General features: G+C 40.3%; 1 protein-coding gene and 1 pseudogene across 3 annotated transcripts; one reads left to right on the plus strand and one right to left on the minus strand.

Annotated features, from left to right (window-relative positions):
- The first annotated feature begins 19,986 nt into the window (after positions 1-19,986).
- Positions 19,987-27,013, plus strand: LOC113617693 (serine/threonine-protein kinase PAK 1 pseudogene; annotated as a pseudogene).
- A 22,164-nt stretch (positions 27,014-49,177) lies between these two features.
- FST (follistatin) lies at positions 49,178-54,832 on the minus strand. 3 transcript variants are annotated; one of them, XM_027101130.1, is made up of 6 exons: positions 54,299-54,827; positions 52,184-52,375; positions 51,539-51,757; positions 51,001-51,225; positions 50,056-50,286; positions 49,178-49,311 (listed from the first exon to the last, which is right to left on the minus strand). In XM_027101130.1, exons 1-6 carry the CDS (start codon positions 54,381-54,383, stop codon positions 49,229-49,231), a joined length of 1,035 nt encoding a protein of 344 aa, XP_026956931.1. In that variant the 5' UTR covers positions 54,384-54,827; the 3' UTR covers positions 49,178-49,228. The 3 variants fall into 3 exon arrangements, with proteins under 3 accessions (XP_026956931.1, XP_026956932.1, XP_026956933.1); XM_027101131.1 differs by having other exon boundaries at positions 49,185-49,311; positions 50,056-50,283; positions 54,299-54,830; XM_027101132.1 differs by lacking the exon at positions 49,178-49,311 and adding an exon at positions 49,464-49,590 and having other exon boundaries at positions 54,299-54,832.
- Between the last annotated feature and the right edge of the window lie 17,257 nt (positions 54,833-72,089).

The following is a 72,089-nucleotide window of genomic DNA, read 5'->3' on the forward strand; positions in this document are numbered from 1 at the left end:
GAAGTTTCACATGCAATCACTATAGACATGAAAAAATTCCACCATCATTTATTGGCTACAAACTAATATTTTAAATCACATTTTATTTCTCACTGCTAATTTAATTGAAAATCTTGAATTAATACCTTATCATCTTATAAAATTATTATGACATCTGGCAGGGTTGCTGAGGCTTTGGCAACAAATGAAATAATTTCTACCTATAGTGAAGAAATACCACTTGAAATTATTTTTGGAAATCAAAGGGTACAAACAATCAAAATTCAAAAAAACTGGAGGAATTTTCCCACATAAATTTGATCACATGTCTCTTCACAATCTGGAGTTCCAATCCTAAATTTTCAACTGTTTATGGGTCATTCTCAAACTTAACATGAAGAAAACCAAACAAATTATATTTCTTCCCTTTCTTTCACCTAGAGCAAATCTGTCTGTCCCATCCAGTATTCTCTGTCTTGGCAAAATATTCCTATCTTTCTTCCAATATAGGATGTCATGAACTGTAAAATGCATCATTATTTTCTGTACTATTAAGTACAAAAACTGCAACAATTAAACCATGACACAATACCAACTATATTATATATCCTGATGTCAGAGAGGTAAAATGTGGGGAAATGCAAATTTTAGAAGCAAAGAAATATAGTAATTGCCTAACCTATTTCCTCCTCTTTTTCATTAGTAATAGAAGCCATCATTTATTGGTCTCTGGAATAAAGATTTTATTTTATTGCTAGGAATAACCATGTAACAAGTTCTGACCAAAGAAACGTAAGAAAAAAGTATCATGTGACAATTTCTGGGAAACCTCCTTTAAACATAGATAGTAGTTGTACCTCTTTGCCCCGCCCTCCCCCTTTTTCTTTATTTCTTCTATCAACCTGCTATGTAGATGCAAATGTGAAGACTCAGACCATGAAAACAAGAGCCCTGTGGTGAGCAAATAATGAGGTGGAAGGAGCCTGGATACTCCAACCATCCTTTGATTCCATAAGAACTGCCGATCCATTGATCCTATCACCACTCCCTTGATCGTGGCTCTCCCCCCTTATCCAGATTAAGTTCCACGGCCAATTATTATGACCATTTTCTTGCTTACACTCACAACTCCCTTGCCCCTCTCTATTTCTTATACTCAGCAAAACTGCCACCTAAGTTAAATTCACCTGTCTTTCTATCCTGCCCCTGCACACAACTGAACACAACTGGGGAAAAGCACCAACATATACTGATTTGTCTCACTTTATCACAAACCTCAAGTTGGCTCTTAATGTTACTTGCCAATCATATTAAACTTTCCTATGTTCTATATTCATGTATTCTTAACCCATTTACTCTTTTACACCTTATTCTTTCCCCTCAAACCTCTGTTACCTCTTCTCCTATCCTCACTTCTTGCTGGTGACTTTCCTGCTTCACTGAGAAATTTCATTAATCAGAAGAGCCATTCTCCAGATATCCATCAACATATCACTTATCAGCAGCTGCACCTACATACTCTGCCTTCCCTTGGTTATCATAGATGAACTATCCCTGCCGCTATCTAAAGGTGATCCTCGACTTGTGCACTAGATCCATCCTGAATCATCTACCTGAGGACATTGCCCCAGTAATTCTGTCTCTTCTCTTCTACACCATAAATATTTCACTATATCCTGGAACATCCTTCTCAGTTCACAAGCATGTTGTTATTTCTCCCATTTTCAAAAACAACACTTATCTTGACTCAATTTATCCCACCAACTATTGCCACATCTCTGAAACAATTTTCTAAATAGTTGTCTCTATACACTGTCTGCAATTCTCCTATTCTCCCAATGCTTTGATTCCACTAAAACTGTTCCTTCAAAATCACCAATATGCTCCATGTTGCTAAGGCCAATTATCAATTCTCAGACTTCATGTCATTTGACACAATTGATTTCTCATTTCTCAATACACTTGCTTCACTTGCTTTCCAGGACACCATACTGTCCTGGTTTTCCTTCCACTTCATTTATATGCTCTTTCTCAGACTCCAGTTCCTGATTCCTCCTTCTCTCCCAAACTTGTTAATGTTTGGGGTGTTCTAGGACTCAATCCTCGGTCTTCTCTTCGTCTCCCTTGACAACCTCATTCAGTCCCATAGCTTTTAAATGTCATCTATTTACCAATACCTCCCAAACCTTTATCTCCAGCTTAGTCTTTTATCATGAATTAAAGATTTGTATTTCCACTTATTTACTTGATTTTCTCACTTAGGTGTTTAATAGATATCACCAGCTAAAAATGTCCAAAACTGAATTCTTGATCTTCCCCCCAAATCTGATAGCCTTCCCCATCCTAACTAATGGCAACCTTATCCTTTTAGTTGTTCAAGCTAAAAACTATGGAGTTATCCTTAACTCCCTTCTCTCTCTTTGGAACACTAGTTCTGAAACATCTTGGAATCTTTCTGAAAGATGATTCCATACTACAGAGTGGCCACAAAGTCCCTCTACATGAGATTCAACAACAGCTGGACAACTGTTCAATGTCCATTGACATTGGAAGAGGTCCAGAAGAACCTAAGGAAAATAAATTTGTGTAGCTGTTAGAGAAACACAGGCAGATAACTTCTCACTACCATGCCAGAAGACTTCTGGTCACTTTGTATATCCCTAGCTAGACATTGCAACATCATTACAGTCCTTCTTCACGCCTCTCTTTCTCTCTCATCCTAATAAATTCCTTTGGCTCTGCCTTCAAAGTATAACTATAATATAATCACTTCTCACTACCTCTATTGCTAGCTCACAGGTCCAAGCTACCATCATCTCTTGCCTAGAATGCTGCTAGAGTCTTTGAGCATGACTTCCTTTTGTCTCTGTCCCCTATAGTATATTCTCAACACAGTTGCCACAACGGTCCTTTTAAAATATCAGGCAATTCATGATACGCTTTTGATCGAAACCCTCCATCAGAGATGATCGGGCTCCATTACCTCTCCTACCTCACCTACTAGTATTCTCTCTTTCACTCTGCTCTTTTCTTCAACATACCAGGCATTTTCTCACCATAGGACCTTTGCGTTGATTGTTCCTTCTGCCTGGAATTCACTCCCCCCACCCCCCGCCACATATCAACATGGCTAACTCCCTCCTCTCATAAGTCTTTGATCAAATGTCACCTTTCAAGGAGGCTTTCCTTGACATACATATCAGTCAATGTCCTGCCAGGAAAACAGAAACCACTGTTTCAAACAGAGGAAATTTAATTCAGGGAATTGTTTACACAGGTGATGGAATTGCTGAGGAGCCAAACAAGGGAGATTATGAGACAATTCAGATATCAGAATCAGCAGGAGCTGCTGTCACCCCTAGGGCTAAGGACCACAGGGGGTAAGTGGTGTGACCAGAGCTCCAAAGCTGGGGTGATCCATGGGCTTTGAAACCATAGCAAGGGAGGCTGAGTAGGAGCTGGGACCAGGGAGGGATAGATAATCCAACGGGAACTGGAACAGAATGATGGAAAAAGTACCAGACATCACCCCCCAAGCTGGAGAAGGGAGGCAGATAGATATCCAACTTGCCCTCCAGTCTGCCAGTACCTCCCATTAACTGAACCCACCTGGAAGCTCGAAGTCACGAGAACCCGGGAGAGGTTGTTCCTTATGAAATGGCAGAGCAGGGAAGTCAAGGAAGAAATCTAAGAGAAGCTGGAAAAAGTTCAGCATACCACACTTCTAAAATTTCAAGATCCCAAACCCCGCATCTACCACACACTCCCCCTTACCCTGCTCTATGGTCTTGTCTATCAGGATTCCTAGTTGGAAGCAACAGAAACCTATTGTGACTTTGGAAGAGGAAATTGTTGAAAACATATGGGGTAGCAGATAGAATCACAGGAGGCCTGGAGAACTGAGCTCAATTAAAAGGGGGCAGTAGCACAGGATACTAGGCAGAAAGCAGGACCAAAGAAAAACATGCCGCAGAAACTAGCTCGCTGAGGACCCTACCATGGCCATGATAGATACAGATGCACAGCTGCTTTGTATATCACTGGAGACTAGATCCCACTGCTGGAACCATGGCCACTGCTGTTCATGAAAACTGGGTATCACTGCCATTAGTACTGCCACCTGTCTCCGTAATGGATTCTCCACTGCCCTGGGCTCTTGGTATCAATGACTTCCTCTCCAAAATCCAGGGCAAATGTGTCTGAATACCTGAATCTGAGTCACATGCTTATATCCTAGCTGCACAGAGGGCTGGGAAAGGTTATGTGTTATTTTCAGATTTCTTGGTGAAAGGCAGTCTCCACCTTTCATCAATATTCAGAAGGTAGTAATTTCCCAAACATACAAAGGAGATTTACAGCCTGGGCAGCCAAAAATATTATAAGCATTCATTGTATCTTTGTATGTATCCAAAACTACTGTGAATTTTCTCTCTTGGATACCCTTTATACTATCTTATCCTTTTAGAAATGTCTAGTGCAAACTTCAAGATCCAACTTAGTTTCTTTTTTCATTTGAAGTCACCCCTCCCCCCACCATGCAAAGCGTAGATATCAGTCTTTCTTTATGCCACCACTCTACCTTGTACAAATTTCTGCTATGGCACTATTAAAACTTAAAAAGTAAAATCTTACAAACCTACTATGTACTGGATAATGTGCTAAGTGCTTTACATGTTTCATTTAATCTTAATCAGCCCTATGAAGTACTACATTTTCTTTCTGTTGCATGTGAGAATATTGCACTTTACAGAGGAAGAAGTAATTTGCACAACCTAGATACTACTAGAAAGTGACAAAAACAACATATGAAGCCTAGTCCATCACATCCCAGAATCTAAATTCCTTTTTTTTAACATCTTTATCATTTTTTTTTTTTTTTTTGCGGTACGCGGGCCTCTCACTGCTGTGGCCTCTCCCGTTGCGGAGCACAGGCTCCGGACGCGCAGGCTCAGCCGCCATGGCTCACGGGCCCAGCCGCTCCGCGGCACGTGGGATCCTCTCGGACCGGGGCACGAACCCATGTCCCCTGCATCGGCAGGCGGACTCCCAACCACTGCGCCACCAGGGAAGCCCCTAACATCTTTATTGGAGTATAATTGCTTTACAATGTTGTGTTAGTTGCTGCTATATAACCAAGTGAATCGGCTATACGTATACATATATCCCCATATCTCCTCCCTCTTGCGTCTCCCTCACACCCTCCCTATCCCACCCCTCTAGGTGGTCACAAAGCACCGAGCTCATCTCCCTGTGCTATGTGGCTGCTTCCCACTAGCTATCTGTTTTAAATTTGATAGTGTATATATGTCTATACCACTTTCTCACTTCGTCCCATCCTACCCTTCCCCCTCCTTGTGTCCTCAAGTCCATTCTCTACATCTGCATCTTTATTCCTGTCCTGCCCGAGGTTCTTCAGAACCTTTTTTTTTTAGATGCCATATATATGTGTTAGCATACGGTATTTGTCTTTCTCTTGCTGGCTTACTTCACTCAATATGACAAACTCTAGGTCCATCCACCTCACTACAAATAACTCGGTTTCATTTCTTTTTATGGCTGAGTAATGTTCCATTGTATATATGTGCCACATCTTCTTTATCCATGCATCTGTCGATGGACACTTAGGTTGCTTCCATGTCCTGGCTATTGTAAATAGTGCTGCAGTGAACATTGTGGTACATGACTCTTATTGAATTACGGTTTTCTCAGGGTATATGCCCAGTAGTGGGATTGCTGGGTCATATGGTAGTTCTATATTTAGTTTTTTAAGGAAATGTTAAGGTGTGTTTCTCCTTGGATTTATCCTGTATGGGATTCTCTGCACTTCCTGGACTTGATTGACCATTTCCTTTCCCGTATTAGGGAGGTTTTCAACTATAATCTCTTCAAATATTTTCTCAGTCCCTTTCTTTTCTCTTCTTCTTCTGGGACCCCTATAATTCAAATGTTGGTGCATTTAATGTTGTCCCAGAGGTCTCTGAGACTGTCCTCAATTCTTTTCATTCTTTTTTCTTTATTCTGCTCTGCAGTAGTTATTTCCACTATTTTGTCTTCCAGGTCACTTATCCGTTCTTCTGCCTCAGTTATTCTGCTATTGTTTCCTTCTAGAGAATTTTTAATTTCATTTTTTGTGTTGTTCATCATTGTTTGTTTGCTCTTTAGTTCTTCAAGGTCCCTGTTAAACATTTCTTGTATTTTCTCCATTCTATTTCCAAGATTTTGGATCATCTTTACTATTGTTATTCTGAATTCTTTTTGAGGTGGCCTGCCTATTTCCTCTTCATTTGTTTTTTCTGGTGCGTTTTTACTTTGCTCCTTCATGTGCTATTTTTCTCTGTCTTCTCATTTTGCTTAACTTACTGGGGTCTCCTTTTCTAAGGTTGAGGTTTGTAGTTGTTTTTGGTGTCTGCCCCCAGTGGGTAAGGTTGGTTCAGTGGGTTGTGTAGGCTTCCTGGTAGAGGGGACTGGTGCTTGTGTTCTGGTGGATGAGGCTGGATCTTGTCTTTCTGGTGGGCAGGACCACGTCCAGTGGTGTGTTTTGGGGTGTCTGTGACCTTATTATGATTTTAGGCAGCCTCTCTGCTAATGGGTGGGGTTGTGTTCCTGTCTTGCTAGTTGTTTGGCATAGGGTGTCCAGCACTGTAGCTTGCTGGTCGTTGAGTGGAGCTAGGTCTATGCGTTGAGATGGAGATCTCTGGGAGAGCTTTCACCGTCTAATATTACATGTGGCCGGGAGGTGTCTGGTGGACCAGTGTCCTGAACCTGGCTCTCCCACCTCAGAGGCTCAGGCCTGACACCCAGCTGTCAGGACTCTGTCCTGACCCAAGGCCCTGTCAGCCACACGGCTAGGTATGTGGGGAGTTTCTTGACTTTTGGGAAGTCTGAAATCTTCTGTCAGTGTTCAGTAGGTGTTCTGTAGGAGTTGTTCCACATGTAGATGTATTTTTGATGTATTTGTGGAGAGGAAGGTGATCTCCATATCTTACTCCTCCGCCATCTTGAAGATCTCTTTCAGAATCTAAATTTTTAACCATACAAGAGATATACTGCTTTTAAAAAGTGTGCACATAGAACCAAGAGTGGCAAAATGTTGATAATTGTAGAAACTGGCTGATGATTACATGGGAATTTATTATACTACCCTGATATTTTAAAAACATTAAAACCCATAAACACACGTCCTACTCAATTTTTTTTTCTGGAGTATTTTAAAACAAATCTTGGACATCCCATCATATATTTTATTTATTAATCAACAGAAGTTTATGGAGTTCACACTACAATCCCACCATTAAAATGATTCAGTTATGCTCAATTCTTACTTAGTATTTTCCTAGTACCAAATTCCTATGAAAGAAGAATCAGATTGGTCCATCTTGGGTCAGATCTCCACCCCTGCCAATCAGCTGGACTGGGTGGCCATGTTACATGGACTAGAGATGGCTGCCTATGCCCATCCCTTCAGAAGAGCCAAATTCTAAAGGAAAGTGTGTGAGCCAGGTAGATATCCCAACTTTTCCCTAAGAAATATAGGCTTTATTTTCCTCCTGAACCCATAAAATAAAATAAAAACTTAAAAATATATATTTACAATAAATACAATTCATTTTCTTGATCATAAATAAGGCTGACTGTATAGTAATTTGTGAATCAAATAGCATTTATCTCTGGTACATTTAATTTCCTTGTGTTAGTTAAAATAATGCTGACTGCTTTAACAAATAAACCCTAAGTTCTCAGAAGCTCATCAAAATAAAAGTTTATTTCTCACATATCAGTAAAATAAGGTGTTCCCAGTCAGACCAGGGACCCAGGCTCCACTCTTCTCAAGATTCGTAGGGAAATTTGCCTTTAATAGGTGGATGAGAAAAGATACCATGCAGATAATGTGGAAAGTTTTTAATGGATCAGACTTGGAATTGCATACAGCACTTTTCCCAGATTCCATTGACCATCATTCAGTCATACAGTTACACTTAACTGCAAGGGGAGTTCTGGGAATAGTATCATATCTATGTACTCTGAAGGAAAAGGAAATGGACTTTGGTTAACACATAAATGTCTCTAACCCAGTCTGCTTTTCTTTTTCATTTTTTTTTTTAATTTGCCAGAGTTCCCTGTATGTTTTTTCTATTTATTTATTTATTTGCTGCGTTGGGTTCTTCGTTGCTGCGCATGGGCTTTCTCTAGTTGTGCGAGCAGGGGCTACTGTTCATTGAGGTGTGCGGGCTTCTCACTGCGGTGGCTCCTCTTGTGTGGAGCACGGGCTCTAGGCGCGCCGGCTTCACTAGTTACAACACTGCAGGCTCAGTAGTTGTGGCACACGGGCTGTGTTGCTCCGCAGCACGTGGGATCTACCTGGAACAGGGATCAAACCCGTGTCCCCTGCATTGGCAGGCGATTCTCAACCACTGCGCCACCAGGGAAGCCCCCCAGTCTGCTCTACTGATCACCAGATATCTATTCTCCATAGATACATCTGAAGTATGCCCTTCTTGGGAACTGCCCAGTTTTTACTGCTTGCTCTCAACGTGCAAGTTTGGGCTTTTAATTGTGTTTGATAGTTCAATTCCTTCAAAATCATAGTAGATTTCTGATTGATGTATTTTTAGTTCCATATGTCAGTAACCACACCTAAGGGTCCTTCCTAGACATAACTCTCAAGCCTCATTTATTTTTTGCCTCCTTGCCTCTTATGATAAATACTGTTTCAGTTAAATGCAGCTACTGAGTGACCCAACCTGGTTCCTTGTGGAGCAGAGATAATACATCCATCCCTCTGAGCTATTTCACAATTGCACAGTCATGAGTAGGTAAATGGTTGTGTTTTAATCAACTAATTTTGGGATTGTTACACAGCAGTAGATAACTACATAATGCAATGCCTTTTTTTTCTCTTATCTAGCCAGCTACCTTCAGGGCACCTGAACTTTGGTTAGGAAGGCTACATCTGTAATCTGATTTTTGCCAAAATGAGTCATAATAATACTATTAATATTTAGGCAGAAACAAGAGGCATAAAACATGACTATCCTGGGAAAACTGGAACATACAGTTGCTGTGTAGCCCTTTTTTGCCGAAAACTTTTTTTTCCTATTCCATAGGATTTAGAAGCAGTTGACTTTTCCAATCCTTCGAGGAACTAAGTTTCTGGACTGTCTTTATTCCCTTTCATCTCTGTTTGGAAACTGTGATTTTTTTCCCCCCGAGTACATCAGTTTCTTGTGATAGCTTGCTGAAAGCAGTTATCCCTGCTTTTTCCAGTCACTTCCACTAGTGCTACAGGTTCAGCAGTTATATGGTCTTCCTCTTGTAATAGGGAAGAACTTTTTGTATTCTATTACAAGTTAATCACTAAATGGATGTTGCCTATAAGCTTGAATTATACATAATGGCCCATCTCTGGGAGCCCTGCCTCCCAGGTAATGAACATTAAGCTAAAATACCTTTGTTTATTTCACAGGAAACATCTTGACCAAACCCACCTGTGAATGACTACAGGGAGGCAGAAACTAACATATACCCTCCAGAGGCAGACCAGAACCAGGAAATGTTTGACTTTACACCTTCCCTTTTAGTATAAAAGAAGCCTGAATTCTAACTCAGGCAAGATGTTTCTTTGTGGCACGAGTCCATCCTCTTTTTGGTTTGCTGTCTTTCCAAATAAAGTTGTTATTCCTTGCCCTAACAACTCATCTCTCGATGTACTGGCCTGACATGTGGGGAGCGGTAACACTTTAAACTATCATTGAAGACAGTTTTATCATATGTTTTGCTTCTAGGCATTATGATTCTCTATCTTTCCAGCCTCCGATATCAGTTTCCTTATTGCTTGATGCTCAACCACTAAACCAATGTCACAAATGTGGAGTTGTCATTTTCAGCCGTACTCCACTTCCAGTATGAAAAGTGCAAGGGCTTAAAAAACAATATTTATTTCTTTATTGAAAACAATAAATATTTCTTCATATATTTATTTCTAACTCATGTAAAGTTCAATAAAAGTATTCTTGATTGGTGTGGAGTTTTCCTGTAAGCAGTGTTTCTAGAATGGAGGCTAGTTCTATCTTGTGGGTCTGCCCTCTTCATCGTAAGTTTTCAATGTCACCATGCTCTGAGTCAGGCCTGCAGGTGGAGAAAGGGTATAAAAGATCATTTGTGGGAGACTTTCATGGGTCAGGCCTGGCAGTGAAGCACATCCTATTTAGCTAAATACATCCTACAGCTGAAACACAGTCAAATAATTACACCTAACTGCAAGGGAGGCAGGGATGTATGGCCTAGCTTTGTGCCCTAGGGGAAAAAAAAAGTTTTTTGAAAAGCCAGGCTGTCTCTGCTATACCAGTTCAGAGTGACAAGATATTCATAGTTTTCAGTTTTTCACCCTTTAGAAATAAAGGCAAATTTGTGGATAATGTATAGGTCAATAATCTAAAACGCGTTGTGCATTGGACTTCGGCAGTTTATTTTCTCCCTGCATTTGAATATGTATGTGGCTGATATTCTTGGAATGCCCCTCTAATCAAATAACATGCACTACATAGATTTCATTCTTGCAAGGCCAAGAAACTGATCAGTTTTGTTATCTAGTCTCCCCCGTTCAGCTCTTCCTCTGGAACTATTGAAAGACAAATCTACAGCATACCATCTTTCAAATCTTCTTTGGAGCTAAATGTGGTATTTCAATAAACTTCCTTATTGGTTTGCAGGCTAACTGTTGAGTAAGCATAAGACATAATAAAATAAGTAGCTAGTCAGTATAGAATCAGAAATCATCTGGTCCACTCTGTTTAATTTTCAGATGATTATTTTGTGTTTATTCTACCATCTTCTCTGTGGGTGTTGGCAGTTAATAAGCATGAAAAGAATATTTTCAAGAAATTTCAGTGCTGGGCAATAGAGAGTTGACTAAACAAAATAAAATAAGATCTATAAACATTTTTATAGTTAATTCAGTTTTGAAAAATTGCTTTCAAATTCTGTCACCATTATTTGTAGAATTTTTTAAATGGAGATGATAAAAGCTGTCAACAGTTTTCCAAAGAGATTAGACTTGTCTTTTTAAACTCTTAAAATCTAATCATGAGCGAATCTAGCGATTTTATTTGCTGAGTCTTCTTTTTTTCTCATTGCTCGGGAGTTTCACTAGGACTGTACCTCCATTCAGGCATTAAAGAATTGGACAAGAGGAGTCAATAGATTATATTACCAGAAGGAATATTAATTTCTGGAAGACAGCAAGATTCCAAAGCTTGCCTTGAAATCATCAGTTAGTCACGTGGCCCAATTGCAACAATTGAGGAAAGCAGGATGGAGCTATCCCATGCCACTAAAAGGCTTAGCATACTAATGGCCCTTTGACACTACCAGCCATTCAGAAATCAGACTTTGTCATGCTGAAGAATAGACCACTCACCCCCAACAGGAAGCATTGGGGAGGCAAACGTGACAGTAATTCCCTGTCAGATAAAACTGAGGTATTGTTTTGGATCCCATCATATGTGAAAGGAATTACCCAGTCATAAATTTAAAATTTTCTTTCTTTACCTGTTAGTCACTCTGTATTAGAGTTAAGTATCTGTGACAGGTTAAGCTTAACAATTTTGAGAATCTAGGTGTTTTTGAACAGGTTGTGGAAATTGGGATATGGCCACTGCTGTATTTTGATAATCTAAGTATTGCTAAAGATTACACATGCAGCTATCAAAGAGAAAAACTAAGCAAGGCTCAAGTATTTTCTATCTTTTCTTAGCTAGAAGACATAAGGTAGTGAGAGAAAATAAAGCAAAGTAGAGAATAATCTGCTTTAGAGTTATTTTTCTCTGTATTTACATAGCTTTAAATGACCTCGTATTAACATGCAACAAAACACTAGAAACAATTCAAAGGAAAGCCAGCATAAAACCCCAGTAATGGTCCATGGAATCTTGGGGAGGTGGGGAACTCACACATTAACACATCAAAACTAATTTGAAGAGGATTTAATTGATCCGTGGGCTGTCAAAGGAAGACTTCAGCTTGTAAATTACAAGTGGTTGTCTGCTCATTACATTTTTTCTTTAGAAAATACGGTAGAGAGATGCAATCTTAGTGTTTTATCTGTTTATATTTATTTATTATTTCCCACCTTAACTATGTGTTCGGCACCTTATTTTGCCCAGTTATCTTTTGTTTGAATCATTTTTCAAAGGGGGAAATATTTATTTCAGGGAGATTGTCTCTTGTTCCATGAAAGAGGAAAAAACAGGTTCAAATCAGGGAGGCTTCATCAAAGAGAGTTGTAATCCCTATTGTGTCTGTGTATTCTTCCCATCAGTTTAGAGAATGTGATAAATATCTCTTTGAATCAAGCGTTGGCATTTACTTTTCCTGGCTCCAATGATTTAAATGTGGTGCAAAAATAAGATATTCAGATACAGTAATTTACTACATTGAGTTTCTTTTTAATGTAAAAAACTACTTGTAGCTCTTTTTAAAATGCCCCTTTTTGTTAGAAGTAGATTTTTTTTTTCTGTAACTTTTATTTTATAACACTATGTTTTGGAGGTAAAAGGAAAATAAAATAAGATCATTCTTTGTGACCCAACACGTTTCGCTGAACCCAAGAAATGAATAATTGCAAAAGAAAAAGAAGCCTTTTAAGTTTCATTTAACATTGAAAACCGTCCCAGACCTTGTCAGCTCCAGCAACATTCTCTTGCAAAAAGACATTATTTTAAAGTTTTGAACAGGAACTGGTTTATAACAACATAGAATTTATTTTTCTTGATTACTCAATTACCAAAAATTCCAAAAAGATTAATTTTTAAATTGTAATTTGGTTGTCCTGATCTTCTTGCCAAGCTTCCACATGGTTTTAATTTCATCAGTTGGTATCTTTATTACTCCATGCCTCCCTCTTATTGAGATACACTGGGTAATTATATTTTTCCTTTATAAACAAGAAGAGTGATAAATAAATTTGGAATTATTAAATGCTTATCAACAGTTTTTCTTAAGTTCAAGGATTGTCAGAACAGTTTTCTTAAGAGAGAAAAATACCACATTTTAAACGATAACATTATTATCCAGAGGATAGATACGTACTATAAATTTTCTTTTGTTGTCCTGGAAGAGGAGAAAAAAACAGTTTATTTTAAAATTAAATTTGACATTGTGAGTGGCTTCTGAACATCTGGGGCTTATTCATTTTCTAATAAGCATCTGTAAACATTTTAAATTTTACAAAACGTATGTAGTAAAGGTATACTATTGTCAGAATATTAATAAGATTATTACACACATAAAACCTTTTGAAATAAAATCTTTATTTCAGCTTTATCCGATTTTTTGATGTGCTGATATGAGTACTTAGTAAATATGTCTTACTTTATTACCAGTCCATAGTTTACTTTTTTAAATACTATTTTAGTTTTTAGGACTTGAAATTTAAAGAGAACTGGTAAAATGAACGTTTTTTAAAGTAACAGTACGATCCAATGCGTCCTATGACCTCTGCATCACGTGTTTTCTTCAGCGTTCTGTGATTTCCATCAAGTGCTGAGACACCCTGCGCAAAGTTGGAGGCTTATTTCGCAAGAGCAGCTGGTCTGTCAGTGATACTGATTTTAGGAACTGAGCGCTTTCTAGACTGAATTCCTCTCTGCTGGGATGTTACTCCTCCCCCGCACACTCAGCCCACCAGGCACTAAAACCGCAAGAAAAAATGTGACCAGCTTTTTCATGCAGTATCATTTTTACTCTAGGATAAATAAATTTAAACCTCATTTTGCACTAAAATTACAGATATATTATGGATACAATGCAAAATTCTTATGATTGTTTGGATCAAATGTAAGACTTTAAAGAAATTTCAAGATTATGAAGGCCTTCCAGATTCTTTTCTCCACAGTTAGGGTGCCCAAGTAAAGAAGTGTGAAAAACACTGAATTAACACACAAAAATGGGCAATCTTTTTTTTCTTTTCCTAACTTTATGGTAGTGCATATATACACCATTATTTTCAATGAGTTTTCCTCATCCAAAGTCTTCAATCTCTGAAAACCCCCGGGCTCTGAAGTCAGGACTTTTTTTTTTTTTTTTTTTTGCGGTACGTGGGCCTCTCACTGTTGTGGCCTCTCCCGTTGCGGAGCACAGGCTCTGGACACGCAGGCTCAGCGGCCATGGCTCACGGGCCCAGCCGCTCCGCAGCATGTGGGATCTTCCCGGACCGGGGCACGAACCCGCATCCCCTGCATCGGCAGGCAGACTGACTCTCAACCACTGCGCCACCAGGGAAGCCCCCTGAAGTCAGGACTTTTGAACTAGAGAAGACCTGGAACAGCAGCATGAATTCTATTGAAATGCAAATTGAGTGATGAATGGGATTTCAAGGATAGTTGCCTTACCGAGTCACATGTAGGGAAGTAATTATGGGTTTTCTTCTCTGTTTATTTCCTTTTTTAAATGTGAGAATATTTTTCTACTTCTAACTATATTTGTCTCAAAATATATATAGAAAAAGAAAAAGAAGGAATTAAAATTCACCTCAGGTCTTATCGCCCTGAGATTAACCCTGTTCATTTAACAAAATATGTATTCGATGGTCACTGTATGACAGAGACATCTTCCTACACATACACACACACACACACACACACACACACACACACAATTTTACATAAATAGGGACATACCATACATGCTATTCTATTACTTGCTTCTTTATAATAAAAAATACATCACAGACAACGAATATCTATATCACCATTTTTAATAGTTGTATAGTATTTCTCTATGCAGTGCTAGTTACTTGACCATTATTATGGCCTTTCTCAGTTCTCATCCCTACACCAATTCTTGATGCTGAAATTTTCTCAAGTTTACTCCAAAAATGAATATTTCTGTCATTTAATGAGTTTTTGACTGAAGAATGCAAAAGGCAGTCCTTGTACATGTTTATGAGTTTATATATTCTCATATGTATGTCTGTTTGAAATACGTATGTATGCTTGACATGTATTTATTTTTGCCTTATTTATTTTTGTCTCTGCATTTAAAATTATTTCCTTCACAGGTTATAAGAAAATGCACATATCTACCAATTTCATCAAATAATAGGTTATTTGCAAATCAAGCCTACGTAAGTTTCCTGCTGATAACATAGTCATTTCCTTTGAAAGATGTTTTTCAGAACTGTAACCGCTATCCTGAGAATGAATACACCTAACTGGATCTTAATTCCCAGTATAGTTGCACAACTTCGGCAAGTATTTCTTGGTTTTTCTTGTCCTTTTCTATGTGCTTCATCTTCTCATGGAGTTAGTCACCCAAACTAAATTTCCTCTGGGGAAACTGTATGCACATTTTCTGCATAATCTCTTGAGGTTGAAAGCTTTGAGGATCTTTGTACATAATGGAAGAGGACAGTCCTTTTACTACAATTGTCTTAATCCTTAAGATGTTTTGTGTGTCCTGAATGGGAAGCCATCGTTTCTTCTAAGGCTTCCTGAGACAGGATCTGCAAGATATTTGCCTCTCGGTGATTTTATTGAGTAATGCATTGAATAGACAAAGTTAATTATTACTAAATAACCGTATGCTAAATAAGTTCTATATTTTAAGGTTATTTGGTGCCCTCAGGTTATATCTAATGGTATGTGATAACATTTCATAATGAAAAAGGCATTTGTCTTGTTGAAGTAAGTGATTTCTTCAGTTGATGAGGTGAGTTGAATACATTACTTCTAGCTGGATTTGGCACATTAAAAATTTTTTTATTATAGGGGGAATTTCTTTCATGATATTTTACATATACATAACCTTTTGCTTAATAATTATTTTGTTATCAATATCTGGAACTTAAATTGTAATTCATACAGGAAACTGTTATTTAAAAAAATCATAAAATAACTTTGTGTTGTATGTAGCTATATTTAGCATAGAATCAAAGGAACAGTCTCTCCTTTGTTTCTTTAATTGTTCCCAAAAGAAAATTCTTAGACTCACATCTCTCCTCCATTTACTTAACCTGCAGAACTTTGTCAAATATAATTGATATATTTAAGAACATAGAAGCCCAATGGAGATACAGGATTTCTCTTTCTAGAATACTTTTTTTTTCCCACATGAAGCCTTGTTTTATTTTAAATTTTTTTTAAATAGATCTTTATCGCAGTATAATTGCTTCACAATACTGTGTTAGTTTCTGTCATATGCATACATATATCCCCATATCCCTTCCCTCTTGAGCCTCCCTCCCACCGTCCCTATCCCACGTCTCTAGTTCATCACAAAACACGGAGCTGATCTCCCTGTGCTATGCTGCTGCTTCCCCCTAGCTAACTATTTTACATTCGGTAGTGTACATATGTCGATGCTACTCTCACTTCACCTTAGCTTGCCCTCCCCCACAGCACCCCGGTCCTCAAGTCCATTCTCTATGACTATGCCTTTTTTCCTGCCCTGCCACTAGGTTCATCAGTACCATTTTTTTTTTTTTTTAGATTCCATATGTATGTGTTAACATACAGTATTTGTTTTTCTCTTTCTGACTTACTTCGCCTGTATGACAGACTCTAGGTCCATCACATCACTTAAAATAACTCAATTTCATTTCTTTTTATGGATGAGTAATATTCCATTGTATATATGTGCCACATCTTCTTTATCCATTCATCTGTCGAACTGGACAGCTACACGTATGAATGAAATTAGAACACTCCCTAACACCATACATAAAAATAAACTCAAAATGGATTAAAGACCTAAATGTAACACCAGACACTATAAAACTCTTAGAGGAAAACATAGGAAAAACACTCTTTGACATAAACCACAGCAAGATCTTTTTTGACCCACCTCCTAGAGTAACAGAAATAAAAAGAAAAATAAACAAATGGGACCTAATGAAACTTAAAAGCTTTTGCACAGCAAAGGAAACCATAAACACGACAAAAAGACAATGCTTAGAATGGGAGAAAATATTTGCAAATGAAACAATGGACAAAGGATTAATCTCCAAAATATACAAACAGCTCATGGAGCTCAATATCAAAAAAACAAACAATTCAATTAAAAAATGGAAGGAGGACATTTCACCAAGGAAGACATACAGATGGCCAAGAGGCACATGAAAAGATGCTCAACATCACTAATTATTAGAGAAATGCAAATCAAAGCTATAATGAGTTATCACCTCATACCAGTCAGAATGACCATTATCAAAAAATCTACAAACAATAAATGCTGGAAAGGGTGTGGTGAAGAAGGAACCCTCCTGCATTGTTGGTGGGAAAGTAAATTGATACAACCACTAGGGAGAATGGAGGTTCCTTAAAAAACTAAAAATTTGGTTTTAAATTTTTAAAAGACCCAGCAATCCCACTACTGGGCATATACCCTGCAAAAACCATAATCCAAAAAGAGACATGTACCACAATGTTCGTTGCAGCACTATTTACAATAGCCAGGACATAGAATATATATATATATTTTTTTAGAATACGTTTTTTAAAAACAGAGACCTTTACATTTCCCTAGAGCGGCTGCTTGCCTTCAGGTGGTAAAATAAACAAGGTGACTTCTTGCGTCCCCTTTAGCCTCATAATAGAGCCATCCCAGCTTCACTTATCTTTCTCTTATTTTAAAATTTCTCCAGAGATAAATGAACCCTGGAATATTTGGGTGTATAATCACAAATCTCAAAAGTTCGACTTCCAGAATCCATTTTTTATTGCCTTGCTTTGGCTCCTGAGGTATAGCCAAATAGGCTTTTAAATATTTTGGAAAGTAATTTGCAAGTCTTCTATGGCTGGTCATATATTCTTTCATTGTGAATCAAACTCCAATCCACAATTTCATATGATTAAACTTGAAAATAGACTTAAGTGATTATTAAAGTAATGCATGCTCATCCTAAAATATTTAAAAATCCTAGGCAGATTTAAATAAGAATATCCATAATGTTACTATCCAGAGATAACTCTGACAGGCATTTGATGCATTTTTTCTAGTCTTTTCTCCATATGTATATAAATGTATGTATATATATATATATATATATATATATAAATTTGAATCTTCTGTTTGTCCATATTTAAATATATTTGTCTAAGACAAATTCCTAGATGTGAGATTACTAGATAAGAGTATGAATATTTTTTTTAATATTTATTTATTTATTTGGCTGTGCGGCGTCTTAGCTGCAGCAGGTGGGATCCTTGTTGCCGTGTGCCGGATCTTTAGTTGCAGCATGCAAACTCTTTAGTTGCGGCACATGGATCTAGTTCCCTGACCAGGGATGGAACCTGGGCCCCCTGCATTGGGAGCGTGGAATCTTAGTCACTGGACCACCAGGGAAGTCCAAGAGTATGAATATTTTTAATGGCCTTAATTCATACTACTACATTGTTTTGAACAGATTTATACCAATTTATAGGCTCACCAGCGGTGGATGTGTATGCATACCGTTTTTTGTCTCTTTTGCTTGCACTGAATGTTCATTCTATTTAAAGCTTTGCTAATTTGATAGGTGTAGTGAGACTGAATGGTAGACTCCCCAAAAGACAAATCTACATCCTAATATTCACAGTCTGAGTATTACCTTACATGGCAAAAGATGTGATTAAGTTAAAGATTTTGAGAGGAGGTTTTATCCTGGATTATGCAGGGGGCCCTAAATGCAATTACATGTTTTGTTTTTTTGGCTGTGTTGGGTCTTCGTTGCTGTGTGCGGAATTTCTCTAGTTGTGGTGAGTGGGGTCTACTCTTCGTTGTGGTGCGAAGGCTTCTCATTGCAGTGGCTTCTCTTGTTGTGGAGCACAGGCTCTAGGCGCACGGGCTCAGTAGTTGTGGTGCACGGGCTTACTTGCTCCACGGCATGTAGGATCTTCCTGGACCAGGGATCAAACCTGTGTCCCCTGCATTGGCAGGCAGATTCTTAACCACTGTGCAACCAGGGAAGTCCAAATCACATGTATTTTTGAAAGAGAGAGGCAGAGGAAGTTTTGAGGCAGACACTCAGAGAAGAAGACAATATGAAGACAGAGGTAGAGATGGGAGGGTGGGGACACAAGCCAGGGATGCCATGCTGGCAGTCCCCAGAAGAGGGAAGAGGTAAAGAACAGATTTTCCCTGGAGTCTGCAGAGGGAATGTGGTCCTGCCAATACCTTGATTTCTGATTTGGGCTCTAGAACTGCGAGAGAATAAATTGCTGTTGTTTTAAGCCACCAAGTTGTGGTGATTTCTTAGAGAAAAAAGTACAGGAAGTGAATACAACTGGTCAAAATTATATTTCAGTGTTGCTTTAACCGGCATTTCCCTCACCAGACACATGGTTATTTAAATTTTTATTTATTTAATGAATAATAAGGTTGGATGAAGCTAGGACAGAAAGCAGAAAGGTAAAAAAACCAGTTTGGGGGCTTCCCTGGTGGCGCAGTGGTTGACAGTCCGCCTACCCATGCAGGGGACACGGGTTTGTGCCCCGGTCCAGGAGGATCCCACATGCCGCGGAGCGGCTGGGCCCGTGAGCCATGGCCGCTGATTCTGCGTGTCCGGAGCCTGTGCTCCGCAACGGGAGAGGCCACAACAGTGAGAGGCCCGCGTAACGCAAAAAAAAAAAAAAAAAAAAAAAAAAACAGAACAGTTTGGAGGCTGCTGCAATATTTTACAAGAGAAAAATACCCTGGCTTGAGATAAGATAGTGGAGTGAGAATGAAGAGCACAGATTGGAGAGGTAGTTAAAGTTTTAAAAAGACAAGACTTAGCGATTGTATAAGATTGTGGAGAGGGAGGAGATGAGGATAATGGACAACCAGGTAGGTGACTGAGATAGAAAATGCTGGAGGGGAAGAAGCAGGTTTGGAGGAAAAGTAAAGAATTCAGTTAGGAAGACTTAAGGTGCCTGTGAGACATGCGGGTGAAAATGTCTCCTGGGCTGTTGGCTACACAGGCCTAGAGCTTAGGACAGAGATCGTGGCTAGAGCCATGCATTTATAAACCATCAGCATTTTGAAGCTATTGACATGTGTGAGTCTTTTCTATATAGAGTATTCAGGGTACAAAACAAACAAGACCTGGGACCAAACCCTGAGGAACAGCGTAAGTGGGTGGTCAGAGAAAGAGTCTTTCAAATGTGATTGAGAAGAAGCTGAGAGAGTAACAGGGAAGAATCAGAGGATGTTTTTTAAGGACAGAATGATCAATGTCATTGAGCTGACAGATTCCAGATTTTAGTACCTCCCAAATCTGCCTCAGCTTTCAGACTGAGGCCAAGCTCTTCCTGGACAGCCCACAGCAAACGATGGAGCTTAACAAGAACATTGAGTAAGTAAGGACACTTCTGTCCAGCCCAGGGCTCCTTTAAGGAGCAATTTTTGCCCCAGGACTTCTTGTTGGATTGACCAAGAATTTTTCAGATTTGCATCACCATCTGAAGGCCTTCTATGCTCAAATCCTGCTTCCTCCCCTTTCATATTTCACAGGTGCTATTCCCAAAGAAACCTCTTGCACTGTTCACTCTATCCACTTCTGACACAGAGATCTTGAAGGAGAAGTTTCCATGGAATTAGAGGAAGTTGAGGAATAAATGCCCAGTAAAGTTTGATACTCACTGGTGAAGAGGAAGAGCGAGGGAAGAAACGAGTGGGACTCGGGTCATTGGGGACTTCACTTTAATAATAGACAGGCATGGGGACTTCCCTGGTGGTCCAGTGGTTAGAACTCTGAGCTTCCACTGCAGGGGGCCCAGGTTTGATCCCTGGTTGGGGAACTAAGAGCCTGCATGCTGTGTGGTGTGACCAAAAAAAAAAAAAAAAAGAAGAAAGAAAAAAGAATTGACAGTCATGAAATATTTCGATCTGGTAACTTGAGTGAGTGGAAGGGGTGATATTCCAAGATCCCTGAGAAAAATGAAAGGATGGAATCCTGAGCTTAATAGCCAGAGGAATTCAGCTGAGACAAAAGGAGAAATCACTCTCACACTGTGAGAGGAGGGAAGGAAGAAAGGACTGCATGTAAGTTTGCAGATATAGTAGCAAGTGAGACCATGTGCTGAGAGGGAAGGAAGAGGTGATAGAGTGTGTTCAAGGACAGTAGAGATGGTTTGATGTTAACTGTAGTGAAGGATCGTTAATGGTGAAACACTGGAAGCATTCCAGTTTAAGCCAGGATAAGATAGAGATATTCACTATTACCACTTGTATCAGTAAGGTTCCCAGCCAGACAGATGACACAATCAAGTCGGGGTACCGAGAGGAGAGGGGATATTGATGAAGTTTTGGCAGCATATAAGGGAAATTGGAAGATCTAGTGCAACACCCCAAGATGAGTAACCCAGGACACTGTTACCACTCCCAGGACCGAAGTAGGAAAAAGAGGAAAGTTACTGGAACTCAGTAACTTAGAAACTTAGAAAGCTGAGTGGAGAGGCTGGCTTTTAGGAACAGGGACTTTTGATAGGATGAGAGACATCTCCATTCATAGGGACCCACAAGTGGGGAGCTGGGAGAATAAATACTTAGACTTCACAATCCCTAATCCTTCCCTTTTCTTTGTTGGCCAAACCGAACCAAAAGCCAGAGAGCAAAGGAACAGAGTAGGGTGGGGAAGAATGAATTTGGAGGATTATAATATGTCTTACCACATGTAAAAATGTACCATAAAGCTACCAAAAAAGAAAAACAGTGCATTTTTGGCTCAGAAATAGGTTATAGAAAAAGCTGGTGAGTCTAAAAATAGGACCACGTTAATATATGGCATTCATTATATGGTAAAGGTGTATTCAAACTAGTGGCACAAAAGATGAATTATTCATCAAATAATATTTTTGAACAGTTGGCTAGTGATTTAGAAAAGATAAGTTAAACCCCTACTTTTAGATACCTGTAAACTTTAAGATAAATCAACGATTTAAATGTAAAAGAACTTGAAGGGAATCTAAGTGTATATATTTATATTTTGTTGTTTGGAAATTATCACAGGAACTGGAAACTACATTATAATTTAAAACATCTTTAGGGCAAAGAATACCATAAACGAGCTAAAAGATTCATTAAAAAATTAGGAAAAATCCGGGGCTTCCCCGGTGGCGCAGTGGTTGAGAGCCCGCCTGCCGTTGCAGGGAACACGGGTTCGTGCCCCGGTCCGGGAAGAACCCACATGCCGCGGAGCGGCTGGCCCCGTGAGCCATGGCCGCTGAGCCTGCGCGTCCGGAGCCTGTGCTCCGCAACGGGAGGGGCCACAGCAGTGAGAGGCCCGCGTACGACCAAAAAAAAAAAATTTAGGAAAAATTCATAACACATGTCAAAAAATTAATAGCCATAATGTACAAATGAATACATCTATAAAAAATTAACAACTCAATAGGAAAAAAATCTGTGATAGGTTTTAACAGGCCAATGATATATGAAGAAACACATTGGTAAATAAATATAAAAATACTTCTGGGGCTTCCCTGGTGGCGCAGTGGTTGAGAGTCCGTCTGCCAATGCAGGGGACACGGGTTCGTGCCCCGGTCTGGGAAGATCCCACATGCCACGGAGCGGCTGGGCCCGTGAGCCATGGCCGCTGAGCCTGCGCATCCGGAGCCTGTGCTCCGCAACGGGAGAGGCCTGCGTACCGCAAAAAAAAAACCCCCAAAAAACCAAAAAAACACAACAAACTTCTGGCTTTATTAATAATCAAAGACATGAACTAAAAGCAACTGTGAAAGGGACTTCCCTGGCGGTCCAGTGGTTAAGACTCCGCGCTTCCACTGCAGGTAGCGCAAGCTCTATCCCTGGTTGGGGAACTAGGATCCCTCCTGCTGTGTGGCCAAAAAATTAAAAAAAAAAAAAATTCTACCAAAAAATACCAAACACAACTGTGAAATATAATTTCCACATCTATAAAGTTGTGAAAGATTGAAATGACCCATTATTGTAGGAAGTGAAGGAAAACAGACCCTCTAATTTACTGTGGGTATATAAATCAATACAACTTTTCTACAAGGCGATTTGACACACTGTATCAAAATATAAAATGTATACAGCTTTTGACCCACCAATCTCAATTCTAGAATTTATTGTAAGGAATAATTGCACAAATGCAAAATGTTGTATCTGTTAGGATGTCCATTTCTTGTTTTCTTTATTTTAGCCCCCTCCCAATCCATTAATATGGGACTAGACAGAAAAATTAAGATACAATCCTATGGTGGAATACTCTGTGGCCATTAAAATTAATATATGTTTCTATATTAATTCATGTGAAAATATATGCACACGATCTCTCAGTGAAAAAGATAGCATGTATAGAATAATCCTATTGATTTAAAATTGATTACTAAGCATAGTAATCTGGAATCACAGTATCTGGAAAGATAGTCACAAAATTGTTAGCAGCAGTTATCATTTTTTGGGTATTTTGGGTACTTTTATTCTTATTTGGCTTTTTCTGTGCTGTATGAATTTTTAATTAAATTAATTTTATTTTATTTTTGAATTTTTAAAGTGAATATGTGTAATTTTACAAAATATATATATTTTGCAGATACTTGTAAGTATAGTAATTACTTAAAGTACAGCTTTTTTGAAACATATTATAAAGGAAGAAATGAAATAGTTTATGTGAAGGTTAGAAGCAATTGTTATATAGAGAATTACAGGATTTCAGCAAATCCTTGACAGTGCAGGTAAAACTGGAACTCATACATTTATGTCCCCGACATTAGTGATGATCTCCAATAGAGCTCAGTGGCTCTATAGTCTGTCTTCTAAATGCTGTCCTTTGAATATCAAGAGCCAATCTCATGAACTCAGATTATAGAGTTTTACCGTCACGCATAGTGTAAGGAGCATGCAGAACGTGATGGATAGGAAAGACCTTTCAGACAGGAAGAGGAAAGAGAAAGTTTTACGTGATAAGAGAAAATGAGACAGATTAGCAGGGCTGCAACCTGAGAGAAGATAAGCATAATTGAATCCTGGAATAGGAATTTGATGAGCCATCATTCTTGGCCTTGGGCAAAGGAGGGTGTAGCAAGACGATAGTAAACCCAGATAGCTTGAGGGAGAATTTGAGAACATCCAGGCTTGTAATCAGCCTCATGGCTTTATCTATCATAGCTCTGGAATGATAAATTAACAAGGGCCCTGGGAGGATTCTAGAGCAATGGGCCTGAGATACAGTATTATTCAAAGCCTATGACCTTCATATGCTACTTTTTTTTGTTGTTTGTTTGCACCATGTGGCATACAGGATCTTAGTTCCCCAACCAGGGATGGAACCCGCAAATGGAGTCTTAACCACTGGACCACCAGGGAAGACCTATATGCTACTAAATGGTAGAGAGCAGAGATGCTGCAAGGACTGTAAACATTCTACACCCAAATTCGAATGTGGGCATGTGTTGGGGGGAGTTTACCACACCCACAAGCAAACAATCCTTGGACCACAGCTGCGTGTCCTACAATTCAGCTCCATTCTGACACTATCTACCTGGAGACAGTGTCAGATTCCACAGGTTAAGGGTTCATTTCTACAAGACTGTCCCTCACACCAACTCTCTGCCCAGCTTAAGATGCCAGTCGCAAGTCCAGACTGTCATCTGTACTTCTGACTATAAATCAGAGGTTCCCATGCCCCCCCAACTTGTGTTCAATTAATTTGCTAGAGCAGCACATGAAACTCGGAGAAGCACTTTACTTACTAGATTACTGGTTTATTATAAAATGATGCAATTTAAGAATAACCAGATGGAGGAAATGCATGGGGAAAGTTATGGGGAAATGGCTCGGAGAGTCCATACCCTCTGAGCCCACTAGGCTTCTCAAATCACCTGTTCACCAACTCAGAAGGTTTTTAAACCCTGTCCTTTGGGGCTTTAGTGGATGCTTCATTACACAGGCATGATTGATTCAATCATTAGTCATTGGTGATTGATTCAACTTCCAGCCTCTAGGGAAAGGCGGGGGTGGGGTGGGGGTGGGGGACTGAGAATTCCAACCCTCTACTCACAAAGTTGGTTCCCTGGCAACCAGCCCCACCCTTCAGTGCTTTCCCAAAGTCACCTCATTAACATAACAAGACACACCTGTATCTGCTCTCGTCAGAGGAAATGCCAAGGGTTTTAGGAGCTCTATGCCAGAAACAGGACAAAGAACAAATACGTATTTCTTATGATAAATCACAATATCACAGACTGAAAGATCAAAGTGGCTTGGGCTGGGAAAAGAAAGCTGTAGTTGGTGAAGAACTTACACCTGGAGGATTGTCCCGGCGATGGGCACAGTAGCCATCATTAGTAGTTACCATGCAGGACCAGACAGTCCTCAGCAGATGCCAGGGCTGACGACTGAGGACACACTACACTGGACGTAGGAGAAGACCCAGAGCAGCCCGTCCAATGGAACTATAATGCAAGCTACACATACAATTTACAGTTTTCGAGCAGCCACACTAAAAAAGTTAAAAATAGGTGAAATTAATTTGAATAGTTAACATTTATTTAACCCAATATAAGCCAAAATATTTTCATTTTAACTTGAAATCAATATAAAATATTAAAGAGATAGTTTATGTATATACTTTTGGGTACTACACCTTGGAAAGCCAGTATGTATTTTACATTTACTGCACAGCTCCATGTGGCCCATCCACATTTCCAGTGATCGGCAGCCACCCATGGCTAGTGACTATTGTGTTGGATGGCACAGATCAAGAGAATAGGAGGTAGACTAAAGGCCCTTCTTCCCGCCATCATTAATACATAGAAGCTTCCTTCTCTACTCAGCAACAATCTTGGCAAGGAAGAGCGGGGAGAGGAGACTCCTCTGGCTGTAAGAAATGTCTTTGATAGGAAGTTAAAATTATGGATTGATTAAGAGACTTTTAACTGGAGGTAACCGTTAATTTTTTTTTTTTTTTATAAACAAGAGAATTTTATTTCTCACAGTTCTAGAGGATGAGAAGTCCAAGATTAAGGCCCTGTCTGGTGTGAGCCCACTGCCTGGTTCATAAATGGCCAACTCTTTGTTGTGTCCTCACATGGTGAAAGGAGCAGGGAGCTCTCTGGGGTCTCTTTTTTATTTATTTTTTTAATTGGGGTATAGCTGTTTTACAATGTTGTGTTAGTTTCTACTGTACAGTGAAGTATACAGCAGGCTCTTATTAGTTATCTATTTTATACATATGAGTATATATATGTCAATCCCAATCTCCCAATTCATCCCAACACCCCCTCCCCCCACCCCCTGTTTCCCCCCTTGGTGTCCATACATTTGTTCTCTCCATCTGTGTCTCTATTTCTGCCCTGCAAACCAGTTCATCTGTACCATTTTTCTAGATTCCACATATATACGTTAATATATGATTTGTTTTTCTCTTTCTGACTTACTTCACTCTGTATGACCCTCTCGAGGTCCATCCACGTCTCTACAAATGACCCAATTCCGTTCCTTTTTATGGCCGAGTAATATTCCATTGTCCTTTGACAGACATGGTAACAGAAACCTGCATGGATGAAGGCCAGATTGCAGCTGTGGGCCGTGAGTGCCTGCAGGCTTTGGAGTTTCTGCATTCGAACCAAGTTATTCACAGAGACATCAAGAGCAACAACATCCTGTTGGGAATGGATGGCTCTGTCAAGCTAACTGATTTTGGATTCTGTGCCCAGATCACCCCAGAGCAGAGCAAACGGAGCACCATGGTGGGAACACCGTACTGGATGGCACCAGAGGTTGTGACACGGAAGGCCTATGGGCCTAAGGTTGACATTGGTCCCTAGGCATCATGGCCATCGAAGTGGTTGAAGGGGAGCCCCCATACCTCAGTGAAAGTCCTCTGAGAGCCTTGCACCTCATCGCCACCAATGGGACCCCAGAGCTTCAGAACCCAGAGAAGCTGTCAGCTATCTTCCGAGACTTTCTGAACCGCTGTCTGGAAATGGATGTGGAGAAGAGAGGTTCAGCTAAAGAGATGCTGCAGCATCAGTTCCTGAAGATTGCCAAGCCCCTCTCCAGCCTCACTCCACTGATTGCTGCAGTAAAGGAGGCAACCAAGAACAATCACTAAAACCACATTCACCCCAGACTCTTTGTGCCAAGGCTTCTGTGAAATAAATGCTCATTTTGAAAAAAAAAAGATGTGGTATATGTACCACATCTTCTTTATCCATTCTTCTGTTGATGGACATTTAGGTTGCTTCCATTACCTGGCTGTTGTAAATAGTGCCGCGGTGAACATTGGAGTGCATGTGCCTTTTTGAATTATGGTTTTCTACCTTTATCTAGAGACTAAGTTTTTCTTCAATTATCAGTGGCAGTGGGGACTCAAAGACAAGATGAGATTATTTGAAATAAAGAAATGTATAATCTGCTGTACATCTAAGTAGTATTGGGTACATTTCAACCCATATTACAAAAGTTTGGAGAATTGTTTTTACTGTCTGGGAACCTAGACCTTATTAAGCATATTGAAAAAGTAAGTCACTGTTCATCTCACTGGATTTAGGCATGGTTCTACAGCAAGTAAGGAAGTATTGCTTGAACCCTCCAGATGCTTGTAACCTAAAGCCAAGACTACATAACACTGGTCATTACAAGCAAGTCATGATCTTTGGGAATGGGGTTCCTTGCGGGACAGAAGTTTCATAACTAATATGATTTCAAACAGCACTAATGCAGTGCTTTAGAAAAGCTCTTCTCTAAGCCTTTTTTTACTACGGTGTTGTACCCACCAGGCTGGCTCTCTCTTCTCTGCCTTTACTTTCCATGTTCCCTGTCTCAAATACCTCTACCCTCCGCTCTGATACCTGATTCTATCCACACTTCATAAACCAATGTATGTTCTCTCCTTGCTATGAATCATGCTGGGACTTGTTCAATTTAAATAAAATTTATTGTGTGGTTCACATTAAGTGGCTTAGCTCTTAATTATATACTCTTGTATTATTTTCTAGTTGTTTTCTTTGTGAATTTCTCATCTCACCATTAAATTCTTGATCTACTATGGGAAGAAACTTACCTTTCTTTTATATATCTGATGCATTCAAAAAGTGCTGGGCTTGAGATTAATCCTCAAAATATACTTGTTGCTTGAATTGAATCAACTAAATAGTCTATGATGATTCAATTTGAAAATTAAAGTAGCCAAATATAGTCATACCCTCTTAGCATAGAGATGCATTTACAGAATGGGGAGTGCTAACTGCAAACAGATAATTATATGGAATTAATATTCTGGGCATTGCAGAGACAATTTTGATTCTATCTTCTTTGAATATCCCGAGTTGAGAAAAGCTCCTGACTTATATTCTTCCAGCCATTGTTCATAAAACTGTTGATCATTTCTTCTTAGCTGCAGTGAGAAAAAAAATGATCACTATCTGTAAATGATTCTGCTCTTTGTCATTTATTTCTTCCACTAGTTCCTAAAATGTGCCCTTCCTCCTCAAGTATTTTAATATCCAAATGAGTACAGCTCTGGTAGGTATATTTCTCCTGATGAGTCAATGGGATCACTTCCAGTACTACAATGTGCACATCTTTTATCAATGACAATGGGCTGAAACTATTCACCAGAATATGAAATAAAGGCTCACTCCCAATTTTTGGCTTCACTTTTCTTTTGGCCACACCACAGAACTTGCAAGATCTTAATTCCCCAACCAGGGATTGAACCCGGGCCAAGGCAGTGAAAGCACCAAGTCCTAACCACTGGACCGCCAGGGAATTCCTGTCTTCACTTTTACCATGCTCAAGAAAAGAGTTTGTCATGCCCACGCAAATGGAGGCAAAGTAAGTAGGGCATATGATGGTGTATTACAACTGACTCATCAGGAGAAATATGCCTACCAAAGCAATATTCCATGTGTTTTACACACACACACACACACACACACACACACACACACACACACACATGTTTTAATATGAAATACTTCAGAGACAACAGTGCTATAATACATCAGTGCTACTCAAAGCAGTGCTCAAGGAAGTATGCGTCTAATACTCTGGGGAGTCGTTTAAGTCCTTCTGGCACATTGTAAGATAATAAAGATATCTAAATAAGTTTATAGCCTCAGTTCTGATTTTGGATGACTTCACAAAACCTTGAGTTTATCATTTGTTTTTAATCATAGCCCTTTAACATTTGTCAGGCACATGGCTTTTTCTTGTTTCATCTTGAGAATTTTGATGTTGATATTCTGTCATTTAAAATCATCTTTATGCTGTTTATTTTTGTGTGTGTGCTGAAATAATAATTCTTTGACTAGAAAGGCTTGTACACTTTAGATGGGGAATTCAGTTCAAAGGGAACTGTGCTTGGTCAAAGAAATAGATACTTTAGTGATTGTGATATCTATAGATCCACAGAGTTAGAACTTCTCAGAGGCTTCAAGGAATTATTTCAAAGCTGAGTAATTCTTTTAAATGTGTTTAGTTTTTTTTAAAAAGGAATTTTGTCTTTTTAAAAAAATTTATTTATTTATTTATTTATTTATGGTTATGTTGGGTCTTCGTTTCTGTGCAAGGGCTTTCTCTAGTTGCGGCAAGTGGGGGCCACTCCTCATTGCGGTGCGCGGGCCTCTCACTACCGCGGCCTCTGTTGTTGCGGAGCACAGGCTCCAGACGCGCAGGCTCAGTAATTGTGGCTCACGGGGCTAGCTGCTCCGCGGCATGTGGGATCTTCCCAGACCAGGGCTCGAACCCGTGTCCCCTGCATTGGCAGGCAGATTTTCAACCACTTCGCCACCAGGGAAGCCCTTAAATGTGTTTTTTAAAATATGTATTTCTTTATTTTGACTGCATTGGGTCTTAGTTGTGGCATTCAGACTTCTTAGTTGCGGCATGCATGCAGGATCTAGTTCCCTGACCAGGGATCAAACCCGGGCCCCCTGCATTGGGAGCGTGGAGTCTTACTCACTGGGCCACTAGAGAAGTCCCTAAAAGCTGAATAATTTCCTTATGTGGGTTCAACAATGGGGAATAATATGGGCTAGTAGATTAGGCAGGTAGATGGCAATGTTTTGGAGTGAAGAACTATATACAAAAAAATAGGGCTTCCCTGGTGGCATGTGAGCCATGGCCACTGAGCCTGCACGTCCGGAGCCTGTGCTCCGCAACGGGAGAGGCCACAACAGTGAGAGGCCCGCGTGCCGCAAAAAAAAAAAAAATTAAAAAACTAAAATAATAAATATATATATAAAATGGAGTATGTTAAAACTATTAACATAATAGTTAATTATGTTATGTTATGCAGCTATTCATTTCACAAATATCTCTTGAGGGTTTCCTATGTGCCAGCAGTTTCTTAAATGGTAGGTAAGCTGTGACGAACAAGACAGACGTTGTTCCTAGGGAATTACCTGGTGGTCCAGTGGTTAGGACTCTACTGCAGGGGGCAGGGGTTGGATCCCTGGTCAGGGAACTAAGATCCCCACATGCTACATGGCAAGGCCAAAAAAAGACAGACATTGTTCCTAAACTTGGGAGTTGAGAATTTAGCAGATACTTGATAATTGAATGAAGAAATAAAGTTCTTACTCCTATCTTAGGTGACCGGCGGTTTGCTGGTACATGCAATGTTCCTTAGAGTGTGGCAAATAAAACATCAATTTAGTTTCCTTTTTCAAATTCCATGTAAATGGAAATGAAGGTTTGAGTCAGGTACATTACATCCTATAATATTATATCCCATAATATTTAGCTTCACAACAAAGGAAGCATAAAATCTCAAGTCCTTGGCTAGTTTAGGGGTTTAAAGTGCAGACTGATGGCTTGAAGGTTTGTTTAGATTCCTTTTCAGTCTAAATAATGTTTCATAAGAGACGCTTCTTTTTTTAAGCTGTCAAAATTAGGCTTGGGGAAAGTGCATACTCCTTTTCATATCTCATCCTTCACACATTTCTAGAAACTTAGATAAACTTTTAAGTATTGAGAAAACATGAGATTTTTTTTTTAAGTCTTGATTCTTTGATACCCTCGGACAACTAAGATATTGACTAGGATCAAATATGAGGTTGAGGGAGCATGTTATGTCCATACAGCAAATAGATAACAAGTATCTCTTAAGAGTGTTGCTAGTTTTATAATCTTCTTTATAGTCCAGATAAACTGTGGATATGACCTTCATTTGAATCTGAAGCATGTTGCAAGTCAGCACAGAGAACAAATGTAAACGTTTAGAATTTTTTTAAAGAAAAATTGCCACGTTTGCAAAAGTTATTGCTTTGAAGTTTTTTGTTTTTAGATAATGCTCTATGTAGAATCAAATCTTTTTTTAAAAAAATTATTTATTTATTTTTGACTTCATTGGGTCTTCCTTGCTGCACTCGGGCATTCTTTAGTTGCATCAAGTGGGGGCTACTTTTTGTCGCGGTGAGCAGGCTTCTAACTGCGGTGGCTTCTCTTGCTGTGGAGCACGGGCTCTAGGCACGTGGGCTTCAGTAGTTGTGGCACGTGGCTCAGTAGTTGTGGCTCACAGGGTCTAGAGCACAGGCTCAGTAGTTGTTTCGCACGGGCTTAGTTGCTCCACGGCATGTGGGATCTTCCTGGACTGGGGCTCGAACACGTGTCCCCTGCATTGGCAGGTGGATTCTTAACCACTGCGCCACCAGAGAAGCCCCTAGAATCAAATCTTGAAAAAAATAAAGAAGGCAAATGGAAAGAACATCAGTAAGGGTATAAGGGTATAATAAAAAATAAATGAACATCAACTGTTTGTCCTTACCAAAGGCAACTAGATCTGAGTCTAATAAGCAATGTTCTCCAGCCAATGAAAATGAAATGGCATAAATCACGACCTAGGTGTGGAGAGAAAACACAAAAGAGAATGAGACTTTACAAGAAAGATCTCACTCTTTAATATATTTTCCTTGTTTTTACTTTCTCCAAAGAGAACAAGCAAGGAGTTTCTTCAGCATCTTAGAGTATGGCTGGCATGGGAAGCAGCAATCCTCATGTAGGCAGAACACAAGGAGGCTGTGGGGTTTCCTCAAATAACCTAAAACAGAAGCCAACAGTGGTCATGTCCCTCCTCTCCCCTCTTTCTCTTCCCTCTTCCTCTATCCCTCTTCCCCAATTCTGTGGACAATAGAATTTTTAAAATTGAAATTTGATGGTATCCTTGACCTGTTTGAATTCCTTAATGGTTTGCGATTGCTCTTCAGATAAAATTTAAAATCCTACAAATTTCTGCATGATCTGGCACTCACCTCTCCAGCTTCATTTTCTACCTTTCTCTGCCTTCCCCACTGAGTTTCAAACTCAATGACCTGCTTGCTGTTTGTCAAATAAACCAACCTCTGTGATCCTTCAGAGTATCACTGTTTCCGTCTGTGTGGGAAAATCTTCATTACCACCTCCAGCCCTCCCCAGGCTACCACTGCCAGCTAGTTCCTCCTCAACCTTCAAGTCTCAGCTTTAGCGGCTCGCCAGCCTAGGTTAGACTACATATTATTATCATTATTATTTTAATTAATTAATTTATTTTTGGCTGCGTGGGGTCTTAGTTGCGGCACGCAGGATCTTTCATTGCGGGGCACAGGCTCTTCATTGTGGTGCACAGGCTTCTCTCTAGTTGTGGTGCACGGGCTCCAGAGCACGTGGGCTCTGTAGTTGTGGTGTGTGGGCTTACTTGCCCCACAGCATGTGGGATCGTAGTTCCAAGACCAGGGATCGAACTGTCGTCCCCTGCATTGCAAGATGGATTCTTAACCAATGGACCACAAGGGAAGTCCCTAGGCTACATATTATTACAGTATCCTATACTTTGCCTTTACACATACTACTTGTATAAGTGAAACTACTCAAACCAATAGTAATTTTAATAGAAACATGATGAATTATTTATTGTCTATCTTTTTTTTTTTTAATGTTTTGGCCGCACAGTACAGCATGTAAGATCTTAGTTCCCCAACCAGGGATTGAACCTGTGCCCCCTGCATTGGAAGCACAGAGTCTTAACCACTGGACCACCAAGGAAATCCCTATTGTCTCTTTCTCACTAGATTTTAAGCTCCATGAGGGCAGGGATTGTGCCTCTCTTGTTTATTACTGAATTCTAAATACCTGCACTGTGTCTGACAGAGTTGGTGCTTAATCAATATCTCTGAAATGAATGAGGCTCTGTTGTAGTTATGAGAGGGCTCAGTGGGAAACCTTGTCACTGACTGTTCACCTTGAACCAGGTGAACATGGTTTTTGCTTCATCTAAAAGTTCAAATCTAAATCACCTAAGAACATGAATAATGTAGATTTTACTGAAAGCTTTCGGGGGAGCTGAAGAAGAGAATGACATCACACACCACACAGCAAAGTTTTACTGAACATTCCTATTAGACTTTTCTATTCTACCCCTCAAAGTTCCTTTTTAGGGTGTTGTCTCCCCCTTTACCTTTCAAGAAACCTGTCCAGCTTTACAGACTCAGCCTTCACCACTCTGATTTCACCAAGCCAACAGAGATCTTTCGCTATTCCTTTTCTAATGTGGAACATTATAGCCTTCATCCTTCTATAAGCTTGTAAGAACTGACATAAATACCACAAACTTGGTGGTTTAAAGAACAGAAATTTAGGGCTTCCCTGGTGGTGCAGTGGTTGAGAGTCCGTCTGCCAATGCAGGGGACACGGGTTCGTGTCCCGGTCCGGGAAGATCCCACAAGCTGCGGAGCGGCTGTGCCCGTGAGCCATGGCCACTGAGCCTGCGCGTCCGGAGCCTGTGCTCCGCAACAGGAGAGGCCACAACAGTGAGAGGCCCGCGTACCGCAAAAAAAAAAAAAAAAAAAAGAACAAAAATGTATTGTCTCACAGTTCTAGAGGCTAGAACTCCAAGATCAAGGTATGGGTAGGACTGGTTCCTTCTCAGGGCTGTGGTGGGGAATCTGTTCCATGGATTTAGCTTCTGGTGGTTTGCGGGCGATCTTTGACATTCCTTGTCTTGTAGAAGCATTACCCTAATCTCAGCTTTCACCTTCACATGGTGTTCTCCCGGTGTGCATCTCCATCCAAATTTCCCTTTTTATGAGGACACAAGTCATATTGAATTAGGGTCCACCCTAAATGGACTCATCTTAACTAATTACATTTGCAGTGACCCTATTTCCAAATAAGGTCACATTCTGAGGTGCTAAGAGTAGAACTTCTACATATTAGTTTTCAGAGGACACAATTCAACTCATAACAAGCTTCCTGCTCCTCATTCCTCTCTATAAGAAAAAACTCTTCTTTGACTCTATCTTCCCTAGAAAAGGGGTTGGAGGGAATTACAGATGAGGGGAATTGTTTATAGTGAATATATTTTATCTGTCCAAAATAATTTCCCTTACAAGTGACTGAAAAACTAAGAAATTAGTCAATCTTTTCTGTGGATTTATCTTCCAAAAATATAGATCAGGTGACATCATTCTCTTGCTCAAAGGCTGAGGGTAGACAATATCTTATCTCTCTTGGTGGCCACTGCATCTCTAGTACCTGGCTCATGGCTAGTTACATATTAGGTACTTATAGATATTTGTTGAATGCAGTTGAAAAACTTTAATGGCTGCTTTTCACTTGCAGAACAAAGACCAGATTCTTCAGCCTAGCCCACAGCAATCTGATTACAACTTATCTTTCTAGCTTATCCTACCATTCCACGCCTTACAACTATATACCTTTAGCCATAAAAACCATTCTACAGGGCTTCTCTGAGTACACTCTTCACTTTCATGCCCATTCTTTAACTCAACCTTTTCCCTTTGCCTGGAATGTGTTTCTACCTTCTAGCTAGCCAGCCTATAAGGCCCAGCTCAGACTGTCTCCACCTCTTTTGATGATAAGCCTTTTTCCTCTGGGTAGAATTGATCTCTTTTTCAGATAGCCTCCTAGTACTTTGTATTCTTTTCACAGTAGAACTCATGGTAGAATTATTTTGAATTGAATTATCTCCCAAGTAGATTAAAATTCTTATAGGACCAAGAATATGTCCTATTCATGTTGTTATCATTCACAAAGTCAGGCACACCTCTTTGTACTATAAGTATCACCCAGCACAATTTTAATTAGTGAGTTTTAAAATTAAATGCAATTGATTTTGGACTTCTTCCCCTAGGTTAGCTTTTTCTTTTTCTTTTTCTTTTTTTCCAGTACAAGGACTCCTTTGTAATCATAATTTTGGGATTTTTCTGAAAAACTGTATAATGACAAAAAAGCTACGATAAATTTAATAGTATTTTAAAATAGATTTGTGTTCTACTTACCACCAAAGCATCTACAGACATAGGGAAAAAAATGGATGTTCGTCTGTTAGCAGACATATTATAATGTTCGGTGTGTATGTGGATCTGTGAAAAGTCAGTGGCTTACAAATTGCAGTTTTCTAGAAAATAAGGGCCCATTGCAGATTTTTGATTGGGTAATGACAAAAGAAAGTTAAACCACATAAAAATGAGATTACTTTTTTTCAAAATATTCTGCCTTGCATTCAGACGGTTATTCATTCAATGAATATTTGTTCAGTTCTAGTTATGTGCTAGACAACATCCTAGGTGTTGGCATACAAGAGGGACCAAGGTGGTGTCAGTGGAGGTGATGAGAAGTGGTTGGAAACTGGACATTATTGTGAAAGTAGAGTCAACAGGATTTACAGACAGATTAGATGTAGTGTGTATGAAAGAAAAGAGTAAAGGATGATTCCAAGGTTTCTGACTGGAGCAATTGGAAGAAAGGGGTTTGAGCATAGCGGGTAATCAGGATTTTGCTTTTGGACATATTAAATTTGAGATGATTATGAGTCAAGAGAAGATATCTTTAGACATATGCTAATGTAGGTACCTGCTCAATAAGGATAAACACAATTAGAGGCATGCCAGAGCTGGTGCATACCAGCTCACGAGAGCTGATTGTAATATTTTCAGGAATTTTGTAAGCCAATTGTTAGAAGTTAACAAGCTGGTATTCAAAATTAAGCTATTTAAGTATACGTGTATTAGTTAAATTATACCAAAACAAAAGTAATACATATTTTAAAACCCATCACTTCCTAATCATTTTACTATTATCTATAATGATGAGGTTAATTCTCTTGTATCTGTTCAGAAAAAATACTATAGAATCGTACATATCTCTTTCCAACTCTGGGTTCAGTGGCATCACATTGGTAGCTTGAAACTGACTATGATACAATGATCGGCAAATGCCACCAAGCAGGGCTTTTTCTCCCTGGAAAACTTATTGTTAAATCACACTTCCCAGTACACCACTGAAAAATCCTCATGAAAGCAAATTGTCTCTTCACCCTCCTATATCCTTATGTCATCATCATCATCACATTTGTTCTTACCTTTTCTGCTATATAAGTGAAAACAAACAAATAAATCAAGAAGGTGACTAGGAAATAAAAGGCGAAGGAAAAATAAAGTGTTGATGAGTAGCTAGCACAGGATACCCAAAACAAGAAAGGTCTTAAAAAATAGCCTAAGTTATGGTACATCTATGTCTTTTTATTTTTTATTTTATTTTTTTTGCCACCAGGGAAGCCCACATCTATGTCTTTTAACACTTTATCTTCTTTTTTAAAAAAATGAGCCAGCTTTATACCGATATGGAACAATCTATATCCTATAAGATATAAGAAGTGAACAAAGCAAACTGCACAAAAATACAGTACATGCTTGCTTATGCACTGAGTATTTCTGAAAAATATACAGGAAACTGGTACCATTCATTGCTTCAGAGGAGGGGAACTTGGTGACCAGGATATAGGGGTGGGAGAGAAACATTCAATTCCCTAGATATCCTTTTGTTCCCTTTGAATTTACTAACACGTGTATGCATTTCTTATTCGAATCAAACACACATGACTTTTTTTAAAAAAAAGTGCTTAAGTGGTTTTAAGAACATGAGGTACAAATAACCTTCAACCTAGGGTGGGTGGGAGGAGACGCAAAGCTCTTCCACTTTAAATTTGTACCAATTTTGTCTCTTTTAAACACAATTATATTTCTTTATAAATGTCATTAACATTTATAAGGAAATCTTCTGTGATATGCAGCTTCCAAATATGAAAGATTTTTGGTTAACAATTGTAACCTATAAACTTCAGGTTATGTTAATCTCCAGGCATGTTTAAGAAACTGTATGTGTTAGAATATTTGTTATACAAAATTACATTTATTCACTTAAAGAAATAAATACGTTTGTCTTAGTAATTTGAATTTATTTAACCTACTTGTGGTAATTAATACATTGACTATGACCTCACTGATTTTATTATAATGATTCTTTCCATTATTTAAATAAGATAAGCTCCTTTGTTAATCCAAAAATGTAGCAGATTCTGAGTCTAGGCTTTTCTCCTCAGTTGAGCAAGGAAATAAAGCAGTGCTTATAGCAGACTCATTATCAAAAACACAACTGAAAAACTTGTGCTTTCAAACAGATTGGTGCCATGGTCCTGGACACAAGTCTGGACAGAGAAGGTGGTGGAATAGATTGCTTTAGCCCTGAAACTGGAGTGTGCTGATATAAAAGTGAAGAGGACTCAGGAAACCTCTTTTGGTTTTCAGTGGAAGTTGCCTCTCTTTGCTGCTATTCCAATTTGAGAGTGTCAAACTGCTGTATTCACTGAATTATGTACCCTAAAAATGCACACGTTCACGTGTATTGGCTAAGGATCTGAAGTTTAGAAGCAGTGTTAGCAAAAGCAGTGTTTTTCAATGAAATGAGGCAGATCAAACTGAGAAGCAGTCGTATCAGGCTGTGGTAGAGAAACTCTTCTCTTCCTGAATGTTTTCTTCCCCCCTTTTCCTATATGAATTCAGGATTGATCAACCAAAAATCAGGTCTGAATAGGAAGTCTTAGAAGACTCCTGTGTCTGTCAGGTTGAGGCAGGAAGAGAGAATCCATGCCCTGTCCCTGGCCCGAGAGTTTGATCAGAACCTTCACACAGGATAGGACTCGTCACAGTGGTGTTGCAGGGGTAAGGGAATAAGCAAGCAATGGCACCTAGACAAGTAAAAATAGGAAGACCTTACTTTCCTTAGAGAAGAATGAGGGCAAGAAATAGAGTTTCTGGACTGAAAGGGAACTGGAAATGTATAGATTGGGCCGTCCTCCTTCTCCTGGATGGTCATGGAGGGAAGCAGCAACTACCAGAGAGTTGGTGCTGAAACAGGGAGCGAGCAGGGAACCAGTACCCCACATCTCTTTCCTCTGCTTTCTTCTCATTGACCTGGCCAGACCTAGAGGTAAACCAGCCCCCACAGGGGCATTCTGTAGGGCTCAGCCTTCCAGGACACAGAGCAGGAGAGAAAAGGATGGAGAATGGGTGGGAGTGGAAGTGCAAAAAGAATAATCAGCATACTTAGTGTTTCCTGCCTTAAAACCCTCCGGGCAAATTCCAAGATAGAGCAAAAAGTGTAAGTGTTTCTCTTGACAGGTAAGCTATTAGTAACCTTTGTCTGGCCAAACCCCAACTAGCTTTGGGTGATTATGGGAACCCTATGTGAATTGAAGTAGAGTTTTAAGGGAAGAGTCTCTCATTATATATGCATAAGCATCATTGCCATAGTATGTTGTATATCATACTTTGAGATATATAATTAATATTCTAGATAAACAAGAAAGTGTTTGCATAAAGTCTCAAGTCCCTCTCCCCAAAGGAATCGAATGATCAAATTAAAATCTTTAAAAAAAAAAGCACACACCAACTTTAACTAAAGAATAAGAATCTGAGTTAAGATTGGAGGATTTTATGAAAGATCAAGATTGTATAAAGGAGAAAAGACATAGTTAACTCTTTCCTTCTTTCACATTCTGAAAGGGAAAGCTGCAATTTTAAAACCGTAATTAGTGAAAAACAATTTAATTTAATTTAATTAAAGAAAACTAGCATTCAGATGGTAGAGTCTAATTTTCCACTGAATTTCTAAGTGGAAAATAAAGCATATTTATTTGCGGAGTGAAAATTTTTCTTAAGGAACAATTTGCTCTAATCGGAAAGAATGAATGTGCATAAATATATTTGCCAAAAAAGTTGCAAGCTTTTCATTTCCAAGATGAAGTATAATAAGCAACACTAAAATATGACTACAGATTAAACTCTTATATACTAGTAATTCTCTTTTCTAGCATCACTTTACACCCAAAAGGGGAAAAAATTAACTTCTGTGCTTATAGAAATTGGCAGCACATCAATAAAAACATGTGATAACATAATTATTTGCCTTAAGACTGTTTGACTGTGTTAGTAGCCAGGTGGAACCAAAATTATTCTCTCTTTGGGTAAAGTTTTTATATAAATTTATTAATTATTGTTCTTTTAATTTTATCTTAAATGTTTTCAGTGAAAAGTAGAATATGATAAGACTGGAATTTTTATCATTTACCAAGTCTAGAATTTTCTTAGTAATGTTAAAAGAAACTTGCATTGGTAAATTAAGTCTTTTTTTCCCATAGAATTCTGACTCCATTTCTCACCATCTCTATGGCAATAAAACTGGGATGAAAGTATGGAGTATTATTAATTCATGAAAAGATTTCTACTGAAGCTAAAATGACTAAATTTTCTACAGTTATAATTTCAATACTTGGTTTATATTTACCACTATCAAAACTGATATTTAAGGGCATAGAAATCTAGAGTAAATATGAGTACACAACTAGAATGTGTTAAGATGTAATAATGTGTATCTTTTAAAATCGACTCTTGTAAAACTAAAACAATTTTATTTTATTTACTTTTTAATTTTATTTATTTATTTTTGGTTGTGCCGGGTCTTAGTTGTGGCTCGTGGGCTCCTTAGTTGTGGCATGCATGTGGGATCTAGTTCCCTGACCAGGGATCGAACCCGAGTCCCCTGCATTGGGAGGCAGATTCTTAACCACTGCACCACCAGGGAAGTCCCTAAAACAATTTTAAAAGTAAGCCAAACTATGAAATTCTTCCATTTAAATTATCTTGGAAGTTATTTAAAAAAAACCCCAGCTTCATTGAGATAAAATTCATATACCATACAATTCATTTATTTAAAGTGTACAATTCAGTGGTGTTTATATATTCACAGAGTTTTGCAATAATCACCACAATCAATTTTAGCACATGTTCATCCCTTCAAAAAAATCCTGTACCCACTAGCAGTCACCCCCTGCCCCCCCAATTTATGTCCCATTCCCCCAGTCCTGGACAACCACTAATCCTTCTGTCTCTACATATTTATCTATTCTGGACATCTTGGTGCAATATTTCTCTGACAAATTCTGAAGTTTATATTGATTTATTATGTATAGATATAAATCCGTTTCTGTTTTCTTTCTAATTAATTACTGGAACTTTGTGTTAATTTAATACTGAGGTCATATATAAGATTTTTGAAAAAATTATAGTTGATTCCCAACTATAAATAAATGATACCTGTGGGGTTTTGTTGAGGTGTAATTTTGGCCCATAAAATGGAACGCACTTCAGGAGAATTTTAACAGATTAAAAAATCAGTAAATCAAATAAAACAACTTTCAAAATGTTGATTTAGTTTATATTCATTCCCTCTGCCCCTAGATATTGGTGAAGGGAAATGTGTATCTTGATCTGGTCCTTTTTCTTTTGTCACCTAGATCTCTGTCCCATGTCATCAGTGCTGGAGATCGGACATTCCCATATAAGGATCTTTGCTAATGTCAGAGAATTCTTAGTTTTCTACCAGTCTTTGCTTGAGGTTGAGTTCAGACTCCTCAGTCACATATTTCTAAGTATGAGCTTCTGCTCTGGTCCACTAGAGGCTGGAGGACAGAAAGCTTTCCCTTGCAAAACATTCTGCTAAATGCTGACTGCTGTTCATTATTTGGGAAATCGCTTCGCTGTCTGATGTTGTTGTTCTCTGGTCTATTTCTCTGCCCTCCCGTGTTCCTCTGAATTGTGTTGGTATAACGCAGAGTGTTTGGCAGCAGCCATTTTATTGGGTGGAGTATTTGACTGGTAGTAGATTGGGAACAGCTTCCTGGTTGTTGAGTGCTTCTGAGAAAATACTCTTGAACCTTGCTGATGTTGATGAATTCTATACTCTCCCTCTGGCTTCAGCCACTTGCAGTTCTACTTTTAACAACTTTATAATTATCTTTGTTTAGATTATCTCGTGGTATTTACCTGTCATTGTGGCTGCCAAGATCTCTGGGACACTCCCTCTACTTTATGCTGAATTATACTTTCCCAATTTAAAATTTAACCCTGCATTTCCCAACTTCCCTTGTTGGGGACTTAGTTTCACCAATCAGATTTATTCCTATAAGATTCTGATTTGGAAGGAATCTGTGTGAGGAAACAAGCAGAGTGAGGGGCATCCCTTTGTTAGGGGCAGTAGGTAAAGGGGCAATTTCCTGACTGTAGAAGAAAAGGAATGATCTGAAGCTCAATCAAATATCAGGGCTGGTCATAGCAATCTTCAGTCACCAGCATTTGGATTGCAGTGAAAACCATGACAATCTGATGATATTGGAATATTGTGGAATACATAGAAGACTGTGCAGACTGAAAAGCGAGGGGACGGAGGATGGAACTCTTGGCCAACAAACGGCAGTCAGATCAGGTAGATGAGTGAAACAAACCAGGTGAAGGACAACAGGCGACATGGGAGGTGCAGTGAACTAGGGGGCATGTACCCATCTAAAGAAAGTGTTGCTAAAAAAAAAAAGAAAAAGAGTTGCTGATGTCTGCTCTGCTCCTGGTGATTGTGTGGGATCACAGGCCCAGTGATATCTGGTTCTCAGATTTTTCAAGAGAAAGTAGAAATCCAGATTTTGGGGTGGGATTTCCTAATTTTAAAATATTGTTAACTAATTCAAAATTATTTTACAGGTGTGGGTGATCAAATAAAATATAAATTGGATACAGTCCATAGGTTGCCAGCTTTTGATCCTACTTTACTGGTGAGAAGAACACGGCGCGTAAGGAAGTCCCATAAGAATGGTGTGATAACGGGTGGGGGAAATTAAAAAACCAGGGGAATTGAGAAGAGCAGAGTCCGGTTGACAATGTACAAATCAAAGAGTGATTCATTAGGTAAGGACGGAGTTATCCATTGTGTCCATTGTACTGGGAGCTTGGAAGTCATGGATAATGTTTGCCAAACATATTTAGATGAAGAATAGGAGGAAAGACCACATTGCAGAAGGTTGAGGAATGAGGGAGAGGTGAGCTAGTGGAGATAGAATGGAGATTATGCCACAGGTTGTGTCTAGAGGAAGACATAAGAAGGCTTTTTTTTTTTAAAGGGCTAGCCAAGGCTGAAGCATTTATGTGTGTGTGTGTGTGTGTGTGTGTGTGTGTGTGTGTGTGTGTGTATGTGTGTGTGTGTGGCTTGAATTAGGCAAACTTTACTAATTATTTCAATTTTCCTATCCTTATTTAGAAACATTTTTATGAAACATATTTATAGGCTCAGGTTAATAAAACCACCATAGAGGGAAAAATTTTAAATGATGGAGGGAAAGTTCTGTTCATAGAGTGAATTTCTGGAAGAGATGGGAGGGGGGTGGTGGAAAACACAGAAATGAAAATGAGATTCTTTGAGGTTGGAGGGAAGGTTGTTACAAATTGTATGGAATAGGGCAAACTTATGGCAGTGGAGGAAGCTGACGTAATTCTTTCCTGATGGCAGCAATTATCTAGTTGAGTAGATGAGATAAAGTTCACTGAAAGTGAGGAGAGTGGGCGTGGTTTGGAAGTGCCAGAGAGGGAAATGGGAAAAGACAGATTATAAAATATTGCTCTTAAAGAACCCAACTGAGATTAGATTCCATACTTGTGTAAGGGCACCCAGTGGTACTTTTTGAGGATTTCATCTTTGCTCAGCAGCATAGGTATAGTTGTAGAGAAGGTGGATTTCACTGATCCATAGTTAGGATTTTGGCCAAAGAGTGTGGGGAAATGGACAGGAGTTCATAGAACCGAGGTTCTAGTGAGAGAATCATTGAGGTGATTGAGGTAGGAAAAGATATGAGGCCAGGAGGAATAGAATGTCAAAACATTGTGAGAGAGGCCCTTTCAATCTTGGTTCAGCCTATGGACCTTGGGATGTTGTTGTCTCTGGATACATTCCTAGGAGGATATCACTTATTATAGTTTTGAGCCTGCACGTCTATTTCATCTGGTTGCTTAGAGCTCCCTGTTCTTAGAAGAGGTGGATGAGATTAGTAGCAGTTTTGGCTTCCTGACCAGTGGATGAAGTTGGAAGTTCTACTCTCTAAGAAGATGATGTAGAACTGCTGGAAGAAGTTGTAGGCAAGTGCTAGGGAAGGGAAGTGGAACAAATGTCAATTTAAGGGAGGACCAGGGTTGGAATGTCACTATCTTCATTTAAAATTCATGTCTCTTCTTGATAACTTACCACTCAATACATATGCCTGGAAGGGATGGTAAAGGCAAGTCCACAACTCCTAGCCAGTCCATCTTAAGTCTCATTGGGAAGATCTCCCATAAGATGGTGAAGGCTGAGAATATTCTTAGGAAAAATGTGCTTTGTGATGTCTATGGCCAAGTACCTTTACCACCAGCAGGTACACTCCTGAAAATAAGGCCAATTATGCGTGGGAATTCTGGCCAGGTGAGGCTGGCAGAACAGAGTTGAACACGGTTTCTGTGTAGCCCTACCAGAGACCCATGTACGGGTATTCTGGCTGCCTTTGGAACATCAGGGAGCCAGGGCTCACTCAGAGCTTGAATTGATTCTAGGGCAGTAGTTCTCAAACTTTAGCATGCACAAGAATCACCTGGAAAGCTTGTTAAACCACAGATTCTTGGACCCCAGGTGAATTTTGTTCAGTGGTTCTGAGGTAGTGCTCGAAAAGTTGTATTTCTAACAAGCTCCCAGGTCATTCTGATGCTGCTGGTCTAGGCACTACACCCTGAGTAGCACTGTTTATATTTGGGAATTTTATTGACTGGGTCCTGATTCCGCATAGCTAATAAATAAAGTGCTCTCAATCTATTTTGATAACTTTTCCTCGGTCACTGGGTCTATAAAAGACTCTAGGAGTTTCAAGTATTGGTAGCCTTTTGAGTAATCCAATTCTTCCCTTGTCATTGGCCCATAAGTCCACAGCAATCTCAAGAAACTATAGAGATTGGCCAGTGCCTTGGTCTTTCACTGCCACCACTGTTTATGGGATGCATCATGACCAGGAAATCATCCCATCAATTTTTTTTTTTTTCGTGTCAGAAAAGATAGAGATATATGAAGATCTCTTAGAACTCGAATAGATGTACAGCTACTCTGATTCACCAGGATTGTGACTTTGCTTCTGATTTCTTGCTTGCCCAAAATCACTGAGAAAAGCTTATACTTGTTCTTCAGCCAGAGACCTGAGTCCTTAGGGAATTAATACAAGAGACTTTTGGTGGCAGTATATCTGGCTCCTGACTGTACCAGCTGGTTCCCGGGCCATATTCTTAAAATAGAAAAATAAATGATAGCTCTGCCAGGACTACATTTCGTATAATCCAGAGAATATGTGTTTAAGTGTCTGAAGGAATCAGCCACAGGAATCTTGATGGTACCAGCCAAGATATCTGAGGTCCAAGGGTGGCAAAACCCAGGGACCATCCAGTACTCATGGGGGGATTCCAGCTAAACAGAAGCTGGGATTTGGACATGTCCGGGCAGGTCTGCTGAATACTCAGGGCAGGCATGCCTGGAGTCTATTTACATGACAACTTTTGGCTGAAGAATGATTGTTTGTTGATCTGAATGGAAAGTGGAATGGGAAGAAGAGAAATGTGTCTGTCTTAGGATGCAGGTTTTGAAAAATGTTTTTTAATAAATGAGTTTATAAATTAAATAATGTATCACCTTTTTGTATCTGGTAATTGTACAATTTACATTAGGATTTTTGCTAGTTTGGAAATAATTTATTACTATCTTTAGAAACCTATAGCCCTCATGTAGGAAATCCTATCAAAATTAAAGACAGATTTAATCTAGTTTACTACCAGGGATTGTGTTGGGTGTGTGAATGAAAAGACAAAATGCATGTCTTATGGCTTTGAAATGTTGGGTGACTGATTTTTTTCTAAATTTCCATGAAAAATAATGTATCTCAATTTGTTATTTGAACTGTGAACTTTTGCTATAGCACCTAGATCTTCCTGAAGCTCTGTTAAATATTAACGTGGCTAAAATAGTTTAAAATTTAAAATAAATTGTTTACACTTGTGCTTCTGGTCTTGATTGGTGCCACTCCTTATTCATTGCATTTTCAAGGTAGAGGCTGGTTGATGAGCTACAATTTCACTCTTTCTTTTTCTTTCTTTTTTTTTTTTTTTTTTGTTCAGGCCATGCAGCCTGCAGTGGAGGAGGAGAGTCTTAACCACTTGACCACCAGGCAAGTCCGTCTTTTTTCTTTAATTAATAACAATTATTACAGTCCCAGAGGACACTTATTCGCTGGCTGTTTTTCATGTGCAAGGCACAGATCTAAGCACTTTACACATTTTATTTCTTTTAATCTTCAGAACACTGTTATGAAGGAGACACTTTTATTATCCTGGTTACATACATGGGAAAACTGAGGCCTAGAGAGGTTAAATTCCTTGTCTAATTAATATATAGCAAGCAGTGGGGAGAACTGGGGTTTTGGTGTTTGAAGTGTTTTATCAAAACTACTAATTACTCTAAATTTTAAGATGGTTATGGAAAAGAAAAGGCTGTTTCTCAGTTCAGGTATGGTTTAGGTGTCAGAAATTCTCTCATTGCCAATTTTGATTCTTTAGCCCTTGCGAACTCACTGGAATTATTTTCCAGTCTTTTGGTCATACAAAATGATTTTTTAAATGACTCTATTTCAGTTGCTTTCCTAGAGATTGGGAAAAGCAGTCTACTGTGCACCTCTCCTTGAGAATGACTTTTTAAATCTTTAAACTTTTTATTTGGATATTATTTCAAACTTACAGAAAAGTTGCAAAAATAAAGATAGTATTAAAGATACCCATACACCTTTTACTCAAATTCACTTATTGTTAATTAACATTTTACTTCTTTTATCATTTGTGTGCTCTCTCTGATTACATATGGGGGAAAAAAACCTATATAAAGCTATATTTTTTCTTTCTAAATCACTTAAGGGTAAATTACATACATTTTGGTCTTTCCCCCTAAATACTTCAGTGTATCTTTCCTAAGTATAGGAATATTCTCTTACTTGTATATTTCAGTAGTCAATTTCAGTAAATTTGGTTTGATACAATGCTTTCATCTATGGACAGTGTTCTAATTTTGTCAGTTGGACAATAATGTTATATACAGGGCTTTCCCCCTTGGGTACAGGATCCAGTCTAAGGCCAGGTACTACACTGAGCTGCATTGTTTGAGAATGATTCTAATTATGCCAGATTTTGTTTTTGCTATACCCATACAGCATGTAAAAATCTTAATTGAAGTGGACCTCTGATGAAAATTAGACCCCTGATAGATTTTTCATTATTACTTGATATTTTGCAATTCCTAATGATGATTAGGATGAACTCATACTAATTAAAGCTAGTTACTAGCAACTGTTTCTATTAATTACTTTATATACCTAAACGAATTAGATTCTTTTGAGTCATAGCTGAAATTCTAACAGTAGCCTAATGGTATTAATCTAATTTTAATTTTGAAAGAGACTTCTATTTTTTGGTACTAATTAGCCTAACGCAGGATTACTGGAAAAGTCGGAAACCCCAAGAAGGAAAATGAGATACTGTCTGGTGTTTGAGAGGAATGATTGATGCTGACAAGTATGAAATAAAAATTATAAATAAATAATCCGGATGTTGTTTAAAAGGCAAGCTGTTGATTTTATCACTCCCCCTTGCCAAGACACACATTGGTGCCTGTTAAATTTGACGTTTTTACTCTGATGTCAATGGCAGCTTTAAAGCATCAGTAGCATCCCAGGATGAGGTAATAAATCTGTCCCAGGAAGAGATGTGAAACCATGTCTGCCTGCTGTTTCCTTACCCAAGAGCCCAACCCTAGTGGCAAGCCAGCAGCTCCTGGGCACTACAGAATTTACCATCCTTGTCTTTCCTCGGTTAATGGTGGCCTGTTTGTCTTCTGCACCTCTTTTCCCCTTTTCTCTGGGAACCGGGAGTAGAGGGCTAATGAACCCAACAGGCTCCTAATCATTATACAAACTCTGCCCACCCAAGAGGCCCCTCTGCCTTCACCAAATTTCTCATTTGGTGACCACAGTTGAGAGCCAACAGTCTCCTACAGTCATTTTTAATAATTATTTATATTAAAGAGGGTTTTCACAAAAGGGATAAACTTTTGAAAAGAACTTGGGTCACAGTCTTTGAAAGAAAGAACATATTTGCTTAGCAATGTTTGCAATATTGACTGTTGTTTGCACTTGCCCTCCTACAGTCCCAATCCTCACTTCTTTGCATCTCGTACTTGATATTTTCTAATATACTTAGGCAATGAATTAGCACACGAGTTGGAAACTTGTGATTATATAGTTAAGTATCACTATGTAGTACAATGTATTACAGGGACAAACAATTGATGCCCCAGATGCCAATCTGAGACTCTGATAGTGTGACTTGGCTGTCTAATGTAAACTGCAAAATATTAATACATGTCCTCTTACCTTGAAAGTGTCATTATTTACTCTCCATGAACCATGGACATCATTGTGGAAATCCACCCCTGCCCCACCCTCACTTCACCAAGTCTCTAGAATTCCAACACTATACTGTCTTTATTTCTGTAGTTGATATTCTGACTTCTAGGATGTGCTGTCATATATTAGTCCATTTTCACTTTTCCTTGTGATGTGCTTTGTTTTTTAAAGATCTAAGATCCACTGTATTTAGATGAGGAAAGATAAAGGGCACCTCTGGCTATGGAGATGAGTCTGGAGCAAGGATAGCTAAGATGGTGTTTTTAAAGAGGAAACTTTAGACTTGGTACATTGCAGGGAAGAACATCTACAGTGTCCTCCAGGGCTGAGTGGTAGGTATGCCATCACTCCTACAAAGGGGTGGCTGGACCTCAGATTCCTTTATCTTTTGAGCTCCACTGAGGTGATCTGTAATTTACCTTGGAGTTCCTACTGCCCTGGCCGCTTAATTTCAGTGATAACTCTATTTCTCAGCAAATGTAACATACACATTTTTACTCAAAAGCCCACATAACTTCTTTTACATCATCAGCAATTGAGACCATTGGCTTTTTAAAATTTTTTTATTTTTTCACTCATCATTTATTTACAAATACACATTATAACTTTTATATACATTGCACATTTACATGGTAGAAAAGTACAAAACTATATATTTAAATGAATTTATATTTAACTTGCCATGTTTGAAAATATAAAATTGCATCAGAAAAAAGTATTATGAAAAGCAAGAAACTTGAACTGATAAAGCTTTGATATAACTTTTCATGACACATTGGGTGAAAAGGACTAATTTAAAAGGTACAGCAGACTAGCTTAAAGGAAACACCTAACAAAAGGTTGAATGTGTAGCATTCCCCTTCCTTCAGGCTCCTGACACCCATATCACTCAATTTCTTTGGATCTGTAACATCTTAAAAGTACATTATTAGAAACCCAACATTGCTATCAGCCCCTCTCACAAATGTCTTCATCACAACAAGAGAACGGAAGTAGGAATTTCCTCAAAGATGTATCCTCTGTACCTTCTATCTGAGTCAGAGTTATAATGCCTTTTGGTCAGTCAAGATTCCTTGTAAACAAAACCCGAGGGATCACGTATGTACAGAACAGGCAGCAGAGAATCCAATAAATAAACATGACAGAAACTGACATGCAAGTTTGTTATAATGGAAAAGAGTCTAACAACAGTGAAATGAAGGGAGACAGATGAGTGAGTGAATAGTAAGGAATGGACTTAAATGGTTTACAAGGAAAAAAAAAAGCTTTTACTTTACAAGCAAGAGACCTCACAATAAATAACAACTGCTCTTCCTTTCACGAATAAATTTCTTCAAAAACAAGGTGTACAGTCAACCAGACATTTTATGTATAAATTATAAAACATGACACAGTATAAATAAATGTCTACAAGTCTCAACTATGGGCCTCATCCAGTAGACCTCACAATGACTGCCTCTCCGGGTCCAATGAGTAACAAGGTGGCCTGGGAGAGAGCTTTAGGACAAAGGTCCTTTATGTATAGTTTTCCCCCCAAATAAATAAGCATACACTTATTTACAGTATGGACAATATATTTTTTCTTTTTCTTTTTCTTTCTTTTTTTTTTTTGCCCAAAGGCTATGTCAACACTGAACATTGGTGGAGGGTTTACCACTCTAGAATGGAAGATATAGGAAAGCTGTAGTCCTGGTCTTCATCTTCCTCCTCTTCCTCGGTGTCTTCCGAAATGGCTAGATGGGGGAATACAGGGGAGCTGCTGTTTAAATATGGACAACAACAGCGCAGAAGCAGCTCAGTGTACGTTTTCAAAGCCCTCTGAAACAGCCATATTACAGCGTTGCATTTTTATGTGACTTGCAGTAAGATGCTTTTTTTTGTTTTGTTTTTGGCATCTGCTGTTATGCAATAAGTTTAAAAAAAAACTTAAAAAAAAAAACACCATTATCTATGAAGTCAAAAACTGCAGAAAGTTCTGAAGAATCAATGGCTCAGGTTTTACGGGCAGATTCCTGAAATTAGATAAAAAGCGCTCTTGTGTTCTAGGTATAACTGCTTTGGGTCCTTAATTCAGAGTTAGTAGAGGCAGCTGCACAAAGCAGCAGCCCCTGTGTGATAACAGAAAGCTGTCTTTGAAAAAGAAAAAAAAACAACCTTTGAAGCAGTTAGTTTAGATTCAAGTGTTAATAAAGCAAACAGCAAAGCACACTACTAAAGCAAAAGAAATTAGGGGCAAATGACTGCAGATAGGTTTTTAGAGGCGACCCCCTTGATGATCATCAGACAAATCCTAAAAGCCCAGAAACATTCCAGGCAGTTGTTCTGTGGCTCGCCGAACTGCTGTTAAAATTTAGCAGCTACCTAACTTAAACAGAAGTGGGCTCATATGGGGAGGTTTTCGTGCTTTTTACGTCTCCATTCCCTAGGGCTTGCCTGGGAAAGCCTTAAATTGCAGCAAGGTTAGAAATTGCACTTACAGTTGCAAGATCCGGAGTGCTTCACTTCCAGCAGCACGCCTGAAGAGCAGGCCGCTTCCTTCATGGCACACTCGCTGGCGTAGGTGGCATTGTCACTGGCACAGACAGGCTCCTCAGACTTACTCTCAGGGCACAGCTCATCGCAGAGGGAACACCGGCCTCTGCCAACCTTGAAATCCCATAAACACTTTTTTCCACCAGTGCACTGGATATCCTCACAGGACTTTGCTTCTAGGATATAATATACCTGTGATGAGTAAATCCATTTCCCCCTTGCCCCCTTTCTCTAGTCTCCTATCAATAAATGTAAACATATAACATATCTTATTACTCACTCATGGGGGTGATGGAGATATTGTGCAAAAATGCTCTATAAATAAAACCAAAACACACACACACACACACACACACACACACACACACACACACACCCCAGTTTCCTACATACTATATTAGTACATGAAAATACTGTAGCATTTTTTTGGAACAGAATTTCACGGTATCCTTGAGTTAAATATGTATTTGATTATTTCCCATAAGTGGGATCTTTTAAAAAAAGAAAGAATTCTATCAGTTATCAGAATCTGATAACAGATTTTAGGAACTGTTAAGTAATTATTTCTTGCTTCCAGCAAGTCTAGCACTTAAAAAAAAAAGGTGTAAAATTGAGTGAGTTCTTTGGTTTCTAAGGAGGAAAATTGTTTCCTGTGTCTTGCTGGCATTTCAATATATATGCCAGTGTTTCCGGAAGACAATGGTTTTCTTAAGGAATGCTGTGGTCATGACAGTTTACCCAAACTGGAGAGTATTTCTCTCTTTGGTGAAGCTATGTGTTTGGGGAGGCTTTGGCCTTATTTATTGGTTAACCTCATAGTTTTAACACCAGTTCTAGCCTCTTTCTCTTTTTGTATTTTTTCTTTTCCTTCCTCAATCCAGAATACCTACTGATACACTTTCCCTCATAGGCCAATCCAATAGACCTGCCCAGTAGGCAGGTAGCCTTTCTCAGGTGACAGGCACTGGAGTAGGTTACTCCATCATTCCCACAGAGATACTGTTCAGAGGAGGTGGGCTCTGGGCAAATGCGGTTACATGTCACACAGTAGGCATTATTAGTCTGGTCCACCACGCATGTGGAGCTGCCTGGACAGAAAACATCCCGACAGGTCTCTGAAACAAAGAGGGAAACACACATTAATAGGCATCTTCTGGTCCTTAGGGACCGAGCATTTGATAGTATCAAGGAAATCATGAAGCATCCAGCTTTCAGAAACGTACTCTGGGAGCCCTGTGGTTTTCAAAAGAAAACTATGATTCTAGGTTGGTCCTTCAGTGTTTTAAGGAGTCTTCAGAAGTTAGAAAGGGTTCCTTTATTTGGTATCATCCTTATTAGGCTATCACTGCAGACTACACCATCCCGCGGGGGTCTTGCAGTGGGTCTATCTCAGGTAGAAAGCTGGGGGAGGGGCCGGGTAAGACCTACTTTTACATTTGCCCTGGTACTGGACTTCCAGTTCCGGCTGCTCTTTACATCTGGCCTTGAGGAGTGCACATTCGTTGCGGTAGGTTTTTCCGTCCAGCCCACAGACTGGGCCTTTCCAGGTGATGTTAGAACAATCTGGGGCGCAGACGCAGCGGGGTTTGTTCTTCTTGTTCATTCGGCATTTTTTCCCGGGCCCACAGTCCACGTTCTCGCACGTTTCTAGCAGTTGGAAAGATGCAGGGATTAAAACCGGGGCCAGGCACCATGCAGGTCAGCCAGGAGGGCTGCGGGTGCCTCGCGCAATCGTGCTTGCCAGCAGTCCGAGCCCAGGGGCTCTCACCCAGAAGTTGAGGAGGGGCAGGTGTGGGGGACAGTGGGCTGCATCCCATACCCAGATCTCTCTCAAAGTGCACGGGTTGGCTGGCTTCACCACCACATTTGGCTAAGAAGTCCGAGAACCTCTGTCGACCTTGTTTTGCCTGTAGTATGTGACACCCAAGATTAAACCCGGATGGCTTACCAGGGCTGGGGGTGGTTAGGTGGATCCCACGAACAAAGGTCTCCCAGTCCCAAACCCCAGCTGGGCACTGGGAGGGTAAGACGCCCTCTACTGAGGGCCTACAAATTGGGGAGGAAGAGCCCTACCTTTACAGGGGATGCAGTTGGGGGCGCCCCCATTGAAAATCATCCACTTGAAGAGCGTGTTGTCATTTACGTCCTCTTCGGTCCATGAGGTGCTCAGGCGGCCGGTGCTGCAGCACTCCTCCTTGGTCAGTTCTGTCTTGTACAGGACCTGGCAGCGGCCGTTCTTTGCTTGGCGGAGCCAGCAGTTCCCAGCTGCGGGGAGACAGGGGCGGGGAGGTGGGCGAGTGAGCAGTGGCGGGGTAGGGGGAGAGAGGCGACGAGCCGGCAAGGGAAGGAGACCCGGCGGGGATGGGGAGGGAGTGAGCGTGGAGGAGGAGAGACGGGAGAGAAAAGCAGAAAAGCAGGAAACAAATCGGAGGGAGTGAAGGGGTGGAGAAAGAGGGGGAAAAAGCCAGATTGAAGAGGTGGGAGGTGGGCGAGGGGGAGGGAAGGCGAGAGCGAGAAGCCAGAGCGCCCCAGCCATATCAATGTCAGTTACCAGTGACCCAGACACAACACGTGCAGCTTGCATTGACTTTTACTAGACTGTTTACTTTTATTCGTCCCATTTCATAACCTGCAGCGACTCGAAGAGCAGATTAAAGAACCTGACAAAAACAGGATGCGACGGGTGTTTTTACATGTTGCATTCATGTAGGCGGTACGAGTATTATTTGTGACAGGGGTTAAGAAAGTAGGAGAACTTGAGAGAGAGAGAAAGAAAAAGAAAGGGGGAGACAGAGACCGAGACAGACAGACAGACACACACACAGACACACACACAGACACACACACACACGCACACACACACACGAACAGATCAAGCAAAAGGCACTTGTGAAAAATGAAAGCAAAAAAGCAACCGGGCCCTGCCCGGCGCTGCCCCGCGCGGCCTCGAGGCGCAGCCCGCCCGACGGGCCGTTTTGCAATCCGCCAGACCCGGAGGACGCCCGCGGCCACCGCGATCTTTCGAAATCTCCCAGGGCTGCTTTCCCCGGCACCCCGGCAGCGCCTCGTCCCGAAAGGCGGGCAACTCAGAGTAGCGCGTCGCAGACGGCTAGGGACAGTGCCCGGGGGACAGTTTACAACACACACAAAATGTTAACGCTAAAGCCAGGAAAGTTACAAGTCTGCCTCAAGAAAAGAGTAGGGGGGAAACAAAAGTGGGGGGGAACTTCCTACTGTTTCATGGTTTTATATACATGTATGTGTGTATACACACACCCCTATCTCATACCTACCAAGAAATCTTTGCAAGTAATTTCTCCCCCTTCCTCCTTTTTAATGTTCGGATTTTGGTCAGGAAGATTTCTCATGAATCATCCATATAACTTTAACAATAATTGGATCGCAAGCTGCTATTATTATTTTAAAAAATTCTACCCAAAGACTAATTGAAAGAAACAAATCTAATTTTTAAAGCTTTAGAAATTTGCATCTCAGAATTTAAATCAATTGTGAGCTCCTCACTGTTCTACAGAAAGTTAACAGTCAGAGGAATGAGGCAAAGGGGAAAAAACTGTAAACTACTCAAAAGAGTCCGGGGCAATAATTTTTTTTTTTTTTTTTTTGCAGGGTTGGGGGGAGGGGGTTGGAAGAAGCATCCACTAGGCAGAAAGCTACTTCCCTCTAAAATTTTCGGCACCCACATTTCCAAGTTTGGGCAAAGTTTCTGAAACCACGTCCCCCAGCCACCGAAGCAATTTCAGTATCTCCCCCTCCCCACCCAGTCATTTTTTTAAGGTATCCACAAGACATAGGAGGGAGGGAGGTTAGACTGCAAATGGGTCGACTGAAATCTCCAGGCTACTGATGCTTGTCCCCTTCCTCAGAGCCAAACAGGGGAGATAACATCTGAACTCATTATGTCCAAAACTTGGAGCATCTAACCCTACCTACTGAGAGAGACTCCAGCTCACCCCCTTTCCTTTTAAAGGATAACCGCGCTCCAAACTCGGCTTCAGGTCCTAAAGTGTCACTGCCTTTAGTTTTCCCACTCCTCTCCATCCCGGACTCGCTAAGTTGGTCCAACATCTTCCGAGAGCAGCGTTGCTCAGAACAGACCCAGTGGAGACGACCGAAAAGTACAAACCCCTGCCCTGTGCCGAACCTCCCAGCGCATCCCCCCTTGCTTACCCTGGGCACTGCGGTCCTCCATGAACTGGCAGAGCAGCAGCAGCAGGAGGCAGAGCCCGCCGGGCTGGTGCCTGGGACGGACCATCCTGGGGGCAGGCGCGGGGCGAGGAGCGCGGCGGCGCGGGGAGCGGGCGCGGCGGCGGGTGGCTCGGGCAAGCGGCGCGCGTCACAGAGGCGAGCGGCGGAGGGCGCAGCGATCCCGGCGCAGCCCCGCGCTCGCCGCCGGCCGCCCGCGCGATTCAATGGACGTCAGAAGCCGGGCGCAGCCGCGCTTTAAATCTAGACGGGGGTCTCCGCGGTTTGCGGTGGGCGGTCTCCCAGTGTGTGGGGCAGTGGGAGGGCGGCCGCGAGCGAGGGTGTGCGCGGCTCCTTGGGGGTGGGGAGCTTCTAAAAGTTCAGTGTGAATCAGGTGACATTTCCCACCTTCTGGAAACCCTTCCCAATTATCTGGTGGAGGTGCCCGAAATCAAAGCTGCAGGAGGGGAATCGCCGAGTTCTTATTTGCGTAGGAGCGAGAGGGAGGGGGCAGGCGACCGGGGCGGGGGAGTGGGGAAGAACACCCACTTCAAGTCCTGCACGCCGCCGCTCGCTGGTAGCGCCGGCGCGCCGGGGGTGGCGTGTGTGTGTGTGTGCGTGCGTGTGTGCGTGTGTGTGTGTGTGTGTGTGTGTGTGTGTGAGAGAGAGAGAGAGAGAGTGTGAGTTTGTGTGTGTGTGTGTGTGTGTGTGTGTGTGTGTGTGTGTGTGTGTGTGTGTCTGGTGGGGGCGCGCTGGGGGCTCTGGAGGCGGCGGCGGGCGGAGCGGAGCTGGGCGGCTGGGCGGGAGTTGGTCTCCGCACCGGCGCTCCTTCGCTCCAGGAAGACTTTGCAAAACGCCCGAAGAGCCCTGAGCTGCTGAAATATCCCGCTTGAGGTCGGGTCGCTGCCGTTTTAGGCCCCCGCAGTCTGGGCGCGGGACCCCGAGACGTTTTGTCTCTGGGTCTGCGCGTGCCGAGCGCTGCGGCCACCCGGAGCCCAGAGGTGTGTCTGGGAACCCCGGCCCCGGCACCTTCCACCCCGGCTGAGCCGGGCCGAAACGCGGCCCTGGGTCTCGACGAGTCAGAAGCGAACAAAAATGTTGAACACCTCAGCCCCGGCCTCTCCCCCCCCGTCACAGTCTCGACCCTCTCGTTTTCTTTTCTCCCCTTTCACTTCGCCGCTTCTGGAGTCGGAACCCGGAGCGGGGGCGCCGACGCAGGCGGTCTACCCCCCTTCCCCGGCTCGGAGGCTCCCCAGTTTCCGTCCTGTGTGTCTCCGTCTCTCCCAGTCTCCTTCTCAGCATCCCCCCCGCCTCCTTTCCCTCTTTCCCTCTTTCCCTCTCTCTCCGTTCGCGGAATAAAAAAGATTGCAACATCGATAATGAACTTCTGTAGCCTCCGTTTATTAAGCACAGTGCCTGGCATTCTTCGCTGAAAGTTGGCGGGTCTCTCATTTATAACATTTTTGGCACCGCTGAATGAAACTGAGGAGGCGATATTTCCTTTTATATAAAACGATTACTTCACGGAAAATGCTATATTGTTTATTCCAAAGCTGCCTTTTAAATTTCTATTCTTTTCGCTTCTGGAGCCCGAAGGACAACAGACAGCGAAGTATGCAGACAAAATTCTTGGACATTCGCAGGTCACTGGGATTTGTTCTACGGATTTCAAATCCGCCCCTCTTCACGCCCCCAACCTCCCCCCGCCAGATCGCCGCCCCCCACGCCTTCTCTCGTCCTCCCACCCCCCATCTTCCACCACCCCCTCCCACCCCCTCCACAACTGCAAATAACTCAGTGATAACAGATTTTTTTCCACCAACTGCAGGAGATAGTGCTAATCTTTTAATAAAAGATCCCATTACAATGGGATCTGTCTGGACAGACTATAATAGATCCCGAAATACAGCCGTGCTAATATTAGAAGACAGTTGTTTGGGTGCCTCTCAGACGGGCCCAAGCCCCCCTTTGAAAGTGGGCATGAATCACAAAGCCCCGCGGCCGCCGCACCTGCACCGCGCGCATTCGGTGCAGCAGGCTGGTAAAAACGGGTGACCTCGCCGCTGCTTTTCGCTTTATAATTACCGTCCTGAGGACGGGAGGGGAGGGGCGCGGGCGGTCGGGGCGGGGTGGCGCTGGCTTTTTGCTCACTTCAGACGGCTCTGGGGGCTCCACATCCTTCTTAATCTTTCGGATTTATTCTTCCTCTCTCTCTCTGTGTCTTCCCTCTTCTCTCTTTCCCTCCCGTCCGCCCAACCCTTCTCCTCTTTTCTCTTTGCCTCCCTCTTCCCCGACTCTGCTCGTACTCTCCCCCCTTCTCCCTCCCCTCTTGCTTTTCCACTCTTCCCTCCAATGCAGCATTAATGTAGAGTTGTTTAGTGCCCTCTAATGGCCGACGACATTAACAATTAATAGCAAACTGTCCCCTTTGCAGGAGCCGACACTCCATGGCAGAGTTCCAAAGTTGAATTTATTTCTTCTTTATTCAGGCAGATGGATATAGTGCTTATATAGTAATGTGCTGAGGGAAAGTTTGTTTTCTCCCTTTCAAATCCTCTTTCCCAGGGAAAACTTAGTTGAAGGAAAGGGGAAAGCTAACAATTATTGTTACTCGACCATTTTTTTTGGGGGGGGCGGTATAGATTTGTCTTTTAATAGCAGCAAGAGACACAGCTTCTGTTTTATCAAAGTTTATCAAACGTGTATCTAGGGTTGGAAAATAAATTCAATATTCTAAATACACAAATTATCTTAGATGGTAGGTGGTTGGATTTCGTGGCAGTGTTACCAATAGCCATTAAACACTTTAAGACCCAAATGTGATTATATGATTTTATATTGTCCCCAGTTTAAATACATTTATTGGTCCTGAGTCTTCTGTAGCCTCTGGAAGCTGAAATTTCTCACTTTAGGACCATACAAAACATTTACATTTTGCTCATGCCTGGTTGTATATGAAGTCATCTTGCCTAGAGGAACGTGGGGTCATATATTAATGCATAGTTTATTTTCTCAATACTTTTGGGAAGATTGTTTTAAAGACCATAAAATCCTCATATTTTATAACCATATAGCAATGAAAATAGTGATGTAACCTGCATGTTCTCATTATGGTTTAACTTATTCATTTGCATGTGCACTTAGAATATAGTGATATAAGAAGAGCATACCCGATATGACTTTGAGGGGCGTGGGGGGAGAGTGGTCCATGTGGCTAAATGAAAATTAGAATAAAGGCAATTTTGAGGGTTTAATCAAAAGAATATTTTATCTGGACTTTTGAGTTTTTGGTTTATTCAGATAGTTATTTTAGTTTGTGTATATAGAAACAACTCATGTCACAGAACTTTCTGAATTAACTTAATCCAAGGTATGACCACACAATTCCAGGATGATGGGTAAAAAGTAAAAATTCTGTTGCTATTTTATTATCTGTCTACATAATGCCAAGTGCTCAGACCAGTCATTTGACTAAATTGACTGCATTGACTAGTTGCTTTGGCATCATGTGATTTTCTAGGCTAGGCCAAAGCAGACACAGTAGCTCTCATTGTAAAAATGCCACCACTCACAGGAGTGACCCAGAGTACCAGAGGAGTACCAGAGGCAGACCCAATACAGGATTACTTTTCTCTGCAGAGAGGGTGGCTCTAAGGGGTCAGGGTTGAGGTCACAGGCAAACACAATGTGGAAAACATAAGTGCTGTGTTGCTTTTGCCTTTGTGAATAAGCAGTTTGGTGTTTGTTTAGTGATACAAGCTCATCCTGTTTTTCAGCTGCACCTTGGATAGTATTGATCTGTTTGGGAAAATGTCTGCCCTGAATCGGCACAGATCAGTCATCAGGATTCTTGTTGGCCTGGCTTGTTTTCTGACCAATTGGAGGAAATGAGACACAGGTCAATATTGGTCTCATATGGGCCTCCTGTGAGCATCAGCAAGAGATCCATCCCATTTCTGGGGTATGAAATGGTATCACACCTGTTCAGTGACATCACAGAAAAACAGCTGCTATTTCTTTTACTGTTTTATCTCCTGTAAATGTTAAATATTGGGTTTGTAGATGTATAAATGTCAAGGGGACATTTTAAAATAAAAATGCCTTCTTTCAGTTTTGTTGTATGCTTCCAAGTTGGACTTCTTATTTTTTTTCTTTCTGCTCTGCCAAAAAAGTAAATGTAAATTATGAGAAACACAATAGGACCACTTTGTAACTGACTTTCTGGGCAGCACACAAAAGGACTGCTGTTCTCTGATTGTTTTTTTGTCAGCTTCAAAAGCTATCTTCCTTCTAAAGTTTATAAATTTAAAATATTAGAGTTTAGCAAATGATTCAATCTAGCTCCCAAGATACCTATTTGAAATCATATGAAATTGTTGTTTGAACCAGAACTGACCTGGTTAAATTTTAGTCCCTAAAAAAAGAATATGGAAAGGGTGGGTGAGGTTACATATGGACAATTTGGAAGTCAGGAAGTGAGTAGCTTTTACTTTTTTGCCTTAAAATTAAGTGTCAAACTTTTTTGAAGTTAGGTATTTTCCAAAATGATACTAAGATTTCAAATGCAAACAATCAATCTTGATTAAGCGACAGAATTTAAGCACTGGAGAAATACGCTGAAGTGTTTTTAAAATCAGATTTTGTTCTTCTAGGTACAAAACCGGTTACTTAATGCGTCATAGTCTTTGGTGTTGTGTAACTTCATGGGCTAGATGAGGATTGTGTGGGGGGTAATAGTTCTGTATTGGCTGAATTGTTGCAGAACTAAAAAGTTAAGAAATGTGAGTACATAAAAGCAATGTTTATCCAAGAGGTCCAAACCATCAGGTAATTACGTTTTTAAAAATGTCATTAGAATATATGTCTTTTTTAAATATAGTACTAAGAAAACAATCAATTGATTACCTGAACTTTTCTCGTTTCAATGGTGCTTTTATGTTATATAGAGTCAGTCAATCATGGACAGCCCTTTTCTTTTTCTTTTTTAAAAATTTATTTATTTGTTTTTGGCTGTATTGGGTCTCTGTTGCTGCGCGTGGGCTTTCTCTAGTTGCAGTGAGCGGGGGCTACTCTTAGTTGAGGTGCACAGGCTTCTCGTTGTGGTGTCTTCTCTTGTTGAGGAGCACGGGCTCTAGGCACATGGGCTTCAGTAGTTGTGGCACATGGGCTTAGTTGCTCAACGGCATGTGGGATCCTCCTGGACCAGGGATCAAACCCATGTCCCCTGCATTGGCAGGTGATTCTTAACTACTGTGCCACCAGGGAAGTCCCTATAGATTTTTAATTAATCATCTTTCCTGAAAGGGGAATTCATTCCAAATCTAATTTGTACTTTGCCTTTGCACTTTATAAGTATGGATCTATTTCTGGGTTCTCTGCTTTGTTCCACTGATCTATTTGTTGATCCTATGTCAGTCTCACATTGTCTTGACTACTGGAACTTTATAGTAAGTAAGGAAGTCAGGTAGTGTAATTCCTCCAACTTTATTCTTTTTCAAGATTGCTTTGGATATTCTAGTTGCATTTCCATGTAAATTTTAGAATCCACTTGTTGAATTCTATAAATACACACAAAAAGCTTGATGGGATTATGATTGGGACAGATCAATTTGGGGATAATTGAACTTTTAAGGATATTGAGTCTTCAAAACCATGAACATGGTATATCTTTCCATTTACTTAGGTTTTGTTTAATTTCTCTCAACTGTGGTGTGTAGATCCATTTTGTATTTTAACTGTCATTGAAAAACTTGCTGAAGTAGGATAATAAATGCAGTTTCCAGCTCTTTATCTCAGAGGAACTCGATGAGTTATAAAGATTTCCTGGTGCAGGATTATGTTTTCATACTTCCTAAGGCTGATTATCTATGGTCAGTCAAAAAGAATGTATTGAACACACTTTTCAGGAGTGGTGTGCTAACTCATCAAAATCTCTTGCATGCATTCTTTTGTTGTTTCTTTCAGACCACAGATAGTCCTTTGAATGAATAATTTCTGTCACAATGAAATTTATACCCAGTGAGAGTTTAAAATTATCCTTTGTTGGTTAGTGTTTTGTTGAGTAGTATTTCATAATTTTCATGTGACTAGGTTCCTACTCAAAACAATCCATCATCATGATTAAGTTTTGAGAGGTAGAAATATGTAGTTCCCATTGTGCCAACATTTAGGTGGCAGTTACTTTCTGCTTGTGTTCTTTACTGGAGAGTTATGTCATCTTTTCGTTTGTCATTGCTCTCCCTGATTCATTCATCCTCCCTGTGGTTTCCTTTCCTCTTATAACTCATTTTCCATCCACCAGAAGGATTAGCACTATAACCCAAAACTGTACCTTTTGCAGCATATATTGGCTTATTTTTTTCATGTAAATGCTACATTCAAAAGTAAACTATACTTTGTATTGTTTATCCAACAGTACTATTAAATATTTAACAATGGGTTGAGGTCAAATGATGATGACACAACATGTGGAAATACAGAACAGATGATGCATTAAGTGTTGAAATAAATTATTTCAACACATGGTGAGCCTTGCTCTTTTTTTGGACTAGAATAGGAATATGTATATTATGAAGACTAGTAGATGAATGACTTAGAGGTAGTTTTGGTCAGTGTGTGCTTAATCTCCAATAAATAGTCATTCTTTTAGCAATATAAAATTGTTAGTATGTATAGGAGGCTCATTTATTTGGTTTTCCAATACATTAGTTAAATGATTCTTCTGAACTGGCCTCAGTGTGATTTCCTCGCAAATAAGTATATGAAAATCATCAAGAGGAACCATGTGTTAATGGCTCACATGCTGGGCAGATGGAAACATACTGGAGAAGAACTATTTAGTTGAGATCATTTTGGCCCCAAGACTTCTAATCTTTGCTTTAATAGAAAACATTGCTTTGGCCAGCCAAATGACACAACCATCACACTGTCAACATTTTCATCTTTGCCAGAGCACCAGATTTCCTGAAGAAACCTTTAGGCAATGATTCCTAACTTTTTCTTATTTGCAGTCCATCTGAGAAGCTGTTGAAAGATATGAACCATCTCCCCAGAATAGTGCACAGACACAAATACATATACACCTGCACAAAGTTTTACATTCATTTTTAGGAAGGTCTTAAGCATTTTGAAATCCATGCATGGATCCTTACAGGGTTCCATGGACCCCTGATCAAGACCCCTGATTCTGAAAGATACAATTGCTGGGTGTTCCGATTATTCTGCCAACACACTCCAATCTGTCTACTTGCTTTGTAAGAACCATTCAGATCTCAGTTAGAGTGTCCTCCCTGGAATAATTCCATATATTAGTGTGTTTTACAAAATTAACCAGTGTCACCAATAGAGCAATTGTCTTGAGAGAGTTCAAAACACACACCCACACCAACACACACATACACACACACACACACTGGTATGCATCTATCTATTATTTTGTCCTTTAATAATAGCTACCATGTATTGAGTACGTATTCCATGCCAGGAGCATGAAATATATCATCTCTATTTTCTTAGCTTCTTTTCCAGATAGATATTATTATCACCATTTCCTAGATCTCTCCACAAAACTGGACAATGCTGAGCCAGGAAAACTTTATAGCCTAGCATTTAGGAAGGGATTGTACTTTAGGCATTCCAGGGGGTAATAAGCAAAAGAAACAGCTCTGTAATTACTACTATATTCTAAACAACATAACATACTTTTACAGATAATGTTTTTCTACTGTTATGCATAAAATCTGCAGTTTTGAGGCACACAAAATATGCTAGCACAAATAGCCCGTAGTCTTTCTGTGGCTTAATTTTCAACGTAATTTCAATAAATATTTATTAAATATCTATGATATTCTCCAGACTCTGTGATAGAGATAGAGAAGGAAACAAGGCAAATCTAATTGCAGCTTTCTTAGAACTTTTGAGATAACAGAGAAGGCAGATATTAAATAAGTCCATATAATAAACTGTGATGAGGATGGCCAGGTAAGGTCTTCCTAATGAAGTGACATTTAGCTGAGACCTTATGTTTGAGAGTTAACCAGAAGAAGGTGGTGCTTGGAGAGATGGTGGAAGAGTATTTGTGAAGCCCAGGAGGCAAAAGAGAAATCATTTGAGGAACCAAAAGATGTTTAGTAATGACCAAAGCACTTACTTTGAGAGGAAAAGTGGAAACTGAGTAATGGGAGAAGTTGATGGTGCAGATTATATAAGCTCTTATAAAAACCATGGGATCATTGGTTTTCCAGAGGAAATCCATGGGAATATTATAATTGGGGGGGGCATGAGCCATTTTTCACTTAGAAATTCTCTCTTTGCCTGAACTGTGGAGATAGATTTGCAAGGCGCTAGCATTGGTGAAAGGCTATCTTTTAGGACGCCATCCCAGTAGCAGAACTCTAGCGGGGTTGACACTTGGGTTGAAGAGGAGGATAGATTCAAGAGACAAGAGGTAGAATTGATAGGTTCTGTTGATTGATTGAATGAGGAGGATGAGGGAAAAGGAGGAGACGAGGATGGCTCTTGGGTTTCTGGTATGAATAAGTGAGTGGGTGGTGGTATCATTTCCTGAGGTAAACAATAACAGAGGAAGAGCAGGTTTCTGTTTGGGACTTGTCTTTAAGGAGCCTGTGGGAATTCAAGAAATTCTGAATGCCTTGAATTGCCAGGGTCATCTTTATGAATAAATCTATTACAGTTAACACAAGACAGTCTTCTTTTCTGACCCTGGAAGCAGGCACATCTACCTAGATATGACCAGTTACAACCAAGAATACAAAACACTTTGGGATGAACTAACCAAACAAATGAATGAGAATGGGTGGTTGTTTCATAAACCAGTTCCAAGAAAATATACTTTCTAAGCACTAACTTTAAAGTATAGCAGCAACTCAATATATAAAACTTACATGAGGATAGGATGAAAGGGGCCCAAGCACTCTCTTAAGATATACAACCATGTGGGAATCTTTGTCTTGTGTAAACCGATTCCAGTCTCTAGAAGGCATTGCCATTCAGAATCTAGCTCCTGGAGAGGGGAAGGAATGAGTAGAAGATGAGCAATCCATCTTCAGCTACCTTGGACGTTTATTCATACATTAAACAATATTTATTTCGTAAACAGAATTAATTGAGTACAACTGAGTAACGATTGATAGCAAAACCATTAGATGAATGACTGATGGGGAATTGACATTTATGTCGATATGTGTATATCCTCACCAATATTTGGGTTGTTTCCAGTCTAGCTATTATAATACTGCTGTGAACATACTCGTACAAGTTTTTGTGTGTCATATGTTTTCATTTACCTTGAGTACCTAGGAATATCACATATAAATATACTTAGAAGTGGGACTTTCCTGGAGGTCCAGTGTTTAAGAATCCATGCTTCCACTGCAGGGGACACTGGTGTGGCCAAAACAAAACAAAACAAACAAAATGTATACATAGAAGTGAAATTACCGGATCATAAGATAACTGCATGTTAAACTTTTTGAGATACTACCAAATTGTTTTCCAAACAGTACTTTGTCATATCATTTTATATTTCACCAGCAAAGTATGAGTGTTCTAATTTCTCCACATTTTTGCCAATACTTGTTATTAACTGTCTTTTTGATTATAGCCATCTTAATAGATGTGAAGTGGTAGCTCATGTTTTTTTTTTCCAAAAGTAATAAATTCTACTTGAAGCTAAATCATATAAAGAGATTTTGTAATAAGGAAACAAATGACAGAAGCCTGTACATTTCAAGTAAAGAAATTCAAACGCACAGCAGAGAACTTTTGTACTCATGCATGCAACTGAGGAAAGTAGCTTATAGAACCTGCAGCACAACATAAATGATCAATTAAGGAAGAGAACACATTTCCCAGGTAGGGTGAAAAACTGTGAGATTACAAGAAGACAGCTCCCCATCAACACAGAAAGATCTAAGTCTTGCTACTAAAGCACTGGGTGGAATGGGGGGAGAGAGGGGAAGAGTAAATTTCCAAAGCTGAAGGTCATTTGATTTTGTGTCTAAGGCATAATTCCTCATGTCCTGCTTCTCTCTCTTTGTGGCTTTGAGTCACGCTTTCCAATTCAGTTTTAACATTACGTTAATTTAATTTTTTATTTTGTGATTTTTAACTTAAATTTTTATTTTATAATTTTCATGGTGCCATGAAAATCTTGATTTCTTATATCATTAGTAAATCACTTAATCTCCTTTTTCTATGTTTTAAAGGATATGGTTTCAAAACCTTGCTTTTTAATGTTATAAAAGATTTTAAAACCTTTTTAAAAAATGTTTTCTCTCAGAATTTGTTCTTTAGATTTTGGCCTTCTTTGTGGAGAGAAAGTTCTTTTTCATCAGGCTGCATTTGGAAAAAAGAAGAGAGAATTTACTGAAGCAGAAACACAAGGGAAGGGTAATGGTATGTCTTGGTAACTTAGCAAAACACAAAACTTTTTTTTTTCCCTGAGTACAAAAGTAATAAAGAACATTTGGAAAATACAGTAAAGGAGAAAATTGAAATCATGTGTTTCCTTACCATCCAGATAATGATTATTAATGCTTTGGTGTATATTCATCCAGATTTTTTTCTATGTATAAAAGCAACGATTCAGAGGAGCACCAATACCAGTCCACTTGGGCAAGCAGAACCGCGCCAACAAAGATGTAGGTATTCTGGAAATATTTCTTACTTTTCAGGATTCCTGCCAACATGCAGAGTCTATCTCTGGGAAGGAAGACTGGTAGGATGTAGACAGGGTTCAGGGTTCTCAGCTTGCAGATTGAGTTTCAAGCAAGGTTCCAGATCTCTTTGCCAAGGAAGAAGATACAGGGGACTGGATGCAAGGCTCCTGGGTCCAGGGAAACTGACCTGTTGCCAAGCTTTTTAAGAATGGTAGGGTTATGGCTACTCTGTACCTCTTTTTCCTGTTAGGACTATCTCAGGAAAGGGGATAGACTTGGCTTCTATTGAAGGAGCTCATCAGAGGCTCTGACACCTTGGGTTCTGAGGAAGACAAAGGCAGGCAACGAAGGCAAAGACTAACATTGTGCAGGTTGAAAATGAGTCTTATTTCTCATTATAATACACATTTTCTGAAAGAAGAAATCTTTAAAAATATGTTTTAATATGGTATCTTTTTTCTTGGCTCAAGCCACTAGTGGGCTTAGTTGAATATTTAAAAGTATCATAGAGCTTGCTCATAGAGTATATTATGTTAATGAAAAATTTAATGGAAGAAGCAGAAAATTGTATTGCGTTATGGAAAGCAATTAGGGATATTCGAGAAATGTGTATTCTTGTTGCCCTTACAATAGCTAGACAGCTTTTAGCTTTCAGCCAAAGTTTTTTTTTCCTAGAAAGTTTTAATAAGATACAAGCTATACATCAGTAGAGTGCTTGGTCCAATCGTGCGTTTTCAATAAATATTAAACACTAACAACAACTGTGAAGTTTCCTGTGTTATGTCCATCCCAGAAAGGACTTCTTCAGCAGAGCTACAGTTTAAGGATAGTCTGGGGCTGCAAGAAAGAGAGACGTAGAAACTTTGCCCACAGCCCAATCCCACACACCAATGTGTCAGAACAAAAAGATCAGTATATGGTGGTAACTTCTGTGGTCCTCCCAGCACACTGCGATGCCTTTTCTTGCTATTGGCCCTTTATGAATAAGGAGTTGAATCAGCCTGTGATAAGGCAACTGAGAAGCGCTGGCATTTTGAAAAGGATAACCTGTGAGTATGGTCTTGGGTTTTACTTACATATTTACATCTCCCCAGGTCTAGCTGCAACTTGAGAAGAAGCTGGAAATAAGGAGATAAGTATTCTTTGGCCCAAATGAAGGGCAGAAGTCAGTTTCCCCTCTGATCTGCAGTCTGGATCTCGTATCTGTGAGCTGAATCTCTATTGCATGAGGGACGAGTGCAGATTGTGCAACAGAGGGTCCCTGTGTGCATCTGACAGGAGAAGTTTGTTCTGAGTGTCATAGTGTTGTTTTCATCTTGATAGACTAGTACAGTCTGGGTGAAATGGTAGGGGAGGGTGCTGGGGAAAGGAGAAATGCCCAGGTAGCTGAACAATGAAAGCTTATATGCTACACGGACAGAAAGGAAAGGGAGAACACAGATGGCTCAGTGAAACCACTGGTTAGCAGAGGCAATGAGAATGCAGAGTGCGGATTTCAGGAAGGATAACATTTGTGAAGGCTGAATATAATCAAGGGGATCAGAGCCATATACTGGAAAAGTGATGGGAAATACAGTAATACGTCCATTAACCGCAGCACCATCACCATCAATCATCTTTAGTCTATGATGAGAATTCAAAACTCAAGAGAGGCTTATCTTGGCCTGTGCCTATACTTCACATTAAGTATTTATTTTTGTCCTTGGTATTAGGAGATACTGCCACTGACAGCATTACTATTAATGTGTGTGAGTGGGGCTCAAAACGGACCAATTAATGATGCACAGTTCAATCCTAAGTACACATGTAGACAGGGTGTCTGTCACCATTGGTGGCTTTCCCTCTTCACCTCTGGGGCTGCATGAAGTCTCAGTTAACAAAGAGCTTCTCCAGGTTTGAAGAATGCAGCAACGATCTGCTGACTGCTATGGTTTCCCAGAGTCAGAGGATATGCTGCATGGCTAACTGTTGAGCTTCTACACATTCTTCCCACTTTTCTTCTGTTGACCCTGCTTCTAATCAAGCCCCTTTGGCTTGTGGTGGGTGCAGCTGCTGTGGTTTAGTGCACATGTCCAGAGGCAGAGATTCAGTGAGCAGAGCTAAGATGCTGATGGAGTGACTATACTTTGGATCTTTGTTTTCGGCACTCTTGAGTTTCCACTGATGTTAATTATGGCCCATGGGTGATGCTGTGGAGACTGCTGGAGGAAGCAGGTGGGAATCCAAGTTACTGTCGTTCTTCCTCTGGAGAGATATATACAGTGCAGAGGTTTACTTTGGCTGATTGCCTGACGCCATGTCTTGGTCTTTTGGGGGATGGCCACCAGAAGAGAGCTTTTTTGAACAAGCACCCTGAATTTTTTTTTAAAATAAATTTATTTTATTTATTTATTTTGGCTGCGTTGGGTCTTTGTTGCTGCATCCAGGCTTTCTCTAGTGGCAGCGAGTGGGGGCTACTCTTCACTGCAGTGCACGGGCTTCTCATTGTGGTGGCTTCTCTTGTTGCGGAGCTCGGGCTCTAGGTGCACAGGCTTCAGTAGTTGTGGCTCACGGGCTCTAGAGCACAGGCTCAGTAGTTGTGCTGCATGGGCTCAGTTGCTCCGTGGCATGTGGGATCTTCCCGGACCAGGGCTCTAACCCGTGTCCCCTGCATTGGCAGGTTGATTCTTAACCACTGCGCCACCAGGGAAGCCCCTGATTTTTTTTTAAGGCTGCCCTTGCATCTCTGAACAACAAGTTGCCTAGGAGATGGCATTTGCATTTAGCTCTCCCCACTGGATTTCTAGAAGTTTCCTCTGTGAGGATGACAACACCACCTCAGGCTTTGGATTACATTTTTGCATTGATATTATTTTTGCATCATCTAGGACATAATTCCGTGGAATCACATGTATTTTTTTGTGCTTTCGGCTTAGAAGTACAGTCAATGAATATAGAGAAGCTCCTGAATGATTGCACCAATGTTGCATGATCCTGCCTTCTGTGCTGGCTTGATTTTTAAGAGGATGCTGGGCATAGTCTGATTCTGGCTTTTAGAATCACGGTTTTGTCTAGCACACTGCACAAATAGATGTACCCAAATTCAACTGGTGGTGAAGAGCAGATTTCATAGCTTTAGTAAAGTCTGCCACCAAATCTAACATGCTGGCTTCATCATTATTTTAGGAGTTCATGGAAATCTTCTTGTCAAGATACCTACTTGTTAAGACTCTGGTGTAAGTGTCCAAGTTAGGCTCACAAATACATTGAACCAATAGTATCAAAGATGCAGAAATGAAGTGGGTCAGGATTAAGTTCAAATTCAGGAATTAAGTTCTGTGCTTTTTGAGGATCATCTCTGATATCACAGAACTTGACTCTTTTGCTTCACTGACAAAAAAAGCCTCTCTGTATACAGGTGTGACATTTGGACACTTATTTTCATTTCCATATTCTATATTTTGATTCTTATCAAAACTACTCTTTTTAAAATAGGTTTATATGGCTTGGTCAAAATAAAAATAAAAGAGATGAAGTATAGATATATACTTCCTATATAGATATAGGAAGATTTCTATTATTTATTAAGTAGAGTGGTTGATATAAAATGATTTATGGGTGTAAAAATTAGAGAAAGTATATATTTAACATACAAAGCATTTAGTGGAGACAGAAATGAGTGTTTTATACATTATGAAATAAATTGAAATATTGGGGGATTAAGGAAGGATTTGCCTTTTTACTTTTAGGTATTTAAATTTTTGTAATCAATATATTAATTTTGCAAAGAAAAAAATGCATATGCTTATCGGTCAACTCTGGTTACTTTGAGGAGAACCCCAGCCTTCTCTAAAGTGAAGCAGCATTGTTATGGACACTTAGGTGCCTTATGATAAAAGACATATGCGGGCAGACTCTTGGTCAGATGTGAGAACTCTGAGTATTGGGGTTCAGCAATCCTCAGAGATAAAATTGAAGAGAATAAACACTGAGTTAAATTATTTGGATAACGAATGAAGGTTGCCCGTGCCCATAAATATGGGGCTATTCACTTTATTATACACAGCTACTGTGACTGATGCTTTTGACAAAAAAGGGAACAAAAGAAAAGATAGATGTGATCTCGTTTCTTAAAGATTGTCTAATTAAGGTAGAGAGTGAAGACCTGATCAGCAATGGGCTAATCCCAAAGCAACCTAAAAGCAAGTTAATGACCATGCGGTACACATGGTATACATAATTTCTAAAGGAATTCAAGATAGGAAAATATTTTGTGTGGATCTGTTTAGCCGATAACAATCATTATGTTTCCAGGAAAGGATCATTTGAAATAAACAAATCCAATTCAAAAAATAAATATAAAGATTAATAAATCATACTTAGTGTTCCCCAGAAGATAATAATTTTTATAAACTTTATAGATAAAATGCTACTGAAGGATGGAGGAATCAGTAATTAAATTTTCTGAAGACGTCAGAGAAGTGATCATAATATATGGAAAATACCTCAAAAGAGAATTATTTTATTACGAGAAGAATGGAGACATGGATATTCCAGGTAAAAGCAGAAGAAATAGCACAAATTTATGAGACGTCTAGGATTGTGAGGCAGGTACTGTAGCTAATGAGTCTGGAAAGATTAAATTGCGCGGGTCCTAGAATGACATATTAAGGCATTTAAACTTGATCCTGTAAACAATGTAGAGCCATTAAAGGCCGTATGTCATGACTAGATCTGTAATTGTTACTATGACATACATAAAAAAACGTAATTCAGGGCTTCCCTGATGGCGCAGTGGTTGAGAGTCCGCCTGCCAATGCAGGGGACGTGGGTTCGTGCCGGGAAGATCCCACATGCCGCGGAGTGGGTGGGCCCGCGAGCCATGGCCGCTGAGCCTGCGCGTCCGGAGCCTGTGCTCCGCAACCGGAGAGGCCACAGCCATGAGAGGCCCGCGTACCGCCAAAAAAAAAAAAAAAAAAATTAAACAAGTTGCGCCTGCGCAGGTGCACTCTTGCCTCAAGGCAGAGCATGCGCGCGCAGTGACTCCGCACTTCCGCCCTCAGCGGAAGTTTCTGCGGGGCAGCTGGGGAGGACACTAAGGTGGAGTTTCCAGCCCGGTGGATCTGAGGGCCGGTGTGTGGCCCGGTAAAGCATGATACCCTCTGTCCAGACCATGGCAGAAATATCGAAGCGTTCACATTCTGCCCCGACTGTGGAGAACCTTTGCCTACAGAGGAGCGTGAGGCGTCCCAGACCTTTGTGTCAGACCGCTCGGAGCATGCTTCTGAGGCTCAAGGAGAGAGCCGAATGCCAGTTCTAAAAACCTCTTGCAAGAAAGTGAAATGGGCCAGCTCTGTTACCTTTCCCCCATTAACCACCTTCTCAGACCGTGACAGTCTGGGTCTGAAAACACCTGCAGTCCCAATGAGAGACTCAAACCTGCATACGACCAGGTGAAGCCCTCAGATGCTAAAGTGGAGCCCGGTAGCGCCACGCTTTTAGGCCTTGCCCACGGGGACGGTGCTGACACACAAAAGTGGGCAGCACTGGAAGCTGGGATCCCTCCGGACCAGGGATGACCAGGGCATTCGCTGAAGGTACACTGTTCACAAGCGGCAGGGGCTGGGCTGGGCGGGGCCGTCTTCGAGCCAGGGCAAGGGGAGGGGGACCCCTTTCTGAGAATGGGAATGAAAACCATATCCCAGTTGCACACTCGCCTCTAGGCAACCTCTTAGACTCGGGACTGCAAACCTACCCACCTACAGGGGCCAGGAAGGTAGAGTAAATGAGGGCTGGAGTCTGAGAGTGGGCCATTGCGAGTGGTGGGGACTGTGGCCAAATGGAGAGCATGTGCCCTGTGTAAGGAGGGCACGTTTCTTCAGTTCCACCTACTGTTGTCGTGTTGGAGTGCAGGCCCCAGTGTGGCTGGTTGATAACGGATGATGATGATCGTTGTAGCCACCCTGCAGAGATAGGATGGACCCGCATCCCACCCCAAAGTTGGTTTGGATGTAAAGAGCGATGATTTCAAACACAGAACAAGAGGGTGTGAAATATTTATTGCTCGCAAAATTGAGGTCTCTGGGGAGAGCAGTCCTGAAATGCCTTGAGAGAACAGGGAAGGAACCCGGTCTGGTTTTTATTGTGGTTAAGGGCTGGGGCTGAGGTGAGGGTTCCAGCACATGGGCCAGGGCCTCACATAGTTTGAATCTTCCACAGGCACCAAAGAAGGGAACACCCAGGCTTTCTTACCAGCTTGCCCAGATGTGGGTGGGTGGGGAAGAGGGAGGGCCAGGCTTAAAAGCTGTCAGTAGTCAGACATTAAAAAAAAAGGAGTCATTTTATTACAACGAAGAAAATAATAACTGTGCCGGAAGTTTTAGTATTAATCATACCTAACATTTATTGAGTGCTTACTCAAGGCCAGGCCCTGTTCTAAGCGTTTTACGTGTGCTTTTTTTCTTTTAAGCAATTTTTAAATTGAGATAAAATTCATATAACATGAAATGCACCATTTTAAAGTGCCTAATTCAGTGGGTTTTCAAGTATTCACAGTGTTGTGCAACTATCACCACTATCCAATTCCGGAACATTTCCATCATCTTAAAAGGAAGCCCTGTGACTTTTAGCAGGTACTTCCTATTCCCCCTTCTCCTTAGCCCTGGGCAACCACTAATCTACTTTCTGTCTCCATTTGCCTGTTCTAGACATTTCATGTAAATGGAATCAGACAATAAAAACAAACAAACAAAAAACCCCAACAGTTCAGATGGCAAGCCTATGAAATAAGTTCATAGCTTCTCAAGCAGGTGCTGTTGACATTTCAGGCCTGTCTGTTTAGTCACACAACATATGATTATGACCAAAAGACATTATAATGTATACAGTCTTTGGCACACTAAACCCTTTCCTATACAGTGCTAAAACAATAAAATAGGAAAATTAAATAATAATTTTCTTTACAGTTATAGCTTTTTGGTAAATGTTGTATGAAAAAGAAAACCCCCAAAGCAGTAACAAAAAACAAAACAAAAAGCATAAGGAATAAGAAATTCACAGTTTTACTTAAAAGCTTTTGTGGGCTTCCCACTACTATTATTACTGCTGCTACACACAAT

Source organism: Aethalodelphis obliquidens, unplaced genomic scaffold (assembly GCF_003676395.1).
Source record: "Aethalodelphis obliquidens isolate GAN/ISIS:26980383/991018 unplaced genomic scaffold, ASM367639v1 scaffold4, whole genome shotgun sequence".
Taxonomy (NCBI): Eukaryota; Metazoa; Chordata; class Mammalia; order Artiodactyla; family Delphinidae; genus Aethalodelphis; species Aethalodelphis obliquidens.

Excerpts from the sequence above, each read along its gene's own strand:
- FST (XM_027101130.1), bottom strand. The coding sequence starts at position 54,383 with ATGGTCCGTCCCAGGCACCAGCCCGGCGGGCTCTGCCTCCTGCTGCTG. Across the intron at positions 51,226-51,538 it reads GTACCAGGGCAAATGTAAAA|AGACCTGTCGGGATGTTTTC; the intron begins GTAGGTCTTACC and ends TCTTTGTTTCAG. Across the intron at positions 50,287-51,000 it reads CTATGAGGGAAAGTGTATCA|AAGCAAAGTCCTGTGAGGAT; the intron begins GTAGGTATTCTG and ends ATTATATCCTAG.